The 72089-nt window shown below is 36.0% G+C and overlaps 3 protein-coding genes and 2 pseudogenes across 3 annotated transcripts in view; all 5 read left to right on the top strand.

Annotated features, from left to right (window-relative positions):
- The first annotated feature begins 4145 nt into the window (after nucleotides 1-4145).
- LOC135230183 (olfactory receptor 4A47-like) lies at nucleotides 4146-9967 on the top strand (annotated as a pseudogene).
- A 23204-nt stretch (nucleotides 9968-33171) lies between these two features.
- Nucleotides 33172-35160, top strand: LOC100673061 (olfactory receptor 4A47-like; annotated as a pseudogene).
- Nucleotides 35161-50720: 15560 nt separating this feature from the next.
- On the top strand, nucleotides 50721-53206 carry LOC100675150 (olfactory receptor 4A47-like). Its single transcript, XM_010601644.3, is given in 2 exon segments — nucleotides 50721-51900; nucleotides 51902-53206. Coding segments are annotated over 2 exon segments (915 nt in total). The 5' UTR covers nucleotides 50721-51031; the 3' UTR covers nucleotides 51948-53206.
- Nucleotides 53207-57472: 4266 nt separating this feature from the next.
- Nucleotides 57473-62144, top strand: LOC111749083 (olfactory receptor 4A5-like). Its single transcript, XM_064279140.1, has one exon. The coding sequence runs from the start codon at nucleotides 60997-60999 to the stop codon at nucleotides 61981-61983; it is 987 nt and encodes a 328-aa protein (XP_064135210.1). The 5' UTR covers nucleotides 57473-60996; the 3' UTR covers nucleotides 61984-62144.
- Nucleotides 62145-70970: 8826 nt separating this feature from the next.
- Nucleotides 70971-72089, top strand: part of LOC100672208 (olfactory receptor 4A47-like) — a 5787-nt gene continuing 4668 nt past the window's right edge. The window contains exon 1 of the mRNA XM_010602382.3: nucleotides 70971-72089. This exon is cut by the window's right edge and continues 4668 nt beyond it. The gene's annotated coding sequence lies outside the window, so the exon portion shown is untranslated.

The raw sequence follows: 72089 nt of genomic DNA, 5'->3' as shown, positions 1-72089 counted from the left end.
GTTGGTATTATATCCCCGTGCCTCTCTGTTCGCTTCTCTCTGTTATATCTCAAAACAAATTGACTTAAGACACAACCTAACCTTATAGACTGAGTCCTGCCTCATTAACATAACTGCTACTAATCCCTCCTCGTTAACATCATGGAGATAGGATTTACAGCACATTGGAAAATCACATCAGATGACAAAATGGTGGACAATCACACAGTACTGGGAATCATGGCCTAGCCAAGCTGACACAAATTTTTGGGAGACACAGTTCAATTCATGACAGGCCACTTCTTGTCATTTGGCAAAATTATTGGCATAAATTTGTTTATAATATCCTTTTAGAATCTACAAAATCTGCCTAGATGACGCTTTTTTCACTACCAATTCTGATAGTTTGTTTTTTCTCATATAGTTTTTTTAATTCATTTTGCTAAGGGTTTATCTGGCTTATTACTCTCATCAAAGAGCTCTTAGATTTATATATTTTATTTTTGAATTAATTTCTGAGTCCATGATTTATGTTTTATATTTACTGTTTTCATTGTACAATATTCTCTGGGTTTATTTTGCTTTTTCCTTTCTGATTTTTTGAGATGGAAGCCAGTTCATTTCCTTTAATCTTTCTTATTTTCTAAGACTTCATTTTAAAGTTATACATTTCTTCTAAGTACTATCTTATCTGCATCCAATAAATTTTACTGTTTTGTTTTTATTATCTTATGGTTCAAAATATTTCTTATTTCCATTGTGATTTCTTCTTGATCAAAGCTTATTTAGAACCATTTTGTTTAATTTGTAAATAATTGAGGAGTGTTTAGTTCTTTTTCTGTCAATTTTTCTAGTTGAATGTTATTATTATCAGACATATTTCTGTATGATACAAGTCCTTTGAAATGTATTGCAACTTATTTGTGTTCTAGGATATTGTCTATTTTGGTGACTGTTCCGTGAGCACTTTGAGATAAGTAGAATAGGCACAGATTTTCTTTTCCTTCTCGTACCACCTTCCTATATTTGTCTTATGGCTTAATATAAATTTTAGATTCAGATGGTAATTACCCAGCATTTTATTCTGCAGAGTGTAATTTCTTCTGTTAGTGTAATTACAGGTATTTGTGTTTCTAAGTTTTATAATCAGATTTAATGTTAAGAGATGATTATATACATATTTTATTTCAGTATAAGTTGTAGTGAATATATTTCCTATTAATTCCAAAATGAAATTTGTATGTATAATTATAATCCAAGCTAAAAATATTTATTTCTATAATGTTCTTCAGAAAGAAATATAGGACGTTGTTAATTTTATCGCACTCTTATGAGCATTGGCTAATGCAATTGTATGAAATGTTTAAAAATTTTAAGCTAGGTGTTTTTGGTGATAACTAGACCCACTCATGTAATGTTTTGCCATTAGCGATTAGGATTTATTAGACAGGGAATTATCCAAGAATTGTTACAATGTATATAACAAATTTCATTGCTGTCAAAACTGAGGAACATTAGGGAGAACTGGAATATGCTGTAGAATCCTTCAGCAGACATTCTAAAATGTAATTAAGATGGTTTTGGACTGTAGTATCAAAGATTTTAAAAAACTGTGACATTAACAAGGTAGAGCTTTGATTTTTTTGTCTTATAAGAGAAATATAGGATAAGTTGACTGAAGTTGGCCCCAAAATCTTATGGACACTGATTTCTTGTGCTCAGCAATTATTACCTCTTGTTATTTAATGTTATTTCATTAAAAAAAGAATTTTTTGGTGAAAGTATACAGAGCCAAGGTACACTAGTTCAACACTTTCTCCACATACATTTGAATGAAAGTGTGCAACCATTCTCCATAGTTATTGTTGTCCACATTATTCCACAACAATTACGTTAAACTGACTGCTGCCTAAGTTTCCCATCCAATGGTTTGAGTTGCTGGTTATAAATTAGGTATCACATAGACAATTCTTTAAAAGAGTACAACACTCAAAGCAGAGGTAATTTACTGATTAAAATAATCTCTTTTTTGGTTCAAAGAAGACTTCAGGGAATATTTTTGGTTTAAGATTTAAAGATTATCTCAGGGCAAAATTCTTGTGTTTTATAACAGTAGTGAAAAATGAAATTAAGAAAAAAAAAATCCCCTTTACAGTAACATCTGTCATGGATTGAATTGTGACCCCCAAAAATATCTGTCAACTTAGCTGGGCCATGAGTCTCAGTATTGTGTGATTGTCCACCATTTTATGCGATTTCCCTGTGTGTTATAAATCTTATCATTATGATGTAATAAGATGGATTAATGGCAGTTATATTGATGAGATCTATAACATGACGTAGTATCTTAAACCAATCTTTTCTGAGATATAAATGAGAGGCAAGAAGAGAGATAGACGGACATCATACTGCCAAGAAAGCAGTGCTAGGAGCAGAGCATATCCTTTGGACCCAGAATTCCTGGGCTAAGATGCTCCCAGACAAAGGGAATACTGATGCATCACAAGGACCTTCCTCCAGAGCTGACAGAGACAGAAAGCCTTCCCTTGGAGCCGGTGCCCTAAATTTGAACTTCTAGCCTATTGGACTGTGAGATAAGAAAATTCTTTTTATTAAAGTCATCCACTTGTTGTATTTCTGTTATAGCAGCGCTAGATAAGCAAGACAGCATCTAAAGGAATAAAATTCCTAGGAATAATTTTAGCCAAGGAAGTGAAAGACTCATACACAGAAAGCTGATAAACAGTACTAAAAGAAATTAAAGATGACCTAAATAAATGGAAGGACATTTAATGTTCATGGATTGGAAGACTCAATATTGTCAAGATATCAATATTACCCAAAGAAATTTTTAAATTCAAGGAAATCTCCCTCATAATTCCAACAGCCTTCTTTACAGAAATGGAAAAATCAATCTTCAAATAATATGAAATTGCTGAGGGCCCCAAATAGCCTAAGCCATCTTGAAAAAAAGACCAGAGCAGAAGAACTCACACCTCAGATATCATTGACTTCCATTCTTACGATATGATCATGGTCACAGGGCGACCTTTGAAGCTTTGGACAATTTATCTGAGATCTAGAAAAGCATCAAGGGCGAAGGGCAAAAGGGAGTTTGGCTTTAAGTTAAATCATCTCATTTCCTGCATGTCTCAATTAATTACATAACTAGTATCTTATAGACCATCCGTCTTAATTTTCAAAGGTTGCTGGGAAATGTAATTTTTAAATTCTGGGACTTTTGATTTCCCTGTAAATATAAAATACTTAGGCGAAGCGGGGAGAAAATACAGTGAAGGCAACCAGAGTTCTATAATTTCCACTATACTTCCTTCTCTTTAAGCATATTTCCAAGTGATGGAATTTCCTCCCCCTGCAAGAACACAGTTTCTCGGCACTTTGTGTAGAAGGAAACAGTTGGTAATATTTTCCTCAAAAAGGGCTGTATGGTAAGGACTTAGAATGCATAGATTTTCAAGCCATTCCTTCAAATTTTATATGTATGTATATATTTCTTGTTCATCACCGATATTACCAATTTGACTGTTTTAAATTCTTTCTCGGACAAACTCAAGACTCTTATCGCATGCTACCATAACAAAATTCTACAAAGTGGGTTGTTTCAATCAACAAAAATTCATTGTCTCAGAGTTTCTGGAGGCTGAGGCCCAACATTAGGGTGTCAGCTGTGTTGATTCCTTCTGAGGCTTTGACGGAGATCTGTTCTACTCATATCTCCTAACATCTAGTAGCTCCAGGAATTCATGGGTTGCTACTGCAGCATCACATGTAATCCTTCATCTCTCTCTCTGTCTCTGGGAATCTTCTCTTTTGTAAGAACACCTGTGGGACTCACCCCACTGGAGTATACCCTCATGTTAACCTTACTGATAACATCTTCATAGACCCTGTTTATAGAGTCACATTCACAAGCATAGCATTCAGGCTCCAACATATCTTTGTGGGCAGCACAATTCAATCCATAGTAGGGGAGAACCCTGCTTTATATGCATTTGAATCAAGTTTTAAATGACTTTTTCTGAAATCAACTTTCTTGGTGTTCTTGGAGTGAATCTACCAAGGTATAACTTAAACTTACACGCCCAACATTGTTGCCTATTTTGAATATCATGATTTAAACAAGAGAGTTTTTACATATTCAAACTCTTCCCAACATGGACTCTTTCCTTTGGGTGAGTTGACCCTGGATTATACATTTGTTATTTTCCTCCTCTAAGGACCTGGTCCTGTCAGTCCTGTTCCATGTGGGTGACTATTCTGTAGCATCTCTGGAGATGCAGAACCTACTCTCAGAATTGTGATTAAGGTCCCAATGAGTTTAATTATAGAAAAGTCACACATTGAGATGCACCAATTCAATGACTCAACAGTATTGATTATAGTTCGAAATGCAAATAAGTGTCCAAAGACTGTTACCCTTACCACAGAGAGTACTTGTTTATATGAGTAGTTACAGGACTGGGTTTTTCAGGAATTGAAATGATGGACTCAAAGCATAACAAAATATGAACATGAAATTATTTTTCATCTTTCAGGCAAACCATAGCTCAACTATGCTGTATGAAGTCAGGCCGGTATAAAGGACTGAGAATCAAAATCAGGTAACAAGCTATTTCAGTTCTAAACCACCCACTGCAAAATATTTCTCTAAACAATTCACAGTTCTCTTTCCCACAAAATTTACTTTTTATTTTTAACCTCATACTGCTTATTTAACATTTGTTTGTTTTAGGATGAATTATGCCAGCAATGGTGTTTTTGGCTGTCTTTGTTTATAATCAATATTCAGACTCCTTTTTGTTAGAGGACATTTTTACATTTGTAATAAAAATCTCATCTATTGAAAAGGTACCAATTTTCTGAAGAACTAAGATGAGACAGACTTCCGGAAGCATAGAAAGAACTGGTCACAGAGAAACATTTCCAGGTCTGGTGCTGGTGTGTGTACTATCTTACTGTGTGTGTCCACAGAGATGGCATCAGTGTATGAAGCTGTTATCTTTTAGGACAAGTGAGAAGGCACCACAATCCAGAACTTGAACTGAATGACTGTTTCATTATGCAGGTAACCCAGGGAGTGTTTTTATACGTGAGTCTTCAGAAGGGTTTATATTATGGAAGGATACATCGGTAGTATGATTTGGAAAGTCAAGCTCTTTTAAAAAAGTTCTCCTAAGTGACTCTGATAATCAGCCATGTTAGAAATTCTTTGTGATTGATAAAATATGTGGAGATTGACTTAATTCTATGATGGTTTTTTGGGAATATTTCAAAGTACAAAGATTTAGAGTACATTCACCTTCTCTAACATCAGTATTCTTAGAAACAAATTTCAAGGGTAAAAATTTGTGGGATATTCTAATGGACAGAGACTTAATAAGTGTCTATAGGATCATTGTTTGTTAATCTGTTAATAATTAGAGAATGACGTAAATCTGTAAACCTTGAATGAGTGACCTTCAAGGACCTAAGATAATGCTTATAAAAGCAGGTTATTACTTCAATTCATAGGAGTGATCGGTTGGGTAAGAAAAGGACTGGTAGGGATCATTAGGTTTAGCAAGGGGAAGGTGTTTTCATAAAGAACGTAGAATTGAGTTGCTTGCTTGAAAAGGATGAGTCGAAGGATAAATTATTTAAACAATGATGATACTATACTGTGTAAATACAGAGAGGAAAATTGTTAATGTAGGAATTGGAGGAGACAACTACAAGAGGAACAGGGACAAAGAGGATGGGATCTAGTGCACACACAGAGGGTTTGGCCACAGAAACAGAAAATCCATGTATTGTGAAGAGGAGGTCCAGCAGAATTATGACGTCAGGTATTGAAGTAAATATCAATAGAGGTATCAAGAATAACTGGATATCATTAATAGAATTATTTTAAGAGGTCTCAGTGTTGAGTAATATTGATGATATTTACGATAGTTTTTTCTGGGGGGTGTGTTTGTGCATGTACATGGTCTTCTTTTTTCCTTGGAATCTCTCATCTTTTTCATTCCTGAATATTTCATCACCAGCAAAAAAGTTACCTGTTTCCAAGAAAAAAATGTATCTTTCCATGTTTTTCTCATATTCGTATATTTACTTTTTTATAATAGTATATGTAGTCTTGTGCTTATGTCTTTATTGTGCAACTGTATCTTATCAGTACCAATTTTTGAAATTTTGAAATATGTCCTTTGGGGATGTAAGCTATTAGTTAAAAAGATTTTGCCATTCCTAGAATGTAGAAAATAATCTCATTTATTAATATGAAAGTGAATATTAAGTAAATCTTCCTTTATTTTTACTTTAAAACTTCCTATTTATAATTTTTTGTATGTAATACTAATCATACGTATATATATATAAATACATATAATTTTATTTCTCCCAGATGGCAAGTTAATGTGGTTACCCCATTTATTTCATAATCTGCTCTTTTCCCGTGTGTTTCTAATTACTTGTTTGCCTCTCATCATTCGATAAGTTCACTGAGGTTATGGACCATGTTTGATCAGCCATGTATTCTTAGAATATTGTACAGTGCTGAAACATAATAAATCATAATGTCAACTTGTTTAATGATTAAATGAATTATCTGGAGACTTCAAAATGTCACTAGTCATTATATTTACAGGTAACTTTTTTCTGAACTCTGAAATAAGGAAACACAGGAGATCTTATGGAGCAAAGGAGCAATGTGACTGAGTTCGTTCTCTTGGGGCTCACTCGGAGTCTTCAGGGTCAGAAAATATTATTTGTTGCATTTTTGCTGATCTACATTGTGACAATTGTGGGTAACTTACTTATTGTCTTGACTATGGTGATCAGCCCTACCCTGGATGCCCCTATGTACTTCTTTCTTGGCTACTTATCATTTATGGATGCTGTTTATTCTACTACGGTTACCCCAAATATGATTACAAACTTACTCTATGAGAAGAAATTCATTTCGTTTCAAGCTTGCATGACTCAGCTTTTTATATATTTGGTGGTGCTGAGATTTTACTTCTGGTGGTCATGGCTTATGACCGCTACGTGGCTATCTGCAAACCCCTGCATTATACGACCATCATGAACCAACGGGTATGTGTCCTGCTGCTGCTGGTGGCTTATTTTGGAGGTTTTGTGCATGCTGTTGCTCATCTTCTCTTTGTTTACAACCTTCCCTTCTGTGGCCCCAATGTCATTGACCACATCTTCTGTGACATGTACCCTTTATTGAAACTTGCCTGCATTGACACCTATGTCATTGGTTTCACTGTGATTGCCAATGATGGCACAATAAGTGTGGTCATTTTTATGCTGTTACTCTTCTCCTATGGAGTCATTCTTCACTCCCTGAAGAACCTTAGTCAGGAAGGGAGGCACAAAGCTTTATCTACCTGTGGTTCCCACATCACTGTGGTAGTCCTGTTTTTTGTCCCTTGTATTTTCTTGTATGTGAGACCTCCTTTCACCCTACCTGTTGATAAATTTTTGGCGGTGTTTTACACTGTTTTCACCCCTATGTTTGAACCCCTTAATCTATACTTTGAGAAATGCAGAGATGAAAAATGCAATGAAGAAGCTTTGGACCAGAAGAAGAATATGAAGCGAGAGGCAAATGTATCACCTACTTTCAATAAAGAATTGTTCCTTCCAGAAAAACAAAACAATACAAAACAAAACAACAACAACAACACAACAAAAATTCAAATCCATTGCCATTGAATTGATTCTAAAAAACTGTGTGTAATTTTTTAATTTGGGTAAATAATTCCTCACATTAAATAATATGTGCATGATGAAAAATATTCATTTGGTTATTTCCAATGATACATTTTATTCAAAATATATTCATAAGATTTTCATTTCATAGGAAAATGTATGTTCTTTTTTGGTGTAGAATAGTTGTCGAGTCTATAGATTTATATCTATGTTATGACTTATGCTACTTTTAATACCAGAAATTTATTTTAGTTGATGGAAGATTTTCTAATGTCTCTTTCTTAAATAAATCTAATCCTTTTTCACAATGAATAGTTTTCACTGCAGATTTCAGAATAATACAATTCAAAATAAGACAAGAAAATATGATTCATAGCACCCCATATGGAGATAGCTCATGTCAACATTAGAAGTACATATTTTTATGTTTGTAAGATATTTTATTTCTGTAGCTTTGCTTATGTTGCTTAGCATGTTAAGGTTTACAAGAAAGGATGTTTCAGAGTTCTAAATTAATCATGTTTGCTAAATACATAAAAGCAATCCAGAAGAAAAAAGCAAGTAGACAGAAAAATGACTAAATCTTACTTTTTTCCCAATTGGGAAATCATTTTGTCTCCTCAAGCAGAGCAGCTTTCTTTGGTGTTATATTTTCATAAATAATCCAGTGAAAAGTTTTTCATAAATAATCCAGTGAAAAGTTCCAGATAATCCAGTGAAAAGTTTTTCATAAATAATCCAGTGAAAAGTTCCAGATATCTGCTGATGGATTTGTTATTTTTCAATATTTCATCTTCTTGCTTATAGTACATCATGGTCTTCTAATAGGGACTTAAACCCTGCCTTTCATATATATATATACATATATAGCCTGGAACTTTTCACTGGATTATTTTGCATGATTTCATTTTCAAGAAAGATGCTGACCGTATTGTTTCTGTCTCACGTCTTTTCCTTGAGTGCTCAACTTCTAACTGAGAGATTGGTAGTTCAAACCCACTAGACACTCCATGGAAGCAAGATGTGACAGTCTGCTTCCATAAAGATTTATAGCCTTGGAGATCCTATGGAGAAGTTCTGCTCTGTCCTATACTGTTGCTATGAATCAGAATTGACTCAATGGTAATGGGTTTGATTTGGTGGGTGTCTTGCCACAAACAAGGGTGTATTTTTCTGTACAAAGATTTCTATTTGACCACATACTGGTTGTAATGGTTACTGTTGTATGTCAACTCTGTTGGCCACGATCCTCAGGGATTTGCTAGTTGTATGATGGTGTGATCACTCCCATGATGACATTTAATATTATGTGATCACTCTATGATGGGATCTGCTCTGAGTAGCCAGTCAGTTGAAAGCGAACTTCCTTGTGTGTGTGGCCTGCATTGACTATAAGTGGATGTCCTGGCAAGGCTTGTGGGTTTTGGCTCATTCTGGATCCTGCAGCTGGCTCCTGTTCAACCGATCTCCTCTTCTTGGGACTTGAGCTAGCAGCTTACCCGAGGTCTTGCCTGCCTATCTTTGGGATTCCTTGATCTTCACAGCCTGTGAACAAGAGCCCTGCTCTCCAACCTGCCAATCTTGGCTACATGTCTCGGGAGAAGCCTGACCCATGGACTTGGGGTTTTCCATCCTCTACAACCATGTAAGCTATTTCCTTGATATAAATGTCTATATATATATTTATATGCTTTACTGGTTTTGTTTATCTGAAGAACCCAGCCTAAGACACTGGTGTATCTCCAGCCATACAAATGTCTCCACTTAATCATATGGGTCTTTATGTTATAACACCATGTTGTATTCTACCCCATATGGGCCTTTATCTGATCACACAAGTGTGTGTATCTTAGACACGTGGGTTCGTATACAACGACATGCAGATCTTCTGTACCTGGCTACATATAGATGATGCATAGGTCTGTATTCAATACACACACATATCTGTATCCAGTCACTCATGGGTCTGGGTCAAATCACACACTTTCATCTGCACCAGGCCATATTAGATCCGTTTCTGACCACATATAGGTCTGTATCTGAGTACCCATATGACTATTTGACTATACACAGGTTTGTATCCATTTATACATGATGCTATATCTTACCATACTTCTGGCATGTGTCTGATCACAAATGGCCTATGTTCAACCACACATAGTTCTTTATATGGCCTTACAAGGAACTGTATTCAACCATACATAAGCCTGTATCCAACCAGACACAGATCTGTATATAACTGCCCATACATCTCTATTCCATTCCTGGGTGATGCAAGGAGTTTGTGCTTGACTACTAACCTAACGGTTGGCAGTTCCGGCCCCTCCATGGGCATTGGGGAAGAAAGGCCTTGTGATCTGTTTCTATAAAGATTACAGCCAAAGACAAACCAATAAAATGCTATGTGTCACTTCTTCTTCATAGCACTCATGGGATTGCCATGAAAACATTAGCAAGCTATTCAAGTAGCTTGAAATTGACTTGATGGTGATGGATTTGGATTTTGGTTATGGAAAAATTTTTGGCTTGGTTCAATGAGATGTAATTTTGGAGGATTAATTGATATGCAATGTCTTATATGAATAGCTTGCTAATGTTTTCAGTTGTGATTTGGATTACAGGCTGAGTCACAAAGTGGAATTAAAAATCTGTTTAAGAAATATATATATATATACACATATATATACATATTTGAGAAAAAGCTCATTTTAAGCCACCAGGAATTGTAGCTAATGGTTTTTTGCAGTGATGCAGGGAGCCTAAAAAAAGGATGGAAGAAATACACAGGGTCACTGTACCAAAAATAATCAGTCAATCTTCAACCATTTAGGAGGTGATCTATGATCAAGAACCAATGGTACTGAAGGGAAGGCTCAAGCTCCACTGAAAGAATTGGCAAAAAACAACGTTGCGGGAATTGACAAAATACCAGTTGAGATGTTTCAACAAAGAGATGTAATACTGGAAGTGCTCACTCATCTATGCCAAGAAATTTGGAAGGCAGCTACTTGACCAACTGACTGGAAGAAATCCATATTTGTACCCAATCCAAAGAAAGGTGATTCAAAAGAATGTGGAAATTATTGAACAATTTCATTAATATCACACATAAGTAAAATTTTGCTGACAGTCTTTCAAAAGTGGTTGGAACAGTACATCTACAGGGAACTGTCAGAAATTCAAGCCAGATTCAGAAGAGGAAATGGAACCAAGGATATCATTGCTGATGTCAGGTGAATTGTGACTGAAAACAGAGAACACCAGAGAGATGTTTACATGTGTTTTATTGACTATGCAAAGGCATTCAACTGTGTAGATCATAGTAAGTTATGGATAACGTTGCAAAGTTTGGAATTCCAGTACACTTAATAGTGTCTTGAGGAACCTGAACTTAGACCAAGAGGCAGTTGTTTGAACAGAAGAAGGGGATACTGTGTGATTTAAAGTCAGGAAAGGGGTGCATCAGAGTTGTATCATTTTACTATACTTATTCAATCTGTATGTTGAGCAAATAATTAGAGAAGCTGGACAATGTGAAGAAGAACGGGGCTTTAGAATTGGAGGAAGACTCATTAACAACCTGCCTTATGCAGATGACACAATCTTCTTTGCTGAAAGTGAAGAGGCACTTACTGATGAAGATCAAAGACCACAGCCTTCAGTATGGGTTACACCTCAACATAAAGGAAAAAAAAATCCTCACAAATGGACAAATAAGCCACATCATGATAAACTGAGAAAAGATTGAAGTTGTCAAGGATTTCATTTTACTTGGATCCATAATCAACTCCCACGGAAGCAGCAGTCAAGAAATCAAATGACTCATTGCACTGGGCAAATCTGCTCCAAAAGATCTCTTTAGACTGTTACAAAGCAAAGATGTCACTTTAAATACTAAGGTGGGCCTGACTGAAGCCACGGTGTTTTCAATTGCTTCATATACTTGTGAAAGCTGGACAGTGAATAAGGAAGACTGAAGAAGAATTGACTTCTTCGAATCATGGCGTTGTCAAAGAATATTGAATATACACCATGGACTACCAGAAGAATGAACAAATCTGTCTTTGAAGAAGTACAGCCAGAATGCTCATTAGAAGCAAGGACAGCAAGTCTTAGTCTCACATACTGTGGACGTATTATCAGGAGGGATCAGTCCCTGGAAAGGGACGTAACACTTAGCAAAGCAGAGGATCAGCAAAAGAGGTGAAGACCCTCAGCGAGATGGACTGATACAGTGGCTACAAGAACAGGCTCAAGCATGACAATGATTGTGAGGATGGCACGGGACCCGGCACTGTTTCTTTCTGTTGTGAATGGGGTCACTATAGATGGAAATGACTTGAAGGCAGTTAACAACAACAACCTGTGTTGATCCTTGACACTGAAGAAACTTCCTGGAATCTATATCAGGAGCTTTCCCGCTGTTCTTATTCAGCATTGAGTCCCATCACACTAGTGACTTTGGTTGCTTTAATGGGATATGTTGTTAATCTATGCATAATTTTATATCATTCATCTTGCATGTCCATGTGACCACTTCTGTAACAGCATTTCTTGATTGTCCATTCCTCAAGGGATTGTTTGCCTGACCAAATGGTGAGGGTGTTATCCACAACCCATTATTGTGTAAATAACCAGACATTGCTCTGACTGCAAGAACCAAGGGCTCCCTGCACGCTAAATATGCTGATCATACATCTGGCCCTTGGGTAGAATTAACTTTGCTTCTTTGACTAAGGTTGTACCATTCAGAGGGAGAATTTCAGCAGATTTCTGTATTGAATCATACCCTTCTATTTGAGAACTTCCCTTTGGAAATAAAGTATCTTGTTTTCCATTAGCAGGAAGTGAATATTGCATTCACATTACTCAACAACAGAAACGGAAATCTTGACAGAGATTCCATTTTGTTCTGAAAGTTATGCTTATGAATAGGATATGCTTTCTCTGAGCCGCATCCCTTGCCATATGTCTGTATGTACTACTTTTTTTTATTAAGGAGTTTTGTTATGCTTTTCAGTCTTTTAGTGAATGGACCCTCTGACATCACCCATGACATAAAGGGCACTCACAATGTCATTTCCTTGTGTCTCTATGAAAATCCAGTGACCTTCGACTAGATGTCTTTCAAATAGTATGTGTGTCACCACTGTATCAGGGCCTTTTTGAATCCCACTCCCTAATCACCAGGTGGCAATATTATGCTTCTGCCAGTGTCTCCATCTGCATACCAAAAACAAAACAAAACAAAAACCCATTGCCATTGAGTTGATTCCGACTCATAGCAGCCCTATAGGATAGAGTAGAACTGCCCCGTAGAGTTTCCAAGGAGTGCCTGGTAGATTTGAACTGCTGACATTAACCACTATACCACCAGGCTATCTATGTGTATCTGTTTATATAACAGACATTTCCAAAGTTATCTGAGCACTAGGATTATGGCTTTCTTATGCAAATGCTGGCTAAAGAAAAAAAAAAAAAAGAAGAAGAATTCATACATCTATATTCACAAAAGATATTGGCCTGTCGTTTTCTTGTGGTGTTTTTGTCTGATTTGGATATCAGGATTATATTTGCATCATAGAAAATATTAGAGAATATTCCTTCTTTCATTGTCTTCTGAAAGTGTTTAAACAGTATTGGCTTCAGTTGTTCTCCAAATGTTCGTCAGAATTCCCCAGTGAAGCCTTCTGGTTAAGCCGTTTTTTTTTTTGGCTAAGAGGTTTTTGATCACTTATTGGATCTCTTTACTTGTTATGGGTCTGCTGAGACTATTTACTGTTTTTATACGGTATTGTATCAAGTGCCTGAATTTTCTGACAGGAAACACAGAAATTTTGAAAATTTTTGTTTGCTACACATATGTACCAGTAGACGCTGGGGGTAGAATTAGTGGCACAATTTATGTCCCTTGAGACTGTAAGAGTAGGCTTGTGGGAGGAGGCAAGGAAAAAAAAAAACGATGTTATCAAAAATTCAGAAGCACTCAAGGATTCAGCATGCTTACATTAATGAAAACACATGGTATCAAAAGAAAATCAACAACTCATGTCAGAAAATAACTGGTTAATGAAAGAGTTAATTCAGTTAGGGCAGTTCCCACTGTCAGACCTGACTTACATAAAATAGCAATTTCAGTAATCTTTAAGGATGCTGGGTCTTCATAAATTTTTTCTTTACAGTTGTGGTAAAAGGTGTGTCCTCTGGGCACTCTATGGGTGGGTCTGTGGGTACAACCTGATAAATCTACTCTGATATGCTGATTTCCTTAAGTGTTTGGATACTTTCTACAGTATACCAGGGCAGATATGGCATTTAAACTTGTTTTAGTACAGGCCACTGCTTAAACCATGCTTTAGTGAATCAACCAAATAAACTATTAGATCCTTTTCTAACCTCTCAAGCTAAAACACTGAATGAAGAATCTGTGCTTATTGGGGCCATATTGATAAACTCAGACTGATAATAACTTTATATTCCTTGCACCATTATCTCACACACTTAACAGCCATCCCACACATATTTCCCAGGTTTCTATTTGTATAAAAGAAAAAATTTATTTATTTATTTATTTTAAATCAAGTACTTCATTTGAAGTGTAGCATACCTCCTCCTGGGTCACACTTCGTAATTCATCTCTTAGGGCTTGCTGGGACTTAAGTCTAGTTATAGGTCTAGAAACAAAAATGGGGAGTAGGGGTGAGTCCTGGGGAAATTCAGCGATGTCTTTTAAGGCATCTGCCTCAGGTGATGCCCTAGGTGATGAATGCCCCTAGCCCTGCCCCAAGTGATATCTCAGGCAAATACTCTTCAGGCACAGCTGGGCTAATCTCATCAGATGGGGGTAAAAGGGATAGTGGTTTTATTTGTGAGGGTGGTTTAGCGGACCAAGATGGAGTAATCTCTTCAGATGGATTAAGAGGGCTGGTCTGTTGGTAGGAGTGATGCCTGTTACTCAACCTTAGTAAAGACTGAACACTTAACCATGGGCCACCAAGTCACCATGCAGTCTGAGCTGCTCACCATGAACTGGGTGTTGTCTGATTAATACAGTAGTAAAGTCAGAAGTGTGGAGTGCAGAGCATCACTCCATCATTAAATGGAAGTGGTATAGAGGAGATCAGGCCTGAGCAGGACCTGAAGGCACAAGTAAGTTGCATGAGAAAGTGGCCCAAATACCCATGATCTCCACTCCTGTCACACTACCTGCTTTCTCCCAGTCTGCACTCCCTCATGTGGAGTTCCTTACTATCAGCTGACTGAGGAAGAGAATGCCTGTACCGGGTTTACTGATGATTCTGTGTGATATGCAGGTACCACACAAAAGTAGACAGTGACAGCACCAAAGCCCCTTTCTGAGAACTCTCTGGAGGACAATGGTGAAGGAAATTCCCCCAGCTGGCATAACTTTGAGCAGTGCACCTGGTTGTTCACTTGTCTTAGAAGGAGAAATGGCCAAATATGCAACTGTATCCTGACTCATGGGCTGTGGCCAATGGTTTGGCTGGATGATCAGGGAGCTGGAAGGAACATGATTGGAAAATTGGTGACATGGAGGTATGATGAAAAGATATGTGGATAGAACTCCCTGAGTGGGCCAAAAAGATGAAGATATTTGTGTCTCGTGGGAATGCTCACCAAAATGTGGCCTCAGTAGAAGAGAATTTTAACAATCAATTAGATAAAACGACAGGTTCTGTGAAAAACAGTCATCCTCTTTCCATAGTAACTCCCATCATTGCCCAATGGGCTCATGAACAAAGTGGCCGTGGTGGCAGGGATGGAGGTTATGCATGGGCTCAGCAACACGAACTTTAACTCACCAAAGCCCACGTGGCTACAGCCACTGCTGAGTACTTAGTCTGCCAGCAGCAGAGATTAACACTGAGTCCCTGATACAGCACCACTCCTTGAGGATATCAGACAGCAACCTGGTGGCAGGTTGATTAAATTGGACCACCTTCATTATGGAAAAGGCAGTATTTTGTTCTTTCTGGGATAGACACTTACTCTGGATATGGTTTGCCTTCTTTGCACACAATGCTTCTGCCAAAATCACTGTCCATGGACTTACCACTGTCATGGTATCCCACACAGCATCTACTCAGTTCAAAGGACTCATTTCACAGCATATGATTTGTGGCAAAGGGCTCATGCTTATGGAATTCACTGGTCTTACCAAGTTCCCCCCATCATCCTGAAGCAGTTGGCTTGATAGAATGATGGAATGGCCTTCTAAAGACACAATTACAGTGCCAGCTAGGTGTCAATTACTTGGAGGGTTGGGGCAATGTTCTCCAGGAGGCTGTGTATACTCTAAACCAGTATCCTATACATGGTGCTATTTCTCCCATAGCCAGGATTCATGGGTACTGGAATCAAAGAGTGGAAATGGGAGTGGCATGACTCACTATTACCCTGGTGACCCAATTGAAAAATTTTTGCTTCCTGTCCTTGAAGCCCTATGATCAGTGAGCCTAGAGGTCTTAGTTCCAAAGTGAGGGACACTCCCACCTTGGACACAACATTGATTCCTTTGAACTGGAAAATAAGAATGCTACTTGGCCACTTTGAGCTCCTCATTCCTCTGCATCAACAAGCAAAGAAGAGATTTACCATATTGGCTGGTATGATTGATTCTGATTACCAAGAGGAAATTGGATTGGTATTACATGATGGAGGTAAAGAAGAGTATGTCTGGAATGCAGGACATCCCTTAGGACGTCTCTTAGTACTACTATGCTCTATAATGAAATTTAATGGAAAACTACTGCAACCCAATTCTAACATGACTATTAATGGCCCAGACTCTTCAGGAAGGAAAGATTTGCATCACCCCACCAGGCAAAGAACCACAACCAGCTGAGGTGCTTGCTGAGAGAAGAGCAAATATGGAATGGGTGGTTGAAGAAGGTTGTTCTTTCTAAATACCAGCTATGGCCACATGACCAGTTGCAGAAATGAGGACTGTAATTGTTTTTAGCATTTCTTCCTTGTTTTGTTATATGTGCATGTGTGTATGCATATATATATATATATGTGTGTGTGTGTGTGTTTGTATATATATATATATACACATATAACAATTTTTTTTGTCTTCCCTCACTTATTCCATTACTTATTATAAAATATAAGATGTAATCAGGGCTACTGCAATTTTGGTTGTACACATGTTAGTTGTATCATGTTAGGTGCAATATAACTTTATAATTTTCTTTATTTAGAGATTACATATGATTTAAGGATTTGCATGTGACAAGTTGACAAGGGGTGTACTGTGATGGTTAAGGTTAGGTGTCAAGTTTGCTAGGCCATGATTCTCAGTGGTTTGGCAGATATGATGTAATCACGGTCTGTGATGTGACCTGTTGTGGGCAGCCAATCCATTGAAGAGGGAGTTTTCTTAAGGGTGTGGCCTGCATCCAATATATACAGATGTCCTTGCAAAGTTTACTCCCTCTCGATCCTCTGTTTGACTTGTCATCCTCTGACCTACAGTTCTTGGGATGTGAGACAGCAGTCTGTCATCTGACCTGCAGATGTTGGAACTTGCCATCTCCTGCACCCCCATGATCCAGCTGCCTGCCATTTTGACCAGTCCATTCTAGGTTCATCAGTCACTGCAACCATGTGCATCAGGAGAAACTGCCAGCCTGGTGTCTGACTGACCAATTTGGGACTAGCCAGCTTCCACAACTGTTTTGGCTGTTTACTTGAAATAAACCTCTGGTTTTGCTCCTTCAGAGAACCCATCTTAAGACAACAAGGGGGAATTTTGATTTTCTGTTCTGTAAAAGAAATACAAAGTCGGTTGAGTGAAGTTGGTCTCCAGTGCTTGTAGACACTGATTCCTTCTACTCAGTAATTATAAGCTCTTAACTTCCAGGTTATTTTATTTCTTTAATTTTTTTTTTTTTTTTTTTGGTGAAAGTATGCAGAGTCAAAATACACCATTTCAACAATTTCTAAATGTGCAGTTCAGTGACATGGGAAACATTCAAGTACCATTTCTTACTATCCTTTTCCACATTGTCCTACTACCATTATCTTAAACTTACTACTGCCTAAGTTGTCCATACAGCATTTTGAGTTACTGATTGTTAATTGGATCTCACGTAGATAATTCTTTTAAAAAGCACAATGCTCAAAGCAGAGGTACTTTACTAATTCAAATAAGCTTTTTTGTTTGTTTCAAAGAAGACTGCAGTGTATAGGTTTGGTTTAAGCTTTAAAGTTTAAAGATTATTTCAAGATAAAAGTTTCACAAAAAACAGATTTTCATACATCAGCTCTGAACAAGCTACAAAGGAAGTTAAAGAAATCCCTTTACAATAACATCTAAAATAATAAAATAACCAGGAATAACTTTAGCAAAGGAAGTGAAAGACTTGTACACAGGAAACTATAAAATAGTACTAAAAGAAATTAAGAAGTGCCTGATGGATTTGAGGAGACCCTGGTAGCACAGTGGTTGAGTTTGGCTGCTGCAGTTTGAATCCACCGGATGGTCCTTGGAAACAATATGGGGTAGTTCTACACTGTCTTATAGGGTGGCTATGAGTCAAAATCGACTCAACAGCAACAGGTTTGCTTATTGTTTGGTTTCGGTGGATTCGAACTGCAGACTTTTTGGTTAACAGCTGAACTCTTAACAACTACGCCACCAGGGTTTCCAAAAGAAATTAAAGATGACCCAAATAAACGGAGGGGGATTCCATGCTCATGGATTGGAAGACTAAGTATTGTCAAAATGTCCATACTACCAACAACAGTCTCTAAATTCAATGCAATCCTCCTCAAAATTCCAATAGCTTTCTTTATAGGAATGTAAAATCATTCCTCAAGTGTAGGTACATCTACCAAGGGCCCCAAGTCTAAGACATGTTGGGAGGAGGGAAGCAGAAGAGGACTCTCACCTCCTAATCTCTTGACTTCTATTCTTGTGGTATGATCATGGTCACAAGATGGCTGTTTGAGCTCTGGACAACTTGTCTGAGATCTAGAGAAGCAGCAAGGAGGAAGGGCAAAAGGGAATTTGACTTCCAGTTGGATCATCTCACTTCCTGCAAGTCACAATTAATGACTTCACTTGTATGTTACTGGCCATCTTAATTATCAAAAGACTAGGTGAAACACATTTTTTAAATCCAAGATTATTGCTTTCCTTGAAAATATAAGGTCTAATAATTTTTTTTTTTAATAATTAGGTAGAAAGGAGTCCGGGTGGGATAGTGCTTTAGAATTTGACTGCTAGCTGAAAAGCTGGTGGTTTGAGCCCACCTGCCTTTCCAAGGGAGAAAGATGTGACAGTCTGCTTCCATAAAGATTTATGTTTTGGAAACCCCGTAGGGCAGTTCTATTCTGTACTACAGGGTCTCTATGAGTTGGAATCAACTCAATGACAGTCTATTTGGCTTGTATAGTAGAGGTGTAAAGGGAGAAAATGTAAAGAAAAGAATCAGAACTCTACAATTTCTATTAGTCTTCCTTCTCTTTATGCACATTTCCAAGTGCTGGAATTTCCTCCTCTCACACCGACACAGTTCATTGAACCTTTGTGTAGAAACAAAGGGTGGTACTATTTTCCTCAGAAAGGGCTGTATGATAAGGACTTAGAACTGATGGATTTTCAAGTTATCCATTTAAATGTTTTATACTTTTTTTTTTTTCTTGTTCAATACAAATTTTGCCAATTTGCCTGCCTGAAGCTCTTTCTGGGAGAAATTCAAGACTTTTACTGCCAGTGGGATGTAGTATCCTAAGAATGCCACACTACAAAATTGATGGATTTAAACAACAAAAATTATTGTCTCACAGTTCTGAAGGCTGAGAATGTTACATCAGAGTGACTTGTTGATTATTTCTGAGGCTTTGAACATTAGTTCTACTCCTCTCTCCCAGTTCCTGGTACCTCCAGGCATTCCTGGGCTTGCAACTGTAGTATAACATGGAATCCTTCATTTCTGTCTGTCCCTGTGTATCTTCTCCTCATTTCCAGGAACACAGTGGGACCCACCCTTCTCTAGTATGACCTAATGTTAACTTAATTGACAACATCTTCATGGACCCTATTTTCAAAGAGAGTCCAATTCACAGGTACAGGGGTTAGGACCTCACCGTATCATTTTGAGGGACACAACGGAATCCGTAACAGGTGAGAGCTCTGCTTTAAATGCATTTGAGTCAAGTTTTCAATGACTTGTTCTGAGATCAACTTTCATGGTCCTCTAGGAGTGAGTTCAGATGTCATCTCCAAAGTTTTAGCTTAAGCTTATACATCCAATAGGACTGCCTATTATGAAGAAAAAAAAAATTATTATGAAGGTGATGATTATATACGTAAATTCTGCCAACCATGGACTCTTCCTTTTGGGTGACTCGAACTCAGTTTGTTCTTTTGCGATTTTCCCCCCAGGACCTGGAGTTGCAGAATCTACTCTTAGAATTATGATTAAAGTCCAGATGAGTTTAAATACGGTAGGCCACACTTGGTGTTGCACCCAATGAATAACTCAAGAATATGTGTTGTAGTTCAAGTGTAAATAAAGTGTCCTTAGACTTTTGCCCTTACCACAGAGCATGTTTGTCTATATATGACTATTTACGTGACTGGCTTTTTCAAGAATTGAAAAGATGGATTCAAAGCATAACAAAAAATGGACATGAAGTTATTCTCCAACCTTCAGGCACACCAAAGTTCAACTATGGTGTATAAAGTCAGGCCAGGGTAATGAACTGAGAATCAAATCTGGACTTCCACTTACCAAAGCTGACTTGTCTACAGCCGCTGCTGAGTGCCCAATCTACCAGCAGCAGGGAAACCAAGTCCCTGAAATGGCATCATTCCTTGAGGCGATCAGCCAGCAACCTGGTGGCAGTTGGTTAAATTGCACCATTCCCATCATGAAATGGGCAGTGTTTTGTCCTTACTGGGATAGACACTTACTCTGGATACAGATTTGCCTTCTCTGCACACAGTTACCAAATTACAGATTTGCTTTCTCTGCCAAAATTACTGTCCATGGCCTTACAGAATGCCTTATCTACTGTCATGGTATCCCACACAGCATCACCTCAGACCAGGGGACTCACTTCACAAAAAATAAAGTGTGGCTGTTGGCCCATCTCAGGGAATGCACTGGTGTGACCATGTTTCCCATCATCCTGAAATAGCTGGAATGATAGGATGATGGAATGGTCTTCTAAAGACACACTCATGATACTAGCTAGGTGGCAATACTTTGTAGGGTTGGGGCAATGTTCTCCAGGAGGGTGTGTATACTCTAAATCAGCATACTCTATTTTCTGCTATTTCTCCCACAGGCCCAGAAATCCAGGGGTGGAAATGGGAGTAGCGTCGCTCACTATTACCTCTAGTGACCTACTTGCAAAATTTTTGCTTTCCATTTTTGTGACCCTTGGGTATGCTATGCAAATCCAGAGGTCTTAGTCCCAAAGGAGGAATGACCCCATCTGAAGACACAACATTGATTCCAGTGAACTGAAAGTTAAGGATGCTGCCTGGCCAATTTGGGCTCCTCATGCCTCTGAATCAACAGGCAAAGAAGAGAGTTACCGTATTGGCTGCTGTGAATGGTTCTGATTACCAAGAGGAAATTGTATTGATATTGCAAAATGGAGATAAAGAATAGTATGTCTGAAATACAGGAGATATTCCATGCACTGTGATGAAAGTTAATGGAAATCTACAGCAACCCAATTCCGACATGACTACTTATGGCCCAGACCCTTCGGGAAGGAAGGTTTGGGTCACCCCAACAGGCAAAGAACCACAACCAGCAGAGACCAAAACTTGCTGAGGGCAAAGAGATTATGGAATACATGGTGGAAGAAAGTAGTTCTAAATACTAGTTATGACATGTGACCAGTTGCAGAAACAAGGACTGTAATTGTTTTGTTATATGTGTATGTGTTCATGTATATATATATTGTGTGTGTATATATATACACACACACACACACATATAACCCCCTGTTGCCATCGAGTTGATTCTGACTCATAGAGACCCTTTAGGACAGAGAAGAACTGCCCCTGTAGGGTTTCCAAGGAGTGGCTGGTGGATTGGAACTGCTTAGTTTTAGTTACCAGCCATCTTCTTGACCACTGTGCCACCAGAGCTCTCTCTCTTCTCTCTCTCTAGCAAGTATCTTTGTTTTCTTCCTTCCCTTATTCGATTACTTACAAAACAGCAGATGTAATCAGGGCTAGTGCATTTTCAGTTGTACACATGTTAGCTGTATCATGTCAGGTGTAATATGGCTTCATAACTGTTTTTGGTTAGAGATTATGCATAGTTTAAGGAGATATGCCCTGTTGCCAAGTTGTCAAGGGGTGGACTGTGATGGTTAAGGTTAAGTGTCCACTTTGCTAAGCCCTGATTCTCAGTGATTCAGCAGATATTATTGTCCATGATGTGATCTGTTGTGAGCAGCCAAGCAGTTGAATATAGAGTTTCCTTGAGTGTGTGGACTTCATCCAATATATGGGATGTTCTAGCAAAGCTCTCCCTCTCTTAATCCTGCCTCTGACTTATCATTCTCTGACTTCTGGTTCTTGGGACATGAGGCCTGTCATCTGGCCTGCTGATTTTGGGTTTTTCAGTCCCTGCAACCATGTGAGTCAGAAGAAGCCTCCAGCCTCATGGCTGACTGACAGATTTGGGACTTGCCAGCCTCCACCACTGTGTGAGCCATTTCCCTGAAATAAAACCCTCTGTATTTTTATATATATGCTTTGCTGATTTTGCCCCTCTAGATACCCCAGGCTAAGACAACATGATAGAGTTTTGATTTTCTGTCTTGTAAAAGTAGTAGAGAATAGGTTGACTGAAGTTTGTCCCAAATGCTTGCAGACACTTATTCCTTAGCTTGGTTATTATTAGCTCTTAACTTCCAGGTTAGTTTATTTTCTAGAGAGCCAACATACACTATTTCAACAATTTCCACTTGTGGGATTCAGTGACATGGGATACAGTGTTCAAGTTGCGTTACCATTCTCACTATTCTTTTCCACATTATCCCACTGCCATTATTGTAAATTCTCTGCCGCCTGTTTCTAAGCTCACCTTTTTAGTTGCTGATTGTCTATTTGATCTCATGTAAATAATTTTTTTTATTTTATTGTACTTTAAGTGAAAGTTTACAAGTCAAGTCAGTCTCTCATTCAAAAATTTCTATACACCTTGCTATATACTCCTAGTTGCTTTCCCCCTAAAGAGTTGAGACAGCACATTTTTTTGACGTGTTGTTGAATTCTATTGGGTAGAATTTTGTTGAGGATTTTTGCACCTAAGTTCATGAGGGATATAGATCTGTAATTTTCTTTTTTTGTGGTGTCTTTTTACTTGCTTTTGGTATCAGGGATATGCTGGCTTCATAGAATGAGCTTGGGAAGTATTTCATCATTTTCTTTGCTCTGAAATACCTTTAGTAGTAGTGATGTTAACTTTTCTCCGAAACTTTGGTAGAACTCTGCAGTGAAGCCATCAAGGCAAGGTTTTGTTGTTGTTGTTGTTGGGAGTTTTTTAATTACCTTTTCAATCTCTTCTTTTGTTGTGGATTTATTTAGTTGTTCTATCTTTGTTTGTGTTAGTTTAAGTAGGTAGTGTGTTTCTAAAAATTCATCCATTTCTTGTGGGTTTTCAGATTTGTTAGAGTACAGTTTTTTATAGTAATCTGATATGATTTTTTTAATCGCAGTTGGGTCTGTTATGATATCACCCATCTCGTTTCTTATTCAGGTTATTTACTTCCTCTCCTGGTTTTCTTTTGTCAGTTTGGCCAATGGTTGATCAATTTTGTTAATTTTTTTTCAAAGAACATACTTTATTTTTGTTAACCCTTTCAATTGTTTTTCTGTTCTCTATTTCATTTAATTCTGTTCTAATTTTTATTGCTTTCTTTTGGCTCCTAAGGATTCCTTTTGTGGCTCTCTCTCTATTTGTTCAAATTGTAGGGATAATTCTTTGATTTTGGCCATTTCTTCTTTTAGTATGTGTGCATTTATTGATATAAATTGACCTCTTAACACTGCTTTAGCTGTGTCCCAAAGGTTCTGATAGGAAGTGTTTTCGTTCTCACTGGATTCTGTGAATTTCTTTATTCCATCTTTAATTTCTTCTATAATCCAGTCTTTTTTGAGCAGGGTATTTTTCAGTTTCCAAGTTTTTGATTTCTTTTCCCTGCTTTTTCTGTTATTGATTTCTACTTTTATGGCCGTATGGTCAGAGAAGATGCTTTGTAATATTTCGATGTTTTGGATTCTGTTAAGGCTTGATTTACAAACTAATACGTGGTCTGTTCTAGAGAATGTTCTATGTGGTAAATAATTCTTTAAAAGAGCACAGTGCTCAAAGCAGAGGTACTTCACTAAAGAAAATAAGTTTTTTTTTTTTTTTGGTTCAAAGAAAACTTCAGGTAATAGTTTTCCTTTAAGGCTTAAAGTTTAAAAATTATCTCAGGGAAAACACTTTGGGGGCTCACAAAATCTGTCATTTTTTTTAATACATCAGCAATGAACATGTTAAAAAGGAAATTAAGAAAAGAATCCCCTTTACAATTTCATAAAAAAGAATAAAATACCAATGAATAACTTTAACAAAGAAAGTTAAAGACATATATAGAAAACTATAGAACAGTACTAAAAGAAATTAAAGATGATCTAAACAAATAGAAGGACATTTCATGCTCATGTATCAGAAGACTCAATATTGTCAAGATGTCAACACTACCTACAACAATCTATAAATTCAATGAAATCTCCCTCAAAGTTTCTATAGTCTTCTTTACAGAAATGGAAAAAATCAATCCTCAAATTTATATGAAACTGCCAAGGGTCCTGAATTGCCTAAACATCCCTGAAAAAGAGAAACAGAATTTGAGCACTCTCACCAGCTGAACCCTTGACTTCCAATCTTATGGTATGATCATGGTCACAGGATGGCTGTTGGAGCTCTGGACAACTTGTCTGAGATCTAGAGAAGCATCAAGGAGGAAGGTAAAAATGGACTTTCACTTCCAGTTGAATCATCTCAGTTCCTGCAAGTCCCACCTGATGACTTAGTTTGTATGCTATTGACCACCTTAATAATCAAAAGTTGCTATGAAATGTAATTTTTTCAGTCTGGAACTATTGCTTTTCCTGAAAATGTAAGACCTAATAACAAGGTAGAAAGCAGCCCTGGTGGCCCAGTGTTTAAGCACTTGATTGCTAACTGAAAGGCCAGCAGTTCAAACTCAGCTACCTGTCCATGGGAGAAAGATGTGACTGTCTGTTCCCATAAAGATTTATGTCTTGAAAACACTATGGGGGGCAGTTCTACTCTGTCCTACAGGGTTGTTATGAGTCAGACTTGACTTGACAGCAGTGGATTTGGTTTGGAATGATTTAGAAGGGGCAAAATACGAAGAAGACAATCAGAACTCTACAATATCTACTAGTCTTCCTTCTCTATCACATTACCAAGTGCTAGAATTCCCTCCTCTCACACTAACACAGTTCATTGAAACTTTGTGTAGAAACACAGGGTGGTAATATTTTCCTCAGAAAGTGCTATATGATAAGGACTTAGAACTGATGGATTTTCAAGTTATTCCTTTAAATGTTTTATACTTTTTTTTCCATGTTGAATACAGATTTTATCAATTTGGCTATCTGAAACTCTTTCTGAGACAAACTCAAGACTCATTACTATGGTGATGTATTAGGTTCCTATGGCTGCACAACAAAAGTGTACAACGTAGGTGGCTTTAACAACAGAAATTTATTGTCTCACAGTTCTGAAGACTGATAGGCCCAAAGTCAGTGTGACATGTTGATTCCTTCTGAGGCTTTGACTGAGAATCTGTTCTACTCCTCTCTCCTAGCTTCTGGCAGCATCACATGGCATTCTTCAACTGTCTATTTCTGTGTACCTTCTCCTCATTTATTAGTACACCTGTGGGACCCACCCTTCTGTAGTATGACCTTAGGTTAACCTAACTGATAACATCTTCATAGACAATATTTACAATCATAGTTACTTCCACAGGTTCAGGGGTTATGACTTCAACATAACCTTTTGGTGGACACAAGTAAAATCATAACAGATGAGAACCTGCTTTATATGTACTTGAATCAAGTTTTCAATAACTTGTTCTGAAATCAACTTTTGTGGTCTTCTAGGAGTGAGTTCAAATGCAAATGCATAGCTTAAACTTACACACCCAAAGGACTATCTATTTTGAAGGTCGTGGTTTTTACATACTCGAATTCTGCCAACCATGGACTCTTCCATTTGGGTGATTTGTCCTCATATTGTTCTTTTTGATTTTCTCCCCTGAGAACCTGGTAAGGTAAGTCATGTTCTATGTGAATGATTATCTTTGTGCCATCTCTGGAGATGCAGAATCTACTCTTAGAATTATGATCAAGGTCCCAATGAATTTAACTATGGTAGGCTCACCCTTGGTGTTGCACCCATTCAATTACTCAACAATATATGTTATAGTTCAAAAGTAAAGTATCCGCAGATTTTTGCCCTTACCACAGACAGTGTTTATCTACATGAGTATTTATATTACTGGCTTTTTCAGGAATTGAAATGATGAACTCGAAGCATAACAAAATACGGATATGAGATAGTCTTCATCCTTCAGGCAAACCAAAGTTTAACTATTCTGTATGAAGTCAGAGCAGTATAACAAATTGTGAATCAAAATGTTGTGAAGGCTTTTTCACTATTTCACTTCCAAAACACAAACTGTAGAATATTTAGATAAATAATTCATGATTTTTTTCTTTCACAGAACTTTTTTTTTTAACCTTATATTAGTTGTTTCACATTTGTTTTTAAAATCAAGTTTCAGACTTCTTTTGGTTGCAGGCCATTTTTGATATCCATCTTGAAAATATCAACAATTTAAAAGGTATCATTTTTCTGAAAGTCTGAGATGAGACAGACTTCTTGCAGCAAGGAAATATTTGGTCACATGGAAACGTTTCTTGATCCAGAGATGGTGTGTGTACTATCTTACTCTCTGTGTTCACAGAGATGACATCAGTGCATGAAGATATTGTCTTTTAAGACAAGGGAGAAGGCACCACAACCCAAAATTTGGATTGAATTACTGCCTCATTATGCAGGTAAACCAGGAAGTGTTATTATACATTAAGTGTTTTTACCAAGAGTACATTGGTAGTGTGATTTGGAATGTCATAGACTTTTAAAAGTTCTCCTATGTGATTCTTATAATCAGTCATGTTGGAGATCCTTTGTGATCAATAGAATATATGACTATTAAGTCAGTTCTGTAATGCTGTTTTGGATATTTTCATACTATAAGATCCATATATATATAGGGCCGCTATGAGTCGTAATCGACTCGAAGGCATTGGGTTTTTTTTTTTTAAGATCCATATTACATTTATTTTCTTTAACATTGGTATTCTTAGAAACTAATTAAAGTATAACTATTTGGGGGATACTTTAATGGGCATATATTTGTAAGTATCATTGTAGGATCAATTGTAGTGTTCCGAAGCACTGTTTGTTAATCCTTTAACTTAGAGAATGATGTACCATCCATAAAACTTGAATGATTGACTTTTTAGAACATAAGATGATGTTATGCAAGAAAGCTATTACTTCAATCCATAGAAATTATAGGCTGGGTGAGAAAATGAGTGTAATGAACCATTAGATTTAGCAAGGTGAAGGTGTTTTTTATGAAGAAAAGAGAGAATTGGGTTGCTTGTTTGAAAGAGATGTGGAGTTGGTGGATAAATTATTTAAGCAATGGAGATATTATGCTGTATAAATATGTGGACGGAATAATGCAAATTGTAGAAGAAAACTAATGATGTACCAAAGGAGGAGACAATTACAGGAGCACTGTTTTGAGTGTGATGAAGACTATGGAACCCAAAGCACATGCAGAGGACTTGGCCTTAGTTAGAAACACGGACAATCCATGTATTACAAAGAGGGGGTCAGCAGAATTATGAGGCCAGATATTGAAGTTAATGTCAATAGAGACTTAGAGAGCATCTGGTATCATCATTAGGATTATTTTAAGAGATAAAAGGGCTGGTAAATATCAATAATATTTTGACTTTTTTTTTTGTATATGTGCCTTTTTCTTAGTTTTGGAATCTACCCTCTCGTCATTTTCATTCTTTCACATACATCCCCAGCACAAATGTAAACTGTCTATAACAGCAACAAATATGTTTCCTCCATATTTTTCCTGTGCTCATATAATCATATATAAACATTTATTAGCTAATATATTATATTATGGATAGTTTTATGTTCATTTATTTCTTGCTCGACTGTACTTTGTGGGAATTTCTCTAACAATACCAGCATAGTTCTAATTCTTTCTTTCAAATGCATGTATTCCATTTAATTGAATTTTTCAAATATATTCAACTGTTTCTCTATAGATTGGAATCCACTTAAATTTTCTTTCTGTCATATTTATTATTTAATGCCATTATAAATAATTCAACAAAAACATACCACAAGTATATTCTTATGTACTCCCGCCTTACTTCCTGTAGATAGATTCTAAAGAGTGTAATTTTTGTTATGGGCCTATTTAGTTGTTCTACTTCTGAATGTGTTAGTTTAGGTAGGTAGTGTTTTTCTAGGAATTCATCCATTTCTTCTAGGTTTGCAAATTTGTTAGAGTACAATTTTTCGTAATAATCTGATATGATTCTTTTAATTTCAGTTGGGTCTGTTGTGATCTGGCCCATCTCATTTCTTATTCTGGTTATTTGTTTCCTTTCCTGTATTTCTTTAGTCAGTCTGGCCAATGGTTTATCAATTTTGTTAATTTTTTCAAAGAACCAGCTTTTGGCTTTGTTAATTCTTTCAATTGTTTTTCCGTTCTCTAATTCATTTAGTTCAGCTCTAATTTTTCTTATTTGTTTTCTTCTGGTGCCTGATGGATTCTTTTGTTGCTCACTTTCTATTTGTTCAAGTTGTAGGGACAGTTCTCTGATTTTGGCTCTTTCTTCTTTTTGTATGTGTGCATTTATTGATATAAATTGGCCTCTGAGCACTGCTTTTGCTGTGTCCCAGAGGTTTTGATAGGAAGTATTTTCATTCTCGTTGCATTCTATGAATTTCCTTATTCCCTCCTTGATGTCTTCGATAACCCAGTCTTTTTTCAGGAGGGTATTGTTCAGTTTCCAAGTATTTGATTTCTTTTCTCTAATTTTTCTGTTATTGATTTCCACTTTTATGGCCTTGTGGTCTGAGAAGATGCTTTGTAATATTTCGATATTTTGGATTCTGCAAAGGTTTGTTTTATGACCTAATATGTGGTCTATTCTAGAGAATGTTCCATGTGCACTAGAAAAAAAAGTATACTTTGCAGCAGTTGGGTGGAGAGTTCTGTGTAAGTCAATGAGGTCAAGTTGGTTGATTGTTGTAATTAGGTCTTTCGTGTCTCTATTGAGCTTCTTACTGGATGTGATGTCCTGTCCTTCTCCGAAAGTGGTGTGTTGAAGTCTCCTACTATAATTGTGGAGGTGCGTATCTCACTTTTCAGTTCTGTTAAAATTTGTTTTATGTATCTTGCAGCCCTGTCATTGGGTGCCTAAATATTTAATATGGTTATATCTTCCTGATCAATTGTCCCTTTAACCACTATGTAGCGTCCTTCTTTATCCTTTGTGGTGGATTTAAGTTTAAAGTCTATTTTGCCAGAAATTAAAATTGGTACTACTGCTCTTTTTTGCTTGTTGTTTGCTTGATATATTTTTTCCATCCTTTGAGTTTTAGTTTGTGTTTTTAAGTCTAAGGTGTGTCTCTTGTAGGCAGCATATAGACGGATCATGTTTCTTTATCCAATCTGAGACTCTCTGTCTCTTTATTGGTGCATTTAGTCCATTTACATTCAGTGTACTTACAGATAAGTAAGTGTTTAGTGTTGTCATTTTGATGCCTTTTTCTGTGTGTTGTTGACAATTTCAATTTTTCACTTACTTTTTTGTGCTGAGACGTTTTTCTTTGTAAATTGTGTGTTCCTCATTTTCATAGTATTTAACTTCATGTTTGCTGAGTCGTTACGTTTTTCTTGGTTTTTATTTTGAGTTATGGAGTTGTTATACCTCTCTTTGTGGTTACCTTAATATTTACCCCTATTTTTCTAAGTAAAAACCTAACTTGTATTGTCCTATATTGCCTTGTATCCCTCTCCATATGGCAGTTCTATGCCACCTGTATTTAGTCCCTCTTTTTGATTATTGTGATCTTTTACATATTCACTTCAATGATTCCCTGTTTTGAGCATTTTTTTTTAATTAATCTTAATTTGTTTTTGTGATTTCCCTATTTGAGTTGATATCAGGATGTTCTTTTCTGTGACCTTGTGTTGTGCTGGTATCTGATATTATTGGTTTTCTGACCAAACAATTTCCTTTAGTATTCCTTGTAGCTTTGGTTTGGTTTTTGCAAATTCTCTAAGCTTGTGTTTATCTGTAAATATCTTAATTTCGCCTTCATATTTCAGAGAGAGTTTTGCTGGATATATGATCCTTGGCTGGCAGTTTTTCTCCTTCAGTGCTATGTATATGTCATCCCATTGCCTTCTTGCCTGCATGGTTTCTGCTGAGTAAAAAAAAGAAAAAAAATTTTTTTTTCTTTTTTTTTTTTTGAACTTATTCTTATTGATTCTCCCTTGTAGGAGACCTTTCTTTTATCCCAGGCTGCTTTTAAAATTTTCTCTTTATCTTTGGTTTTGGCAAGTTTGATGATAATATGTCTTGGTGTTTTTCTTTTTGGATCAATCTTAAATGGGGTTTGATGAGCATCTTGGATAGATATCCTTTCGTCTTTCATGATGTCAGGGAAGTTTTCTGTCAGCAGATCTTCAACTATTCTCTCTGTGTTTTCTGTCCCCCCTCCCTGTTCTGGGACTCCAAGCACACGCAAGTTATCCTTCTTGATAGAGTCCCACATGATTCTTAGGGTTTCTTCATTTTTTTAAATTCTTTTATCTGATTTTTTTTCAGGTATGTTGGTGTTAATTCCCTGGTCCTCCAGATTTCCCACTCTGCATTCTAATTGCTCGAGTCTGCTCCTCTGACTTCCTATTGCGTTGTCTAATTCTGTAATTTTATTGTTAATCTTTTGGATTTCTGAATGCTGTCTCTCTATGGATTCTTGCAACTTATTAATTTTTCCACTATGTTCTTCAATAATCTTTTTGAGTTCTTCAACTGTTTTATCAGTGTGTTCCTTAGCTTTTTCTGCAAATTGCTTTATTTCATTTCTGAGGTCCTCCCTGATGTCTTGAAGCATTCTGTAAATTAGTTTTTTTTATATTCTGTATCTGATAATTCCAGGATTGTATCTTCATTTGGGAAAGATTTTGATTCTTTTGTTTGGGGGGTTGTAGAAGCTGTCATGGTCTGCTTCTTTATGTGGTTTGATGTCGACTGCTGTCTCCGAGCCATCACTAAGATATTGTAGTGATTTATTTTATATTTGCTCACTGAGTCTTATCTTGTTTTGTTTTCTTTCAATATACGTGGATGGGCTACTAGATTGTGCTGTCTTGATTGTTGTAGCCCTTGACTTACTTATGACCTATTACCAGCTGGTTTGGGCTGTTACCAGATATATATACCTAAGTCCATTCACTATTCTTGAGTAGAATCTGATTTTGGGTCATCAAGTGTGTGATGCACCCTATCACCTAGCCGCCTTGAGAAGTAGTGGTGATAGTTGTGTGCACCAGATCATAGTAGCAGCTGGGGTTCACCCTCCGGGGGGGGCAGGATGCTGACAGGCTTCCCCCAAGTGTCAATGAGGTAGGTGTGTCTCTATTCCTAAAGCACTTTGGTGGGTGGGCTCTGCAGCTGTACCTTAGGCCCCCAATGCAAGTACCTCTACAGATTGGTAGGTGTCACCCTCCTTAGACCCCCTAAGGCAGGAGGCTAGGTGGCCTGGGGGGAGCTTCAGCCCTCAGTTCCCTGTTGTGGTTCAGTGAGGGCTCTGTTGAATACACAGAGATATCAGACCTGGAAAACTTGTCTTTCCAGTAAATCTGCTAAAAAAAAAATGCAGTCAGATCCCTACCAGAAATGCCTTTGCATTATAATAGCCACCTTGTTCCCCGTAGCGTTGAAAGCTGGAGACTGTGGATCACATATGCTTGGCTGGAGCTGGTTTTGTGTTTTTAGTCCAATTAGGGAAGGATTTTTGGTCCCTGGGTTTTTTGTGGTTGCTTCTCTCAGGCCGGAAGAATGGGTTAGGAAAAGACAAGAAAAAAAAGGGAAAAGAAAAACCACGGAGCAATTCTCCCTCTGGCTCTGGAAATTCCAATGTTACTGAAGCCGCCTGGGAAGGGGAGGGGAGGGTTTAGAAAAACAGGAGAGAGTAGCACCCCAGAATATAGACAAAGTTACTTATCTTGCTTGAGATGACTATTTTATCCGAGATTCCCGAGGGGCGTGTAGCCTATGTGTGCTGGCTGGGTAGAGATTGCCCCCAAGGGTCAGGCCCAAAGAAGCCGAGGTAAGTTCCTCCGCTGCCAGTCCTAAGCCCAGTGTCAAGGTTCCCCAGCTGGGACGCTGCACTCCCGGCTCCAAAAACAGTCGCTGCCTCCTGGGGACTTCTCCTCCAGCCAGCTGTGTAGCCGCGCCGCCTAGTCAACCATCTTGGCCCCCCTCCTAAAGAATGTAATTTTTGTAATGAAAAGTATATGTATTATTATTTTCAATAGAGATGGCTAGATTTTGTTCCAAAAATATTATAAAATTAACATTTTTACTAGCAATAGAAGACAAAGCCCTTTTCTCTTTTTCACTTTTCTTCAATCTAATGGGTGTAAAATGACATCTGTTATTTTATTTTACATTTCACTATTTACCAATGAGTTTCAGCATCCTACCAATGTTTGTTGGGCATTTGGATGTACTCTTAATTGCTTGTTTATATCATTTGCCCACTTTACTATTAGGTTGTCTTTTTCTGGTTAACTAGTTAGAATTATTTATCTATTTGATATTAATATTATGTACGTTCTCTAAAATATACATATTTTCCCCAAGATATTTTTTTGTCTATGGACTGTGTTTATTTTATCAATAAAAACCCTTTAAAATTTAGAAATTGTCATTCTGTCTAATTGGGATTTCAGTTATTAGTTAAGAAGATTCACCCATTCCTAGAATGCAGAAGTTATTTTACTGACTTGAAAGTAAATATAAATTTTACTTTATTTTAACATTAAATCTTTACTGAATTTCTATTTTATTTTTGTTTATGGTACTGCCTATACATACAATTTTACTTTCTTCCGTATGGAAGTTAGAGTGGCAGTCACTTTTTTTTAATAATCTATTTCCCATGTGTGTTTCTAATTTGTCTCTCCATTAGTCTATACAATCACTGAGGTCAGGGACCATGTTTTAATAAATCAACCTTGTAGTCCTATGATCTTGGACAGTGTTGAAACATAATAAATCATAATGCCTATTGATTGAATGAATAAACAAATTAGCTTGAGATTTCAACAAACCACTGATAATAATTATATTTACAGGTAAATTTGTTCTGAACTCTGAAATAAGGATACACAGAAGGACATATGGGACAAAGGAACAATGTGACTGAGTTTGTCCTCTTGGGGCTCACTCAGAGTTTCCAGGGTCAGAAAATATTATTTGTTTTGTTCTTGCTCATCTACATTGTGACAATGGTGGACAACCTCATCATTGTTGTGACTGTGGTAGTCAGCCCAACACTGGATGCCCCTATGTACTTCTTTCTTGGCTACTCATCACTTATGGATGCTGTTTATTCTACTACGGTTACCCCAAATATGATTATAGACTTAGTCTATGAGAAGAAAACCATTTCTTTCCAAGCTTGCATGACTCAGCTTTTTATAGGACACTTATGTGGTGGTGCTGAGATTTTACTTCTGGTGGTCATGGCTTATGATCGTTATGTGGCTATCTGCAAACCCCTGCATTATACGACCATCATGAACCAATAGGTACGTGTTCTGCTGTTGTTGGTGGCCTGGGTTGGAGGTTTTGTGCATGTCGTTGTTTAGCTTCTCTTTGTTTACAATCTTCCCTTCTGTGGTCCCAATGTCATTGACCACTTCTGCTGTGACATGTACCCCTTATTAAAACTTGCCTGCACTGACACTTATATCATTGGTCTCACTGTGGTTGCCAATGATGGGGCAATATGTGTGGTCATTTTTATGCTGTTACTCATCTCCTATGGAGTCATTCTACTTTCCCTGAAGAATCTTAGTCAGGAAGGGAGGCGCAAAGCCTTATCCACCTTTGGCTCCCACATCACTGTGGTGGTCCTCTTCTTTGTCCCTTGTATTTTTATGTATGTGAGACCTCCTTCCACCTTATCCATTGATAAATCTTTGACTGTATTTTATACTGTTATCACTCTTATGTTGAACCCCTTAATCTATACTCTGAGAAATGCAAAGATGAAAACTACCATGAAGAAGCTCTGGACCAGAAAACACAAATGATCTGGTAGACAAATGCATCACCTACTTTCGTTGAAAAACCGTTCCCTCAGAAATGCCCTGTGTAATTATAATTGTGGTAAAATTTTCTTCCCATTTAATAACTTATAAATGATTAAAAATATTTATTATAAGTATTCCTCCAATGATTAGTTTTGTTCGAAATATGTTTTTAAGATTTTCATGTCTTGGAAAATATATGTTAGTTTTTTGGGGTAAAAAATTGTTGTGTTGAGAGTATAGATTTATAGTCTATGTGATGAGTTATGCTACAGTTAATACCATAAATTTATTTTAGTTGTTGGAACATTTTCTCATGTCTCTTTCTTAAATAAATTTGATCCTTTTTAAAATTAATAGGCCTTATTACTGATTTCACAATAATAAAAAAAGACATAAAAACGTGATTCAACCCTCTGTCATGGAATTAATTGTGTTCCTGTAATATGTGTGTCAGCTTGGATATGCCATGATCTCAAGTATTGCATGATTGTCCACCATTTTGTCATGCGATGTGATTTTCCTATGTGTTATAAATCCCACCTCTACGATATTAATGAGACAGGTTTACAGGCAGTTACATTAATGAGGCAGCACTCAATTTAAAGATTAGGCTGTTTCTTGACTCACTCTTTTGAGATATAAAAGAGAGAAGCTAGTAGAGAGACAGGGGGACCTCACAACACCAAGAAAGTAGTGTCAGGAGCTGAACATGTCTTTGGACCCAGGGTCCCTGCACTGAGAGGAGCCTAGACCAGGGGAAGATTGATAACAAGGACCTTCCTCCAAAGCCAACAGAGAGAGAAAGCCTTCCTCTTGCGCTGGCATACTGAATTTGCACTTCTAGCCTGCTAGGCTATGACAGAATAATCTTCTGTTTGTTAAAGCCAACCACTTGTGGTATTTCTATTATAGCAGCACTGGATGACTAAGACACCTCCCCACACAGAGACAGATCATATTAACATTTGAACTATATATTCTTATTTTTGTATCAGTAAGGTACTTTTAAGTATTATTTTTGCTTAATATGTTGAATTTGAATAGGAGAGGTTTCAGAGCTCTAATATTAATCATCTGGTTATAGGTGGGACAATTTCAACTTATGGAAACCCCATGTGTTACATAGTAGTATTACACTCCTTTGACTTTTTATGGCGCTCAGCTTTGAGAAATAGATCTCTAGGAGATTTTTCTGAGGCACCACTGATTATGATTGAACTGCCAAACTTTTTATTATTATTTGATCATGTAGCCATTTGTGCCACTCTGGAAACCTATTATTCATATTAATCATAAGAAGGCTAAATATACAAAAAGAATCAAAATGAACAAGGCATATAGGCAGGCAGATGACTAAATCATACTTATTTTCCCTATTGGGAAATGGTCTTATTTCCTTAAGTGGAGCAGCTTTGTTTGGCGTTATATTTTTATAAAATGATCTATTCATCTTCCCTGAAAGTTTAAAGTATCTGATGATAGTTTTGTTATTTTTAATATCCCCATCTCCTTCTTGGAAACCCTGGTGCTGTGGTGGTTAAGTATTACGGCTGCTAACCAAAAGGTCGGCAGTTCAAATCTACCAGGCACTCCTTGGAAACTCTACGGGACAGTTCTACTCTGGCCCAGAGGGTCACTATGAGTCAGAATTGACTTGAAGGCAATTTCTTTTTAATCTCCTTTTTTGCTTATAGCGTCTCATGGCTTTCTAATGAAGACACAGACCCTACCTTTCATATGTAAAATTAGAATAAATCCATAATCAATAAGCTTCAAATACAAAACACAGAAATTGACACTGGATTATTTTACATGGTTTCTTTGTCAGGAAAAATGCTGACAATTCATATTATTTCCATTCTCATATCCCTTAATAAGGTAATACAGATTATCAAATAATAAAGAAATCAGAATATATTGTTCTATTTGACAGAGTTCTCAATCATAAAATCTTTGTAAACCTTTCTCTCTCTGAATCAAGCTTAAAATAAAATATTACCTACCCCTAATATTGTAGGAACATGTGATCAAAGATACTTATGGTTCCTGCCTCCCCTATTTGGTTTCATGAGGGGCAAAGGGCATGGGAGAACGGGCCCTTTTCACTGGTAAAACAAATTTTTCACTGGTAAAACACACTGTACGGGTGACTTTGTAACCTTATATTCCTAATGTTATACGTGGATATTTCTTATATAATCTCAAACTATTCATAAGCATGATATTATTCACCAAATAATATCTAACATTTGATTGAACCAGAGTTAACGTAACTAGTTCTCCACTTTTTGAAATTTAGTTAATTTTCAAATTTACATAGTTGTATGGAATGATGAGAGAAAAATCTTGGTCCATTGTCTCCTTATGTTCATTGACTGTAAGTTCCCTGAAGGCAGGGAAATTCCTTAATTATCTTTGCATTAGCTGTTTCTTTCATAATGTCTGGGACATTGAATTCACTCCATAAACTTTGTAAATTATTAGTACTCATTCAGTCTTTTCACCATTTCTTTCATTTCTTCTACTTTGTTTTTGTTTACTCCTCTACCACTAACATACTAGTTCAGTGATCGAAGACTTTTGATGTGTATTTATAAATATCTGGTAAGATTATTCTCACCTATTAAAAAAAATTTTATTACCTATTACCCATTTAAAACATTTTCTTGCAATTTCCAAATATTAATTCTTCCTGATAAATCTTAAAGTCATTTTTTAAGGCTCAGAAATTCCTAAAAAATTATGTTTAGAATTTCATGTCTTGAAATACTTCTATTGAAAAAAACAGTGTTATAATAATCTAGGTTTCTCATCCAGAATAACAGTCTTATTGTGAAGGCTTATTTTAAAAATTTCAATAAAATTTGTAGTTAGCTCCACAGAGTGTACATACAACTTGCCTTTCTGTTTTCTGATTTACAAAGGGAATTCTCTTATTTACATTCAATTCACATCTTCAATGAGTTGATCTGAAAGGATTCAGTATCTTTTGCTGGCATGAGTTACTGCACAAACCTCAAAACCAAAGACACAGGTCTGTACCAAACACACATAGACTTGTATATGTCCACACATGGGTCTAAGTTCACACATGGGCCTACATATAAACACACAAGTGTCTGTATCTAATCACACATGAGTTAATATGCGAACACATCAGGGTCCGAGTCCGACAAGCCATAAGTCTATGTCTAACCACAGACAGGTCTGTATCCAACCATTCAGATATCTGTATCTACCATGTTCAGATCTGTGTCCACCACAAGCAATGTTGTGTCTGTTTACACATGATTTTTTTTTTAAAAAAAAGTTACTGTGCTTTAGGTGAAAGTTTACAGCACAAATTAGTTTCTCACTCAAATTTTATACGTAAATTGTTTTGTGTCTTTCATTGCAATTCCCACAATGTGTCAACATTCTCCCTCTTTCCCATTTCACCCCGGGTACCCCTTGTCCATTCCTACACTTTTCTTGTCCCTCCCTGCCTTCTCATCTTTGCTTTTTGGCGGGTGTTACCCATTTAATCTCCTTCAGTTGATTGAACGAAGAAGCATGTTCCTCACATGTGTCACTGTTTTTTTTTTTCATAGGGCTGTCTAAACTTTGGCTGAAACATGGACTTCAGGAGTGGCTTCAGTTCTGAGTTAGCAGGGTATCTGGGGGCCATAGTCTTGGGAGTTCCTCAAGTCTAGGTCAGACCAGTAAGTCTGGTCTTTTTTTGCGAATTTGAATTTTGCTCTACATTTTTCTCCTGCTCTGTCTGGGACCCTGTATTGTGACCCTTGTCAGAGCAGCCTGTGGTGGTAGCCAGGCACCAGCTAATTATTCTGGGCTCAGGCTGATAGAAGCTGTGGTTCATTAGTTCTTTGGAATAATATTGTCCTTATGTCTTTGGTTTTCTTCATTCTCTTCTGTTCCACACAGGATGGGATCAACAGATGTATCTTAGAGGGTGCTCACAAACTTTTATGACTCCAGATGCCACTATTCAGCAAAGTAGGATTTAAATCCTTTTGTTTATGCCAATTGTGCTACATGTCCCCAGATACCAGGGCCTCCAGCCCTCAACTCCAGTAACTCTGTCCCTCAAGGTGTTTGGATTTGTCTAGGAAGCTTCTAAGACTTTGCCTTGGTCAAGATGTACTGACTTCCCCTATATGATGTATTGTCTTCCCCTTCAGCAAAGTCAACACTTGTCTTCTGTCTAGTTAGTGATTCTCCCAACCCATCCATCCTCTTTGTTGTAATCATCAGATTTTTTTTTTCTGTGTAGAAACCTTTTCTTCGGTGGTCTCATACAATATTCTCCCTTTTGTGATTGTCTAATTTTACTCAGTATAATTTCCTCTAGGTATATCCATGTTGTGAGGGCTATAGAGATTTTATCATTGTTCTTTACTATTATGATTTATTGTAATTTTATTACGTAGTATCCTATTATGGGTATGTACCATAATTTGTTTATCTATTTATCTGTTGATGGGCACATAGGTTGCTTCCGTTTTTTTCTATTATGAATAATCTGCAATGAACATGAGTGTGCATAGTCTTTTCTTTTGACAGTTCTTATTCCTGTAGGATATGTTCCTAGAAGTGGAATTGCTGGATCATATGGCATTTTTATTTCTAGCATTTCAAGGAGGCACCCTATTCTTCATAGTGAATTTACATTTTATATTCCCACCAGCAGTGCATAAGAGATCCAATGTCCCCACAACCTCTCCAACATTTGTTATTTTCTGTTTTTATTTTTATTAGTTCCAGTAATGTCAGGGTGACATGATATCTCATTGTAGTTTTGATTTGCGTATGTCTAATAGCTAATGAAAGATGAAGTAAAAGAGTTGAAGAATTTCAAAGGACAGCTTGAGAAGACAAAGTAAAGTATTATAATGAAATATACAAAGACCTAGAGTTAGAAAAACAAAAGGGAAGAATAGCCTCGCCATTTTTCAAGCTGAAAGAACTGAAGAAAAATTGAAGCCTTGAGTTGCAATATTAAAAAGGTTCTATGGAGAAAATATTAAATGATTCAGGAAGCATCAAAAGAAGATAGAAGCAATACACAGAGTCACTGTATCAAAAAGAATTTGTCGTTATTTAACCATTTCAGAAGGTAGCATATGATCGGGAATAAATGGTACTGAAAGAAGAGATCCAAACTGCACTGAAGGCATTACCTAAAAACAAGGCTCCAGGAATTGACAGAATACCAACTGAGAGGTTTCAACAAATTGATGCAGTGCTGGAAGTGCTCACTTGTCTATGCCAAGAAATTTGGAAGACAGCTACTGGCCAATCAGCTGGAAGAGATCCATATTTGCACTCATTTAAAAGAAAGTTGATTCAACACAATGCAGAAATTATCAAACAATATCATTAATATCACCCAGAAGTAAAATTTTGCTGAAGATTATTCAAAAGCTGTTGCAGCAGTCCATTGACAGGGTACTTCCAGAAATTCAAGCAGGATTTGGAAGATGGAGAACAAGGTATATCATTATTGATGAAAGAAGAATCTTAGATGAGAGTAGAGAATACCTGAAAGATGTTTATTCTGTTTATTGACTATGCCAAAGTGTCCATAACAAATTATGGGTAACATTAAGAAGAATGGGAATTCTAGAACACTTAATTCTGCTCATGTGCAATGTGTATATAGACCAAGACCCAGTCTTCAAACAAAACAAGAGGATACTGTGTGGTTTAAAATCAAGAAAAGTGTGGGTCGGGTTTGTACCTTTTCAGCATCCTTATTCAATCTGTGTGCTGAAGAGATAATCCAAGCAGCTGGACTATATGAAGAACGGCTGGGCATCATGGTTGGAGGAAGGCCCATTAACAACCTGAGTTATGCAGATGACACAACCTTGCTTGCTGAAAGAAAATAAAAATTCTCGCAACTGGACCAATAAACAACATTGTGATAAGTGGAGAAAATATTGAAGTTGTCAAGGAATTCATTTTACTTGAATCCACAGTCAACACCCACGGAAGCAGCAGTCAAGAAATCGAAGGACACATTGCATTGGGCAAATCTGCTGCAAAATATCTCTTTAAAAGTGTTAAAAAGTAAAATGTCACTTTAAGGACTAAGGTCTGCCTGACTGAAGCCATGGTGCTTTCAGTCGCCTCATATGCATGTGAAAGCTGGACAATGAATAAGGAAGTCTGAAGAAGAACAGGATTTGGTTGTACTTTTTCCAAGACAGGTTTGTTCCTTTCTCTGGCACTCCATGGTATATTCAATATTCTTTGCCATCACCAAATTCAAAACTGTCAATTCTTCTTTGTCTTCCTTATTCGTCCCCCAGCTTTCCCATGCATATGGAGTGATTGAAAACACCATGATTTGGGTCAGACACACCTAAGTCATCAAGGTGACACCTTTGCTTTTCAACATTTTGGAGAGGTCTTTTGCACCAGATTTGCCCAATGCAATGGGTTTTTTTTTTTTAATTTCTTACTTGTTGCTTCCATGGATGTTGACTGTGCATCTAAGTAAAAAGAACTCCTTGACAACTTCAATCTTCTCTCCATTTATCATGATGCTGCTTATTGGTCCAGTTGTGAGGATTTTTGTTTTCTTTAAGTTGAGGTGTAATCAGTAATTAAGTCTGTGGTCTTTGATCTTCATTAGTAAGTTCTTCAAGTCTTCTTCACTTTCAGCAAGCAAGTTTGTGTCATCTGCATAATGCAGGTTGTTAATAAGTCTTCCTCCAATCCTAATGCTTCATTCTTCTTCATATAGTCCAGTTTCTTGGATTATTTGCCCTGCATGCAGATTGAATAGGTATGGTGAAAGCATATAAACCTGACACATGCTTTTCCTGAATTTAAATCATACAGTATCTTCTTGTTCTGTTCAAAGGACTGCCTCTTGATCCATGTACAGATGCCACATGAGCACATTTAAGTGTTCTGGAAGTCCCATTCTTTGCCACGTTATCTATAATTTGTTATGGTCCACACAGTCGAATGCCTTTGCCTAGTCTGTTCAGCAATTTTACTGGCTTTGTATAGGTGCCCTTTATTATATTTAGGAATTTCCCATCAATTCCTATTTTACTAAGAGTTTTTTTTTTTTTTTTAAATGAGGAAAGTGTGTTGGAGTTTACCAAATGCCTTTTCTACTTTGACTGAGATGATTATGTGATTCTTCCCTCTGGTTTTATTTATGTGGCGGATTATATTGTTTGATTTTCTAATGTTGAACCACCTTTGCATACCTAGTATGAATCCTGCTTGGTAGTGGTGTATTATTATTATTTTTTTATATGATACCGTATTCTATTAGCTAGAATTTTGTTGAGAATTTTTGCATGTGTATTCATGAGAGTTGTCGTTGTTAGGTGCTGTTGAGTCGGCTCTGACCCATAAACCAAAAAACCAAACTCATTGCTGTGGAGTCGAATCTGACTCATTGTGACCCTATAGGACGTAGGAGAACAGAGCTTCCAAGGAGCACCTGATGAGTTCAAACTGCCGACCATTTAGTTAGCCATAGCACTTAACCACTACACCACCAGCATTTCCGTTAAGACTCACAGGGACTCTACAACAGAACGAAATACTGCCCTGTCCTGTTCTATCCTCACAATTGTTATGGTTGAGCCCATTGTTGCAGCCACTGTGTCAATTCATGTCTTTGAGGGTCTTCCTCTTTTTTGCTGACCCTCTGCTTTTTGAAGCATGATGTCCTTCTCCAGAGACTTATTCTTCCTGATAACATATCCAAAGTATATGAGATGTAGTTTTGCCATCCTTGCTTCTAAGGAGCATTCAGGTTGTACTTCTTCCAAGACAGATTTTTTCATTCTTTTGTTAGTCCATGGTATATTCAATACTCTTTGCCAACACCACAATTCAAAGGTGTCATTTCTTCTTTGGTCTTCCTTATTCATTGTCCAGCTTTCACATGCATATGACGCAATTGAAAATACCATGCCTTGGGTCAGGCGCATCTTAGTATTCAAAGTGACATCTTGTTTTTTTAACACTTTAAAGAGGTATTTTGCAGCTGATTTGTGATGACGGATATTGGTCTGTAATTTTCTTCTTCTTCTTTTTTTTTTTTTTTTTTTGGTGTCTTTTCCTGGCTTGGTTATCAGCCTTTTGCTCACTTCATGAAATGAATTTGGGAGTATTATTTCATTTCTATGTTCTGAAATAGTTTGAGTAGTACTGTTGGGAGTTCTTTTCTAAATGTTTGGTATTCTTCAGTGAAGCCATCCAGGCCAGGGCTTTTTTTTTTTTTTTTTTTAATTATCTCTTGGATCTTTTCCCTTGTTATGGGTCTGTTCAGATTTTCTACCTCAGTTTGTGTTAGTTTAGATAGGTAGTAAGTTTCTAGAAATTTGTCCATTTTTCCTAGGTTCTCAAATTTGTTGGAGCACAATTTTTCTTAGTATTTTTTACCCATAAACCCATTGCCCTCGAGTCAATTCGGACTTCATCACAACCCTGTAGGACAGAGTAGAACTGCTGCATAGATTTTCTGAGGAGTTCCTGGTAGATTTGAACTGCCAACCTTTTGGCAAGCAGAGATGGTGCTTAACCAGTATGTCACTAGAGTTTCCAGAGTATTTTGTTAGGATTCTTTTTATTTTAGTTAGATCTATTGTGTTTTCCTCCATCTCATCTTATTGGATTATTTGCTTCCTCTCCTCTTTTTTTTTTTTTTTTTGTCAGTTAGGCCAAAGGCTTGCCTGCATTGTTTCTGCTGAGTGATCAAAGCTTAGTCTTATTGTTTTCCCTTTGTAAACGACTTTTTGCTTGTCTTGAGGTGCCCTCAGGATTCTATGTCTTTGATTTTGGCAAGTGTGATTATGATATATCTTGGTGATTTTCTTTTGGGTTCTATCATATAAGGAATTCTTTGTGCATCTTGGATAGTCAGCTTTTCTTCTCTCATGCAATTTTGGACATTTTCTCCCAGCAAATCAACAATCTTCTCTGTGTTTTTCCTTCCTCCCCCTGTTCTAGAACTCTGCTCATGTGCAGATTTTTGCTCTTGATTGTGTCTCTCATAAGTCTTAGGCTTCCTCATTTTTCTTCATTCTTGTCTCTGATTTTTCATCAAAGTGGTGTCCATGGATTTGTCTTCAATTTCTTAGATTTTGTCTTTTGTTGTTTCAAATTTGCTCTTGTCCTGCTTTTTTATATGATTTGGTTATTGTCTGTTGTGTCTGAGACATTAATGTATTATTTTCTTTATTTATTGATTGAATATTCATTCCCTTGTTTCATCCTGCTTTTTTGTTTTCTTTTGATATGTCAGGGTGGGCAAGACGGGCATGCTTTGCTCCTTGCTCATTTTTGTGCACGAGAGCTCTCAAGGCCTTGTTCACATGGGCAGGGGAGCACCAGGCAGGGCGAGCCTGCATTGCTGCACACTGGTTTGGCCAGGTGGTTCAAAGGATGTGCTATGCTCTCAGTGCTCCTTTCTTGGTAGTATGATGTCCCCATGCCTCTCTGTTCACTTCCCTCTTTTATATCTCATAAGAGATTGCCTTAAAACACAATCTAACCTTGAAGGTTGAGTCCTGCCTCATTACTATAAGTGCTGCTTGTCCCTTCTCATTGACATCATAGAGGTAGGATTTAGAACACATAGGAAAATCACACCAGGTGACAAAATGGTGGACAATTACATAATAGGAATCATGGTCTAGCCACATTGACACAACATTTTGGGGGACACAATTCAATTCATGGCAGTCCACTTCATCTCAGTTGACAAAATTTTTGGCATGAATTTGTTTATAATATCCTTTTAGAATCTATAAAATCTACCAGGAATGACACCTTCTTCAATTCCAATTCTGATTGTTTTTTTCTTGTATACTTTTTTGAATTCATTTTGCTAAAGATTTATCCATTTTATTAATCTTGTCAAAGAATTCCTAGCTTTATATACTTTCTCTGTTTTTAGATTAATTTCTGTGTCAATGATTTCTGTTTTATATTTACTACTTTCATTCTACAATATTCTCTGGGTTTGTTTTGCTTTTTCCTTTCCAATTTCTTAAGATGGAAGCTAGTTCATTTCTTTTAATGTTTCTCGTTTTCTAATACTTGCATTTAAAGTTATACATTTCTTTCTAAACACTGTCTTAGCAGCATCCAATAAATTTTACTATGTTTCATTTTTATTATCTTACTGTTCAAAGTATTTCTAATTTCCATTGGGATTTCTTCTTTGATCCACGGCTTATGTAGAACTGTGTTGTTTAATTTGTAAATAATTGAGGAGTGCTTAGTTCTTTTTCAGTCAATTTTTCTGGTTGAATGTTATTATTATCAGACATATTTCTGTATAATATAAGTCCTTTGAAATGTATTGCAACTTGTTTTGTGGCCTATGATATTGTCTATTTTGGTGAATGTTCCATGAGCTCTTTAAGTAGAATAGTCCCACATTTTCTTTTCCTTCTTTATTACCACACCACCAGTTTATATCTGTCTTTTGGCTTAATGTAAACTTGAGTCAGATGATAATTACCCAGCATTTTATTCTACAGAGTGTAGCTCCTCCTTTTAGTATAATCTTAGGAATTTGGGTTTCTATGTTTTATAATCAGATTTAATGTTAGGAGACAATGTCCCGCTGCTATGCATAAGGTTGTCACTGGCTAATTCTTTTCAGAAGTAGAGCGCCAGGCCCCTCTTCCTAGTCTGTCTTAGTCTGGAAGCTCGGCTGAAACCTGTCCTCCAAGGGTGACCCTGCTGATATCTGAATACCAGTGGCATAGCTTCCAGAATCACAGCAATACGCAAGCCGCCATAGTAGGACAAACTGACAGATGCGTGAGGGAAGAAAGAGAAGAAGAATTGATACCTTTGAATTTTGGTGTTGGCAAAGAATGTTGAATATACCATGGACTGCCAGAAGAATGAATGAGTCTGTCTTAGAAAAAGTACTACCAGAATGCTGCTTAGAAGCAAAGATGGCGAGACTACATCTTACATACTTTGGACTTTTTTCAGGAGGGATCAGCCCCTGGAGAAGGACATCATGCTTGGTAAAGCACAGGGCGAGAGGAAAAGCGGAAGACCCTCAACGAGGTGGATTGACACAGTGGTTGAAACAATGGCTCAAGCATAACAACTATTGTAAGGATGGTGCAGGGCCGGGCTGCGTTTTGTTCTGCTGTACATAGGGTTGCTAAGAGTTAGAACCTACTCGATGGCATCTAACAACAACAACAACAATGTTAAGAGATGATTATATACATATTTTATTGCAGTATATGGTGCAGTGAATATATTTCTTATTAATTCCTTAAAATGGATTCCAAAATGAAATTTATGTCTATAATTATACTCCAATCTAAAAATATTTAGTTCTATAATGTTCATCAAAAAGAAATATAGGACATTGTCAATTTAATCACACTTTTATGAACATTGGCTAATAAAATTGCATGAAATGCTTAAAAAAATTAGGCTAGGTGTTTTGGGTGGTAAATAGACACACTCATGTAATGTTTGACCATTGGAATTTATTAAACAGGGAAACATGCAGGAATTGTTACAATGTATGTAACAAATTCCATTAATGTAAAGACTGAGGATCCTTAAGGAGAACTGGAATATGCCATAGAATCCTTCAGGATACATTCTGAAACTGTAATTAAGATGGTTTTGGACTGCAGGTAATAAAGATTAAAAACACTGTGGCATTAACAAAGTAGAGTTTTGATTTACTTTCTTGTGAAAGAAATACAGGATAGGTTGACTGAAGTTGATCCCAAATGCTTATGGACACTGATTTCTTCTGCTTAGTAATTATTAAGCTCTTGTTATTTAATTATTATTATTATTTTGGTGAAATTATACAGAGGCAAGATACGCTATTTCAACAATTTCTCCACTTACATGCCAATGAAATTGGTTACATTTTTTAAATTGTGCTATCATTTTCCATAATTATCCTTTTCCAATTATTCCATGACAATTAAACTACTGCGGCTTAAGTTTCGCATCCAATGTTTTGAGTTGCTGGTTGTGAATTGAATATCACATAGATAATTCTGTAAAAGAATACTCAAAGCAGAGGTAACTTACTGATTAATATAATCTCTTTTTTGGTTCAAAAGAAGACTTCAGGGAATATTTTGGGTTTAAGGTTTAAAGATTATCTCAGGGCAAAATTTCTTGTGCTCACAAAAATAAGTTGAGTGTTTTTATATCAGCAATGAAAAATGATATCAAGAAAAATAAATCCCCTTTACAGTAGCATCTGTTATGGATTGAACTGTGTCCCCCAAAAATACCTGTCAACTTAGCTGGGCCATAACTCACAGTATTGTGTGATTGTCCACCATTTTATGTGATTTCCCTATATGTTGTAAAACCTATCCTTATAATGTAATAAGATGGATTAACGGCAGTTATATTGATGAGATCTATAAGATTACATAGTGTCTTAAGCCAATCACTTTTGAGATATAAAAGAGAGAAGCAAGTAGAGACAAGTGGACATCATACCATAAAGAAAGCAGTGCCAGGAGCAAAGTGCATCCTTTGGACCCAGGGTTCCTGCACTGAGATGTTCCCAGACCACGGGAAGACTGATGCATCACAAGGACCTTCCTCCAGAGCTGACAAACAGAAAACCTTCCCCTGGACCTGGTGCCCCGAATTTGGACTTCTAGCCTATTGGACTGTGAAATAATAAACTTTTTTTGTTAAAGCCATCCACTTGTGGTATTTCTGTTATAGCAGCACTAGATTAGCAAGACAGCATCTAAAGGAATAAAATTCCTGGGAATGATTTTAGCCAAAGAAGTGAAAGACTTGTACACAGAAAGCTTTTAAACAGTACTAAAAGAAATTAACCAAAAAAACAAACCAAACCCATTGCAGTTGAGTCAATTCTGACTTATAGCGACTCTAGATGACCTAGATAAATGGAAGAACATCTAATGTTCATGGATTAGAAGACTCAATATTTTCAAGATATCAATACTACCTAAAGAAATTTTTAAATTCAAGGAAATCTCCCTCATAATTCCAACAGCCTTCTTTACAGAAATGGAAAAGTCAATCTTCAAAAAATATGAAACTGCCAAGGGCCCCAAATAGCCTAAGCAATCTTGAAAAAAAGACCAGAGTAGAAAAACTCACACCTCAGATCTCTTGACTCCCATTCTTATGGTATGATCATGGTCACAGGGCAGCTTCTGAAGCTCTGGACAATTTATCTGAGATCTAGAAAAGCACCAAAGGCAAAAGGCGAAAGGCAAAAGGGAGTTTGGCTTTCAGTTAAATCATCTCATTTCCTGCATGTCTCAATAAATTACATAACTAGTATCTTATAGGCCACCCACCTTAATTTTCAAAGGATGCTAAGAAACGTAATTCTTGAAATCTAGAACTATTGATTTCCCTGTAAATATAAGGTCTAATACTTAGGTGAAAGGTGGAGAAAATACAGTGAAGGGAACTGGAAGTCTACAATTTCAACTATACTTCCTTCTCTTTAAGCATATTTCCAAGTGATGGAATTTCCTCTTCCCACAAGAACACAGCTCCTTGAAACTTTGTGTAGAAAGAAACAGTTGGTAATATTTCCTCAGAAAGGCCGTATGTTAATGGCTTAGAGTTCATAGATTTTCAAGCCATTCCTTCAAATTTTTATACTTTTTTTTTTTCATGTTCATCATTGATTTTACCAATTTGCCTGTCTGAAATTCTTCCTGGGACAAACTCAAGAGTCTTACTGCTAGGGTGATTTTACAAACAAGATTTTATAAAGTGGGTTGTTTCGATCAACAAAAATTCATTGTCTCATAGTTTCTGGAGTCTGAGGTCTGACATCAGGCTTTGACAGAGATCTGTTCTCATATCTCCTGACCTCTAGTAGCTCCAGAAATTCATGGGTTGCTACTGGAGCATCGTATGTAATCCTTCATCTCTCTCTCTGTCTCTGGGAATCTTCTCTTTTATAAGAACACCAGTGGAACCCACCCTAATCGGGTATACCCTCATGTTAACCTTACTGATAACATCTTCATAGACCATATTTATAGAGTCACACTAACAAGCATAGCATTCAGGCTCCAACATTTCTTTGTGGGCAACACAATTCAATCCATAGTAGGGGAGAACCCTGCTTTATATGCATTTGAATCAAGTTTTAAATGACTTGTTCTGAAATCAATTTCCTAGTGTTCTTGGAGTGAATTCAGATGTCATCTGCAAAGGTATAACTTAAACTTACCCCCCAACAGTGTTGCCTATTTTGAAGATCATGATTTAAACAAGAGAGTTTTTACATATTCAAATTATTTCCAATCTGGACTCTTCCCTTTTGGTGATTTGACTCTGGATTACACATTTGTGATTTTTCTCCCCCAAGGAATTGGTCCTATAAATCCTGTTCTATGTGGGTGATTATTCTTGTAGCATCTCTGGAGATGCAGGATCTACTCTCAGAATTGTGACTAAGGTCCCAATGAGTTTAATTACAGAAGAGTTGCAATATGAGATGCATCAGTTAAATGACTCAATAGTATTTGTTGTAGTTCAAATGCAAATAAAGTGTCCAAGGCTGTTACCCTTACCACAAAGAGTACTTATTTATATGAGTAGTTACAGGACTAGGTTTTACAGGAATTGAAATGATGGACTCAAAGCATAACAAAATATGAACATGAAATTATTTTTCATCCTTCATGCAAACTGTAGTTCAACTATGCTGTATGAAGTCAGGCCAGCATAAATGACTGAGAATCAAAATCAGGTAACAAGCTATTTCACTTCTAAACCACAAACTGCAAAATATTTCTCTAAACAATTCACAGTTCTATTTCCCACAAAATTTGCTTTTTATTTTTAACCTCATACTGCTTATTTAACATTTGTTTGTTTTAGGACAAGTTATGCCAGCTATGGAGTTTTTGGCTCTCTTTTATTATAATCATGACTCAGACTTCTTTTTTTTTCATAACATTTTTGATATTTGTATTAAAAAATCTCAGCTATTTAAAAGGTAACAATTTTCTGAAAGACTGAGATGAGATAGGCTTCCTAAAGCATGGAAAGAACTGGCCACAGAGATACATTTCTAGGTCCAGAGAAGGCACCACAATCCAGAACTTGGACTGAATGACTGTTTCATTATGCAGGTAACCCAGAAAGTGCTTTTATACATGAATCTTCAGAATGGTTTATGTTATGCAAGAGTTCTTTGGTAGTGTGAATTGGAAAGTCATAGTCTTTTCAAAGTCCTCCTGATTCTGATAATCACCCATTAACAGATCTTTTGTGATTAAGAAAATATGTGGAGATTGACTTAATTCTACGAAACTCTTTAGAGTATTTTCATGATGTAAAGATCTAGAGTACATTCACCTTCTCTAACATCAGTATTCTTAGAAATGAATTTCAAGAGTAAACATTTGCAGAATATTTTAACGGACAGAGACTTGTAAGTCTCTTATAGGATCAGTGGAAGTGCTCTGTAAGCACTGTTTGTTAATCTGTTAATAATTAGAGAATGATGTAAATCTGTAAACCTTGAATGAGTGATTATCAAGGACCTAAGATAATGCTTTTTTTTAAGATAATGCTTATGAAAGCAAATAATTACTTCAATTCAGATGAGTGATAGGTTGGGTAAGAAAGGGCTGAAATTGATCATTGGATTTAGCAAAGGGAAGGTGTTTTCATAAAAAACAGAGAATTGGATTGCTTGCTTGAAAAAATGAGGAGTGGAAGGATAAATTATTTAAACAGTGATAATACTATACTGTATAAATACGAGAGGAAAATTGTTAATGTAGGAATTGGAGGAGACAACTACAAGAGGAAGAGTGACAAAGAGGATGGGATCTAGTGCACACACAGAGGGTTTGGCCATAGAAACGGAAAAAGCACGTATTGTGAAGGGGAGGTCCAGCAGAATTTTGACGTCAAATATTGAAGTAAATGTCAATAGAGATATCAAGAGTAACTGGATATAATTACTAGGATTGTTTTAAGAGACAGGATTGGTTAATATTGATGATATTTATGGTAGTTTTTTTTTTTTTTTGCATGTGTGTGTGTGTGTGTGTGCGTGTGTGTATACACAGTCTTTTTCTTTTTCTTTGGAATCTCTCCTCTCATCTTTTTCATTTCTGAACATTCATCACCAGCAAAAAAGCAACCCGTTTATAAGAAAAAATGTATCTTTCCATGTTTTCCTCATGCTCATATAATTGTTTTTATCTTGTACAATATTATTGTACATAGTCTTATTTTTTATGCCTATTTCTATATTGCTCAACTGTACCGTATCAGTACCTATTTCTAAAATTATGAAATATGTCCTTTGCAGATTTAAGTTATTAGTTAAAAAGATTCTGCCATTCTTAGAATGTAGAAAATAATCTCATTTATTAATGTGAAAGTGGATATTTAATAAATCTTCCTTTATTTTTACATTAAAGTTTTCATGTATTTATAATTTATGTTTATGTACAATATTAACTGTATATATATATATAAAATTTTATTTTCTCCCAGATGGCAAGCTAATGTGGTAACTCCGTTTATTTCATAATCTGCTTTTTTCCCATATATTTCTAGTTATTTGTTTGTCTCTCATTATTCGATAAGATCACTGAGGTTATTGACCATGTTTTAATCAGCTTTATATTCTTAAAATATTGGACAGTGCTGAAACATAATAAATCATATTGCCTATTTGTTGAATGAATAAACAAATTATCTGGAGGTTTCAAAAAGTCACTAGTCATTGTTATATTTACAGGTAAGTTTATCTCGAACTCTGAAATAAGGACACACAGAAGAACATATGGAACAAAGGAACAATGTGACTGAGTTTGTCCTCTTGGGGCTCACTCAGAATCCCCAGGGTCAGAAAATATTATTTCTTGTGTTTTTGCTGATCTACATTGTGACAGTTGTGGGCAACCTCCTCATTGTCGTGACTGTGGTGGTCAGTCCAACACTGGATGCTCCTATATACTTCTTGCTTGGCTATTTATCATTTATGGATGCTGTTTATTCTACTACGGTCACCCGAAATATGATCATAGACTTACTCTATGAGAAGAAAACCATTACTTTCCAAGCTTACCTGATCCAGCTTTTTGTAGAACACTTATTTGGTGGTACTGAGATTTTACTTCTGGTGGTCATGGCCTACGACCGCTACGTGGCTATCTGCAAACCACTACATTATATGATGATCATGAACCAACGGGTGCGTGTTCTGCTGCTGATGGTGACCTGGGTTGGAGGTTTTGTGCATGCAGTACTTCACCTTCTCTTTGTTTACAATCTTCCCTTCTGTGGTCCCAATGTCATTGACCACTTCTGCTGTGACATGTACCCCTTATTAAAACTTGCCTGCACTGACACCTATGTCATTGGTCTCACTGTGATTGCCAATGATGGGGCAATATGTGTTGTCATTTTTATGCTGTTATTCATCTCCTATGGAGTCATTATGCACTCCCTGAGGAACCTTAGTCAGGAAGGGAGGCACAAAGCCTTATCCACCTGTGGCTCCCACATCACTGTGGTAGTCCTCTTCTTTGTCCCTTGTATTTTTATGTATGTCAGACCTCCTTCCACTTTACCCATTGATAAATTCTTGACTGTGTTTTACACTGTTTTCACTCCTGTGTTGAACCCCTTAATCTATACTCTGATGAATGCAGATGAAAAATGCCATGAAGAAGCTTTGGACCAGAAAAAGAAAATGAGGTCATAGGCACACAGATCGCCTACTTTCAATAAAGAATAGTCCATTCCAGGAAAACAAAACATTGAAATCCATTGCTTTAGAGTCAGTTCCAGGACAGCTGTGTGTAATTATTTAATTGTGGTAAATATTTCCTCATGTTACATGACTTGTGATGATGAAAAACATTTATTAGGATACTTCCAATGATTAATTTTTTCAAGATATATTTTTCAGATTTTCATTTCCTGGGAAAAGAATTCTTTTTTTGGTGTCGAATTGTTCTGTTGAGTCTATAGATTTATATACAGACTCTTGAAATATATCTAATCCTTTTTCACAATTAATAGTGCCCATTGCTGATTTCAGAAAAATACATTTTGAAATATGACATAAACATATGTTTCACTCCATCCCATGCAGAGTTAGTCCATATTACATTAGAAGTGTATTTTTTTTTTGTATCTGCAAGATCTCTTACATATGTAGTTTTGTTTGTATTGCTTAGCATGTTAAGGTTTATGAGAAAGAATGCTTCAGAATTCTAAATTAATCATAAGGAGGCTAAACATACAAAAAGAATGTGAATGTTCAAGGTGGATATGCAGAAAAATGACTCAGTCTTACTTATTTTCCCAGTTGGAAAACCATCTTACCTCCTCAAGTGAAGCAGCTTTGTTTGGTGTTATATTTTCATAAAGAGGATGAATTTATCTTCCAAGGTCATTTAAAATATCTGATGATAGCATTGTTATTTTTCAATATCCCATCTCCTTCTTGCTCATGGTGTTTCATGGTCTTCTAAAAGGACCTAGACCCTGCCTTTCACATGTAAAATTAGCAAAATCCATAATCAGTGTGCTTCAAGTATACACTCCAGAACTTGACACCAGGTTAATTTACTTAATTTACATGATTTCATTGTCAAGAAAGATGCTGAGTATTTATGCTGTTTCCATTCTCACGTCTTTTCTTATGGTAATGCAGATTATTAGGTAACAAGGAGACTGGAATATATCGTTTTATTTGACAAAGGCGTCACTCATTACGTCTTCGTCAACATTTCTCCTTTGAATCAGGCTTAAAATATTATGTGCCATTTTTATAGTAGGAAATTTGTGGTCAAAGATATTCATGGTCCCTGCCTCCCCTATTTAGTCTTACCTTGTGAGGGCCTAGTGCAATGGAGGATTAGGTCCATTTCACTGGTAAAATATAATGTATGTTTGGCTTTGTATCCTGATATTTATCTCCAGTATTATTAAAGGGGTATTTCTTATACTTTCTCAACCCTTCCTAAGCATAACACTATTCAGCAAATAATACTAAATATTTGGTTGTCCTGAGTTAACATAAACAAATTCTCTACTTTTAGACATTTAGTCAATTTTCAAATTTGTAGTTATATCAAGTGTGAGATAAAAATCCTGCTTATTATCTACTTATGTCCACTGAGTTATAAATTACCTAAAGGCACAAAAGTTAATTATGTTTGAGTTCTCTCTTTCTTGCACAATGTTTGGGATATAGAATTCACCCCAGAAGTTTTTTAAATTATTTGTATTCTTGAATTCACAATCTATTGGAATCAGAATTTTTACTGATGAACTCTTCATGTATTAAATATATACACCAGTTTTCTTTGCTATTTGCTCTAAATGTTTACCTTACCATGTTTTTCACATTGCAATTATGAGTGTTTTTATATATAGATGTTACATGAAAAAATTCTTTTACTTTTCGTGTCTTCATTTACATGTACTTGGAGAATTCCATTTCCTTTCATTGACTTTATGCATTTTAACCTTTTTTTGTTTTGTTTTGTAAATAACTTTTCAAATAATACTGTTTTCAATCCATATAGAATTTATTTTTATTTGCAGTGACACAATATCTAAACCTATTTTTTCCAAATCAGTAGAATATTCTGCCAGCATAGCTTATTGATTATTTTAAGTACCAATTAAAATTTTTTCTGTTAATATGTCATTTTATACATCTAAAAGAATCAATCTTTTCTCTTTTTTTTGGTTTATTTCTCTGCCACTAACTCATACTGTTTCAGTAACCAAATATTTCTAAAGTTACTTATACCTGGTCCCCCAAAATAAAGAAACCAAACCCACTGCCATCGAGTCTTTTCTGACTCATAGCCACTCTATACGACAGAGTAGAACTGCCTCATAGAGTTTCCAAGGAGCAGCTGGTGGATTCAAAATGCTGACTGTTTGATTGGCAGCTGAGCTTTTTGACCACTATGCCACACCCTTTTATTTAAGAGCTCTCTTTGGAAAACAGTTTTTTCTTTGGAAAACAGTGGATTTTGTTTTTCTTTCAGGAAGTGAACATTGCATTCATTTCACTCAACGATAGAAATGGAAATCTTGCCAGAGGTTCCATTTTATTCTGAAAATTATGCTTATGAATATGATAGACTTCCTTTGAACCACGTTCTTTGTCCTCTATCTGTATGTACTGTTTTGTTTTTATTAAGGAGTTTTGTTATGCTGCTCAATCTTTTAGTGACTGACCCTCTGACATCACCCACAACATAAAGGGCACTCATGATATTATTTTCTTGTGTCTCTATGAAAGCCCAATGATCTTCCACTAGTCATCTTTCAAATAGAGTGCATCTTATCACTGTATCAGGGAATTTTTGAATTCCAACTCCTAGTGTTCATCACTGCGTGGCAGTATTAGGCTTCTGCCAGTGTCCCCATCTGCATATATTCATAAAATAGACATTTCCAAAGTTATCTGAGCACTAGGATTATGGCCTTCTAATGCAAAAACTATACAAAGAAAAAGAAGAATTGAAACATCTGAATTGTGGTGTTAGCATTTTTTTTTTTTTATTTAACATACTACGGCCTGCCTGAAGAATGTAATGAATTAACTTACTTTGATTATGACCATGTCTAAATTTTATCTCACAGAATTGTGACAGTAAGCTAAGTCAATCCTTGAGGAAAAATGTAAATATATATTTCACTTCTTTCCACATATAGCTATGCCTAACATTTCTCTAATTCTAAAAGTTCATTTGGAAGCAGAACAACATGGAAATAGCATTTAAATTTTGAAAGATTAATGAACTGTTGTTGATAATAAGACAGATTATAATGTTGTAAAAATTAAAATCAAGTAATACTGGCTTGAAAAACACACTCATAAACATAAACTAACTTAAATTCATATATACATTTAAGATCAGGGTGTTTCAGTTAGGATGGTTCTGTTTGCAAATGATAGAAAACTCAACTAAAACCTTTTTGAAATATAAAGATATTTATAATTGGCCATAATAACTGTAAACTTCAGGGTTTATATGGCAAGCTTCAGGGTTAGTTGATAACGTGTATCAATTTTGTGTAAAGGAGCCATGCATGCAAATAAAATTTTAGGTCACAAATTTAGGGTTCCAGTTTAAACTCCTAGTCAAGTTGAGTCTTGGTCCAACTGAGAATAAAGTGATTAGGTTAAGAGACATTCTCTTGGATCAGGAGTTAAATCTTCATGTTATGACTATTCGTGAAAGCAATTGCTGATGGTGTTTGAGAAATAGATCATTACGGTTCCAGCTGATCTAGATTCAGGCTTAGATCAACAACATCTACTCCAGTCCAGAACTGCAGAACTGTGATTATCTACCTTCTCAAGAATTGGAGGGTAAATTTCAGAAACTTACCTAGTCCCAATGTTCTCTGCCTCTAAGCCGTAGGGTTTATTGGGTATAGGCCCTCTAACAGTCAGAGTAAGGCCTTCCTCCCCTAGGAATATGGTTGGGCAAGAGAATCTGGGGCTTGTTCTCCTTTAATTTTGGAATAAATATTATTTACTTTGTCTAAAGACTTACTAATATAAAACTCAAAATTTATCTTATTTTAGAATTTTCTTTTCACATTACAGACATTTCTCATTACTTGGTCGTCTGCTACTTTTTCTTGGCAAGATCCAAGTCTTTTTCCTCTAGGGATTGTCTAGGGAAGAAAAGTGTCCAGGAGAGGTAACTTCATTTGAATTTCTTCCAAATATTCTAACAAACTAATTTATAATGAACTTTCATTTAAAACAGTGATGATGTAAAAAGCCACACACTATGTCTGCACATATAAATGGAAGAATTATTCCTGATAGAATGACTCAAGCTATTTCTGAAAACTCAAATTTCTCTCTAGGCTGGAGATTCTCCTTAACTGGCATCTAGTTCTGTAGAGGTTTTCTTTTATATTTTCTGTTGATACATATCTCTCATTGCTTGTATGAATTTCTGGAAGGTCATGATTTTCTGGAGTGAGACTGGAGAGATGTACGGGTGTTTTTCTAATGAGGAAAGAAATGATCCTTCATATGTTTTTTGAATGACTCCGTTGCTGAGAAGCTCTGCTCCTATCTGTGAAAAAACTCTGTCATTGGCTTTTCTGGGAAGTTAAATCCCAGTATTTGTCTTGTTAGGCACAGGGTTAGTGACTAGGGACATGAGTGTTACCCTAAATCCTTAATCAAAGTAAAGTGCTTTTTAGTTGCTTCATTGTAATTGATTAAAAAGAGAAAAATTCGAATAGTTAATTTCAGTGTTTTTTTTCTTTTTTTGTGTCATTAAATAACAGGCTTGGCTAGGTTAATTTCCATTAATTTGTCCAGTTTTTACATAGTCATGCAAACATAACATCTTCATTGTTTTTTGAACACATTTTCTAAACAGGTGAGAACATTCATCTGTTTACTATCTTTGTACTGTAAAAGTTGATATTATTTTTACATGTCTTCATATTCTAGGCATCCACTTTGGAAACATATACACTTCTATGCTTATCTGGAAAAAAAAAAGGATGGACAGCTTGTGTGGAAGTAGGAAAAGAGTAACCACTTGAAACTATTTGTAGATCCACTGATCAGGCACACATCGTCATGTGTTCTGTGGTTGTAGAGAAATAAAAGGTATTTCTCCATGAAAGAAGGCCTGATTTTCAGTACCAAGGACAGGACCCACAAGGTGAGTTTTAAAAACACCTGAAAGAGGGTACTCATTAAAAATTTACGTGATATATTGAAATATAGCTAATGTCTTAAATATATTTCATTAGATTAATTCCAAATTTGTAAAATTAAGCAAGAGAAACACAGAAATTAACCAGAACATAATAGTCTGTTTGGCTTTACTATTTTAGCCTGATAGACATTTACTGTCCATTTGACGAATAACAAAGGAACATGTTATGCATTGCAAATAAGTCAACAGATTTTTAATCTTGGTTCATAGGTTACGTGATATGTTAGTAAAGATTTATAATTATCTTAAATGTATTTGAACTAAATAATAATAATAAAATAAAAACTCGTTGCCGTCAAGTCCACTGGATTCCCACTCATAGCAACCCTGTAGGACAGAGTAGATCTGCCCCATAGCGTTTCTAGGGAGCTGCTAGTGGGTTCAAACTGCTGATCTTTAGCTTAATAGCTAAGCTCTTAACCACTGCACCACCAAGTTTCCACATTTGAACTAAAGAATTTAAAACTATCTATTAGATCAAGTGTGTCCGGGTATAAAGAACAAATAACTGTTATGTCTGGAAGCTTGATAAGTCATTTTATGTGTGAATATTTGAAAATTATGACAACAACCTTGTTAGTATTTATACAAAAGAAATGGGTGATCAGGAAGTATCTTGTTTACTGCCACTTAGACTTATAAAACTGTAATTGTAATGTACTATACAGGTTATTTTTGTTACTATGGTATTTTAATTTCTATTTGTAAAAAAACATGTTCTTATAAAAATATGTGAAATGATTTTTTTTTCTAGAAAGATGTTAACTTCGTAGTTTAGGTTGAAAGCCTAGTAATAATTTTATCTTTTATAATATCAAATCTTTGAGGACTGAAACTATGGTGACTAGTTTGCATACTCACTTTTTTTTTAACCTGTAAATATTTTAACTGGCCAATAGAATATTTATTTCACTGAAATCCAGCATTGATTATTAATAAGATTAAGAGCATCAGACCTTGCTGAAAATAAGTAGTTAAAAAAACTAACTAGGTATAAACTATCTTTACCATTATATTCTTCAACAGCTGTGCCTTTATCAATCTCTACCTTCAAAAATGATATAACTCCTTAATCACCTGGACACATAGAGTGCTCATTACAGCTGGTTTCTAAAAGAAAGTTCAAAATTCTTCTGCATATATTTCCTTTCCTCATCCAAATCAATATAAATGAAATTAGCTTGTCTGCATTTGAGGTTTATTAATTCAGCAATTTTCCCTAACAATCAATAATACTAAAGTTTGTGTTTGTATCTATGTATGTACTATTCTCTCTTATTTGCGTTTTTTCCTTAACCATGAGAGATAGGGACTCTGAGGAATCAATGTCCTTGTTTTTTTTAGTTGTTGTTGTTTTTCCTTTTGAATTTTCTTTTCTTTTTCTCATTTTCCTTCCTTTCCTTTCTCTTTTCTTCCTTTTCCTTCTGGCTTCCTCTCCTCTCCACCCATCTTCTCTCCTCCCTTCTTTTCTTTTTCTTTTCCTCTCTTCTCCCTTTTCCCCTTCCTTTCTTTTCATTTTCTTTTTTATTCATTATTTTCTAGGATGGGCTCTGTGTTTATTTGCAATGGCTTTCCAAGAAAACTCTGGAGTAAGTCTGGGAAGCCTCAGAGGTTAGCCTTCCAGTACGCTTTCACTAGAAGATATCTTTCTGAAGATTTCTTAAGAATGCTATCCCCACTTAACACATTGCTATCCGTATTGCTTGTGTATATTGATTTCTTAAATATAATTTCTTTGCTTCCTTATTTGATTCTTTTCTTTCATTTTCTACTCTTTAGGTGTCCATCTGATGCATGGGCACAATTTTTTCCTTTTTCCTGCTTAACTTTTATCAGTATACATACCATGACAGGTAGATATTACTACACATGTACAACAATGTACAGTTTTATCCTGTGTCTAAAAATAGGTGTTTGTGAGTTATAGGTATGTAAGATTCTAAGTGATACAGTTATCACCAAATTGACAAAGATCCAGATGATTTGTTTTGATGGAATATCCATAGTGAAACATTCAAGAACAATAATAAAAGCTATTGTTTATTGATTCTTTATCAGGTTCCAGGGAGTGTTCTATGGACTTTACATGCAAAAACACACACAAAATTTAAGAGGTACTATTCAGTATCCTGGAAACCCAGGCAACATAGTGGTTAAGTGCTATGGCTGCTAATCAAAGTGTCAGCAGTTCGAATCCACCAGGCGCTCCTTGGGACTTCTATGGGGCAGTTCTACTCCGTCCTGTAGGGTCTCTATGAGTCGGAATCGGCTCTACAGCACTGTGTTTGGTTTTGGGTTTATTTAGTATCTGCATTTTACAAATTTGAAACTGAAGCACAAAGAGGTTTAATAAGTTGCCCAAGTTGACTTAGATGGTAAGTGGTGAAGGTGGAATTCCTACACAGACAGTGTTGTTCCGGAGTACACATTATTCATCACTGCTACTCTCTCTCTCCAAGGAAGTCCTGGGCCTTAGCTTTTCCAGCTAAGACTCTGCAGATGATGCATTAGCTTGCAGGCTTTTCAGTAAGAGAGAACAAAGGAAAACTTTGATCTCATCAATGCTCCTAACTGTATCAAGTCAAATCAATAGGTACATACTGAATGAGAGACCTTCACCATTATTTGGTCACTGTAATGATCAAGTCTCAATACTAACTAGCATTTTTAAAGTAACAGTGATGAGCTTGGAGACTGTTGTTTAATTATGTAAATAGAAATATCCAGGAGAATAACATAAGGTGGGGTTTCACTGATAGTATCACAGACAGTTGGACTGGGAAGGATTATGAAGTCATCTAATTTAATTATTTTATTTTCCAATGAATAAATTGAGACAGGCTTGTGACTAAATTTAGAAAATTACTAAAACTCATACTTTCTTACACTGAGTTTGAATATATCCTTTGAGTATGCTCCTTTTTGGAATCTAGACATTGAAGTTCTAATTTTGACCACTCTCAGTGCCGAAAAAGGATTATATATAAAACCCTCTTCCATTGTCTTCTACCTCTCCTTATAGTGTCAATTTTCTCCCCCATCACTACCCAGCTCACCCCCAACTGATTTGAAAAATACTAGCTGCTAATGTAGTAATTGGTAATTGTTATGTGTCACTTAGCTTCAGTTCAAAAATGTTTGCTGAAAATGTAGATCGTATTATAAGGGTACTTAACACACATAGAACAACTCTAAGTACTGGCTGTATGTCAATAGAGTATAAAAGTGTGTTAAGAGTTCCGGGAAAAGCAAAGAGGAAATGGAAAGCATTGGTGGATCCTTAAGAAGAGATAAACACTCTGTGTCCAATAAATGCTACAGGGAACAATGTGCTAAATAATTTTGTGGTTATCTGATACATTTCAAATTCCAGACTCTTCAAATTTAATGAGAGATTCATAAAGACGGAACAACCTTTGAGCCAGGAAGGACAGTACTTCTAATAGTGGAATATCATAATATTTAGTGAGATATTCATGAAGAGGGGTTATTTTTGGTGCTATATAGTTCATATTGTGAAGGTACTCACCACAAAAATTACCAACTCTAAATACTCATTCTATGTCAATTTATTTGTTTAGTGTTTATTTTCAACAGCAGAGAAAAAGTTTCTTGAGGGCAGAAATCCTTTCCTTCTCTGTCATTGTTGACTTCGGTGCCAAGCACGCTTGTTTTTTAAAGAAGGATTATTAAATGAATGAATGGCTCTTGGGCCTCTGACTGATTTTCTCTATACAAGACCAACTAAGATTTAGAGATAGAATCTCTTATTTGTAGGCTCAAAGCAGTCATCCGGGAAGGGCTAGAATTGTTAAGGGAAGACATATTGGGATCTTTGGAAAAGAAACTCAGTAGATATTTCTAAATGTTTATTATGGATAAGCCACCTTTGGAGATTAATAGTGAAGAAGTGCTCCATGTCGTAATGGACATATTCATAATTGTCCTCATGATTTCATTACAGGTCTTGTTCTCCTGAGTTCTCATCTCTGAAACAGGTCTTGTAGAAGAGTAAATGGGACACAGTAACAATGTAACAGAATTTGTCCTCCTGGGACTCACTCAGGATCCTGAGGGCCAAAAAGTGTTATTTATCATGTTTTTGCTCATCTACATTGTCACAATGGTGGGCAACCTGCTCATTGTCATGACCATTATTGTCAGCCCCTCCCTGTACTCCCCCATGTACTTCTTTCTTGCCTATCTGTCACTCATGGATGCTATTTATTCCACTGCCATTTCCCCAAAAATGATTCTAGACTTACTCTGTGGTAAAAAGACAATTTCTTTCCCAGCTTGCATGGGCCAGCTCTTTATAGAACACTTATTTGGTGGTGCTGAGGTCTTTCTTCTGGTGGCAATGGCCTATGACCGCTATGTGGCCATCTGTAAGCCACTGCATTACTTGACCATCATGAATCGACAGGTTTGCATTCTGTTGCTGGTGGTGGCCTGGGTTGGAGGTTTTTTGCACTCTGTGGTTCAACTTCTCTTTGTGTACAGCCTCCCATTCTGTGGCCCCAATGTTATTGATCACTTCATCTGTGACATGTACCCATTATTGGAACTTGCTTGCACCGACACCTATTTTATAGGCCTCACTGTTGTTGCCAATGGTGGAGCCATCTGTGTGGTAATTTTTATCCTCCTGCTAATCTCCTATGGGGTCATCCTAGGATCCCTGAAGACTCACAGTCAGGAAGGGAGGCGCAAAGCCCTGTCTACCTGCAGCTCCCACATCACAGTGGTTGTCCTCTTCTTTGTTCCCTCTATTTTCATGTATGTTAGACCTGTTTCCAACTTTCCCATTGACAAATCTATGACTGTGCTGTATACAGTTATCACTCCCATGTTGAATCCTCTGATATACACCCTGAGAAATTCTGAGATGAAAAATACTATGGAAAAAATCTGGGGTACAAAGTTAACCACAGGTAGAATAAGAACATGTGTCCACACTGAAAATACCTTAGCTAACTCTAAAGCAACACACAGGCAATAAATTATCACAACGAAAGATTTAGTCAATTCAATGGATTCTCTAGGAATGCTTCTCTTTATTGATGCAAGGGCATCCAAAATGTAGAATAAATTATTCTTTGAGGTTAGAATTAACCTAATAAAGACATCCTAGAGGCTGGATAAAAGGCATAGGTATTTTTCCTGTTATAAATTAAAATAAAACTAAGCTCACATTGCAGTTTTATTTTTCTAAGTGTATACTGAAACAGGACTTAGAATACTTTTTTTTTCTTTTAAAAAGAGAAAAACAAGTTACTTTAGAAAATTTTCTATCATCCAAAATTAATGAGAAAACAATTTGGCTAATACTGAGGAGAAATTTCTGAGGCCAAGGGTATGGTTTTCAAAGTTTACCCTTCATTATTCTATTAGCACAATAGCTTTTTATAGTGGCACTATGCATTTTGTGTTTAAGATTACTTCTGTTCCTCTGGTCAATGCCTATGCATTTGCAATTCTGCACATTTAATTGAGACATGATATTGTGTTCGGTTTGTGATGGTGATCAGTTTTCATAGATGGGCTATGGTCAATGAAGAAAACTCATTCTAATTCTTGATTAGAGGACAGATACTCTTTCACTTTGGATTTTAAAATAACATTAATCTAAGTTATAAACATATTTTATATTTTCTTCATTAGTTATTATGTACATTTTGTCTGATTCTTAAAAGATTAGGTAGAGCTTCTTATTTTATGTCCATGAAATTGAAAACATGGAAAGAAATGTGCTATTTTGCATAAGCAGTATGTTCCCTAAAAGTTGTATTAAACTTAAATACTTTTTATGTAGAGACGTAGTAATGATTTGTTTTGGTAAAAACAAAAGTGTTTTTTCAATATTATGTAAAAATATACGTTTTTCTCAGTCTACAGCCCATCCAGGAATATCCAAAAACCAGAAAGAAGAAAGAATTTATGAGTATAATTTGGATCATTATCTACATTTAACAAGTTTACCGTTCTAACTAAAAGAAAGATTTTAGAGCTTTTATTATTTTTAAATTTGCTTGCATTTTTTCATGTATATCCAAAAGATTTGTAGCCTTCTACCTAGAATATTATCAATATCATTGAAACTACTTGGTTACACTTCTCTGACGTCATTTCCCCACTTCCCCTCAGATGTAATCCCAAACCTATTTTTGAAATCATATTTAAAAATAGTTTAGTTATGTATGTATGTATCCTGAAAGAATATTGTTTACATTTTCTTATTCCAGTAGTTTCCTTATGTAAAATTTGGGGTTGTCTCACTGGGTAGTAGGAGTAGGTAGGGTAGTGTAGGATCATAACATGTGTGAATAGGGATAGCTTTACTTCTTCCTTTCCAATTTGGATACTGTTATTTCTTTTTCTTGTCTTATTGCTCTAGCTAGGACTTCCAGCACAATGTTAAATAGGAGTGGTGATAAAGGGCCTCCTTGTCTTTTTCGTGTTCTCAGGGGGGACCCTTTCTGCCTCTCCCCATTGATAATGATGTTGGCTTTTGGTTTTGTATAGATGCCCTTCATTATGTTGAGGAATTTCTCTACTGTTCCTACTTTACTGAGAGTTTTTATCAGGAATAACCGTTGGGTTTTATCATACTCCTTCTCCATGTCAATTGTGATGATCATGTGATTCTTTTGTTCTATTTATATGTCGGATTACATTGATTGATTTTTTAATGTTGAACCATCCTTGCATGAATCCCACTTGGTAAGTAGTCTATTACTTTTTTAATATGATGCTGAATTCTATTGGCTAGAATTTTGTTGAGAATTCATGAGAAATATTGGCCTGTACTTTTATTTTTTAAAGTTGTGGGTTTCCTGGCTTTTGTATCAGGGTTATACTAGCTTTACAGAAAGAATTTGGGAGATTTCCTTCATTTCTGTGCTCTGATACAGTTTAAATAGCGCTTGATGTGAGCTATTCTCTGATGTTTGGTAGAATGCTCCAATGAAGCCATACAGGCCAGGGTTTTTATTTATTGGGAATTTCTTTCTTTCTTTTTTTTTTTTTTTTCTTATTACTCCATTCAATCTCTTCTCTTGTTATGCATTTTTCAGATTTTTTTGTCTCAGTTTTTGTTAGTTTAGGTACATACTGTGTTTCTAGAAAATTGTCCGTTTACTCTAGTTTCTCAAATTCGTCAAAGCACGATTTTTCATAGTATTCTGTTATGATCCTCAATTTTAGTTAGGTCTGTTGTAGTGTTCTCGTCTCATCTCATTTGGATTATTTGCTTCCTCTCCTGTTTTTTCTTTTGTCAGCTTGTGCAGTTGTTTGTCAAATTTTTTGATCTTTTCAAAGAATCAACTTTTGGTCTTGTCGATTCTATTTTTTGATATTTCATTTATCTCTGCTCTAATCTTTATTACTTCCTTTCTTCTGTTGCCTGTGCCCTCCATTTGCGTTTCCCTATTTGTTTGAGTCATAGAGCTAACATTTTTATTTTGGTGTGTTCTTCTCTTTTGATGTGTGCATTTATTGCTATAAACTGACCCCTAAACACTGCCTTTGCTGTGTCTCAAAAGCTTTAATATGATATGTTTACATTCTCATTTGATTCTAGGCATTTTTTGATTCCCTCTTTGATTTCTTCTATTAGCCAATAGTTTCATGTATTTGATTCTTTTTCCTTGCTCTTCTTGTTGTTGATTTCTACTTCTATGGTGTTGTGATTAGAGAGAATGCTTTGTATTACTTTGATGTTTTGGATTTTATTGAGGGTTGTTTTGTGACCTAAAATGTGATCTCTCCTGGAGAATGTTTCATGTGCATTGGAAAAGAATGTACACTTTGCTGCTCTTTGGTGGAGTGTTCTATATATGTCTATGAGGTCAAGTTTTAGAGTTTCTTTTATATATTTTGGAACCCTGTTACTGAGTGTGTAGATATTTATTAAGGTTATGTGTTCTTGGTTGATTGTCATTTTAATCATTATACAATGTCTTCCCTTGTCTTCTGTGGTCAATTTTGCCTTAAAGCCTTTTTTATCTGAGAGTAATATTGCCACTCCTACTCTTTTTGATTTCTATTTGCTTGATATATTTTTTCTTTCTTTTAAGTTTTAGTATATTTATGTCTTTGTGTCTAGGATATATCTCTTGTAGACAGCATACTGATGAATGCTTTTTTTTTTTAATCCACTCTACCACTCTCTGTCTCTTTATGTGTGTATTTAAGGCATTTTCATTCAGTGTGATTATTGATATATAGGTATGAGCTTTTTGCTGTCATATTGTGCTTTTCGTTTGTGGTGCTGATGTTTTCTTTGTTACTCTTACTTTCTTGTGCTGAGTTCCTTTTGTTTCAGGATTTTCTTTTCTTTCATTATTATAGATTTTGTGTTTACTGAGTATTCTTTTTTTATTTTGATGGTTAGGTTTGTTAACTTTCTTTGTGGTTTCCTTGAAATTTACCTTACCTTCCTAAGTCTGAATCAGGCATTTATTACTTGATATTGCCTTGGCTTCCTCTCCATCTGAGTTGCATACCTACACCATTCATTCTCATTTTTGTTATTTTGACATTATCATCAGTTACTGATTGCTGTTTCTGTTTTCCTTCCTAGGTCTTTAGCTTTATTTTATTATTGAGGGTTCTTTACCTAGGTTGGCATCTGGCTGATGCTGACCAAGGTCCTAGACTCTGGTTGTCTGATGTTGTTGGTTCTCTAACAGAAGGTCTCTAATATTTCTTGTAAGATTGGTTTGTTTTTAAAGAATTCCTTAATTTTTGTTTGTCTGGAAATATCCTAATTTTACTATTGTATTGGAGAGAGAGTTTTTCAGGCTATGTTATTCTTGGTCAGCAGTTTTATTAATTCAAGGTTTTATATATTTCATCTCATCACCTTCTTGCCTGTACATATTCACACAGGCAAGGTACACTCATTCTCTTCACCAACATCTTACCCTATCGTGGCATCAGCTTGAAGTTCAGGACCTCAACTGCTAAATCCTTATCAGGTATGGATGAGCCTCCTTTGGAAGAGCTCATTTCTTACAGCACCTAAATTACCGTTTCTCTCTATTTAAAGACATACAAACTGGAGACATGTTCTCTCTTCCACACACAGCATACAGTAGGAGGTAATGCAAGATAGCCAAAATAAACGCTACTTTTTAGAAGAGCAGGAAGCGGAAGGCTGTGGTGCTTCCTGGAGTCAATTGAATTACATCAGTTTATTTCAAACATTAGGCCCAACTTTTATTCCTAAAATGAAACCTACTTTGTCATATTAGACTTTTAAGATATATGTCTGTATTTGAATTGCTAAATTATAGTTGATAAATTTTGAGCCTATGTTGATGAATTTTTACAAAATCTTGTAACTCCTTTTTTATCTTTGCATAAGAGTTATGCTGTGTGTAGAAAATGCATTTGAAATATTTTAATTTCCTCTTGTCCCAAAAGTATGTTTTGCTGAAAAGCTGAGTAGAATTCATTGATAAAGCTACATGTTAATATATTTTTTGGGGGAGGTGGGGTGGCAAGCAATGTCTTAAAGAATCAATTCTTTTAAGAGGTATCATGCTATTCTGATTTTTAATTTTGTGTGTGTGTGTTCAGAAAATTGTGTTTTTCAAAGATTTTGTCCACTTCTCAGTGGGAAAAAATGTTGGCATATATTTGTTTATAATATTCTTTTATTATATTTTTAGAATATACAGAATCTGCAGTGATGGCCCATTTTTCTCTACCAAATCTGACAGCTTGTTTTCCTCTTTTTTTTTAATTCATTTTGCTAGACACTTATCCACTTTATTAGTCTTATCAAAAACCAACTCCTAGCTTTATGTATATTTTTTTCTATTTTTAAATTAATTTTTATGTTAAGGGTTTCTCTTATATTTACTGTTTCCATTCTGCAATATTCTACGGGTATATCTTGCTCTTTCTTTTCTAGCTTTTTGAGATGGAAGCTAGTTCATTTTTTAATAATCTTTCCTATTTTCCAATATTTGCAGTTAAAGCTATATGTTTCTCTCTAAGCACTATTTAACCTGCATCAAATAAATTTTTGTATTTTTTTATTCTGTTACTTTTCAAAATATTTTCTGATTTCCATTGCGATTTCTTCTTTAATCCATAGCTTATTAAGAACTGTGTGGCTAAATTTGGAAATAATTGGGGAGAGTATAGTTCTTTTTCCAATAAAATTTCTAGTTGAATGTTATTATCATCAGACATATTTCTGTATAAACCAAACCAAAACCAAACCCAGTGCTGTCGAGTGGATTCCGACTCTTAGAGACCCTATAGGACAGAGTAAAACTGCCCCATAGAGTTTCCAAGGAGCTCCTGGCAGATTTGAACGGCCGACTCTGATTAGCAGCGGTAACACTTAACAAGTGCACCACCAGGGTTTCCCTATTTCTGTATAAGTCCTCTGAAATGTATTGCAACTTACTTTCTTCTAGAATATTGTCTATTTTGGTGAATGTCCCATGAAGACTTTGTGATAAGTAGAATAGTCCCACATATTCTTTCTCCTCTGTTGCCACACCATCACCTTACTTTTGTCATTATTGGTTTAATATAGAGCTTTAGATTCAGATGATCATTACCCAGCATTTTTTTCTACAAAGTATAACTTCGCCTTTTAGAGCTATTATAGGAATTTTGCATTCAGCTTTATACCCAGATTTAATGTTAAGAGATAATTGTGTACATATTTTTCTTGCAGTATAAGTTGTAGTGAATTTTTTTGTCATTTCCTTAAAAAGAATTCCAAAATGAAATTTATGTCTACAATTATATTCCAATCTAAAAATATTTATTTCTAGAAATTTCTTCACAAAGAAATATAGGAAATTGTCAATTTAAGCACACTTTCATGGACATTGGCTAATAAAATTGTATGAAATGTTAAAAAAAATTAAGCTAGGTGTTTTGACTTGTAAATAGACACCATTGTGTGATTTATGAAAATAGGGATTGATTACATAGGGAAATTAGATAGTGGGGGAACCATCCACGTATGTAACAAATTTCATTGCTGTAAAGACTAAGCAGCCTGAAGGAGAACGAGGATGTGCCACAAAATCCTTCAGCATATATTCTCAAGTGCAATTAAGATGGTTTGGGGGCTGCTAGTAACAAGATCTAAAAGAACTGTGACATTAACAAGGTAGAGTTTTGATTTTCTGTCTATAAATGAAATACAGAGTAGGTTGACCGAATTTAGTCCCAAATATGAATTGACTTTGAATTCTTCTACTCAGCAGTTATTAGCTCTTGACCTCCGTGTTATTTCATTTTTTTTTTAATTTCTTTATTTTGGAGAAAGTATATTGAGCCAAAGATACATCATTTTAACAATTTCTACATGTACATTTCAGTGACATTGGTTACATTCTTCAAATTCTGCTGCCGTTCTCGCTTGTTACCTTTTCCACATTATTCCACCACCCTTATCTTAAACCAACTGCTGCCTAAGTTTCCCATCCAGTTCTTTGAGTTGCCATTTGTAAATTTAAGGTCACATAGATCATTCTTTAAAAGTACACAATGCTCAAAGCAGAGGTAATTTACTAAATAAAATAATCTACTTTTTGGTCCAAAGAAGACTTCAGAGGATAGTTTTGGTTTAGGGTTTAAAGTTTAAAGATTATTTCAGGGAAAAAGTTTCTTGTGGTCACATATATAAGCTGAGTTTTTCTGCATCAGCAATGAACATGCTGAAAAGGAAAAAAGAAAAAAATTCTCTTTTACAATAGCATCTAAAAATAAAATTCCTAGGAATAATTTTAGCAGGGAAGTGAAAGGCTTGTACACAGAAAACTGTAAAAGAGTACTAAAAGAAAAAATTAAAGATGACTTAAGTATATGAAAGGACATTTTATGTTCGCAGTTTGGAAGACTCAATATTGTCAAGATGTCAATACTACCTAAAGCAATTTAAAAATTCAGGGAAATCCCCCTCAAAATTCCAACAGCCTTCTTTACAGAAATGGAAAAATCAAATCCTAAATGTATATGGAACTTCCAAAGGTTCGTAATTGCCTAAGCAATCTTGAAAAGGAACTCTTGACTTGCATTCTTGTGGCATGATCATGATCACTGGATGGCTGTTGGAGCTCAGGACAACTTGTATGAGATCTAGAAAAGCATCAAGGAGGAAGGAAAAGGGAGCTTGGCTGAATCGTTTCACTTCCTGCTTGTCTCAATGACTTAACTTGTATCTTATTAAAAAAAATAGGCCACCTTAATTTTCAAAGGATGCTGGGAAACTTAATTTTTTAAATCTGGAACTATTGCTTTCCCTGAAAATACAAGTTTTAACACTAAGGCGAAGGGGGAGAAAATATAAAGAAGGCAACAAGAAGGCTACAATTTCTACAAATTTTCTTTCTCTTTGCCCATTTCCAAGTGTTGGAATTTCCTCCTCTCACAGGAACACAATTTCTTGTAACACTGTGTTAAAAGAAACAGTTGGTAATGTTTTCCTCAGAAAGGGCTGTGTGATAAGATTTAGAATTCCTAGATTTTCAAAGTATTCCTTTAAATATTTAATACTTCTTTTTTTTTCTTGTTCAATACAGATTTCACCAATTTGCCTGTCTGAAGCTCTTTCTGTGACAAATTCAAGACTCTTACTGCTAGTGTGATATGTTAGTTTCCTAGGGCTGCCATAAAAAATTTCTGCAAAGTAGGTGGCTTTAAACAACAGAAAGTTACTCTCAGCTCTGGAGGCAGAGGTTCACCATCAGGGTGTCAGCTGTGTTGATTCCTTCTGAGGCTTTGATGGAGATCTGTTCTACTCCTCTCTCCTACCTCCTAGTAGCTCCAGGAATTCCTGAGTTGCTACTGCAGCATCACATGGCGACCTTCATTTCTCTTTGTCTCTGTGTACCTTCTCTTTTGGAAACCCTGGCAGCATAATGCTTAAGTGCTACGGCTGCTAACCAAAGGGTCGGCAGTTCAAATCCACCAGGTGCTCCTTGGAAACTCTATGGGGCAGTTCTACTCTGTCCTATAGGGTCACTATGAGTCAGAATCTACTCGATGGCACCGGGTGTGTGTGTGTGTGTGTGTGTGTGTGTGTGTGTGTACCTTCTCTTTTATAAGAGCACCAGAGTGACCCATCCTGTTCCAATAAAATCTCATATTAACCTAACTGGTAACATCTTCACAGACACTATTTACAAACAGAGTAACATTCACAAGGGTAGGGGTTTGAACTTCAGCATATATTTTTGAGGGACACAATTCCATCCAATACAGGTGAGAACCCTTCTTTATATGCATTTGAATTAAGCTTTCAATGGCTTGTTCTAAAATCAACTTTCTCGGTCCAATGGGAGTAAGTTCAGATGTCATCAGCAAAGGTAAAACTTACACAGTCAAAAGTTTTGCCTATTTTGAAGGTCATGATTTTAAAAAAGAGAATCTTTACATATTCAAATTCTTCCCAATCTGGACTCTTCTCTTTGGTTAATTTGACCTTAGATTATGCTTTTGTGACTTTTCTCTCCTGAGGACCTGGTCCTGTAAATCCTGTTCTATGTGGGTGATTATTCTTGTAGCATCTCTGGAGATGTAGAACCTACTCTCAGAATTATTATAAAGTCCCAATGAGTTTAATGATGGGAGCGTCACCCTTTGAGATGCATCAATTAAATGACTCAACAATATTTTTTGTAGTTCAAATGTAAATAAAATGTCTAAAGACTGTTACCTTACCACAGAGAATGTTTATTATGTGAGTATTTACATGTCTGGTTTTTTTCAGCAATTGAAATGTTGGACTCAAAGCATAACAAAATATGGAAATGAAATTATTCTTCATCCTTCAGGCAAACCAAAGTTTAACTATGTTTTAAGAGGTCAGGTCAGTATAACAGATTGAGAATCAAAATTTTGTAAAGGCTATCTCACTTCTAAACCACAAAATTCAAAATATTTTTCTAAACTATTCACTATTCTCTCCCACAGAATTTACTTTTTATTTATTTTTTTTAACCTCATACTACCTATTCAATATTTGATTTTTTAGGACAAATTATGCCAGCATTGGGGTTTTCAACTCTTTTTGCTTGTAATGAAGAATCATTTCTTTGGGTAAGAGGATATTTTTGATATTTGTACTAAAATTTCCAATTATTTAAAAGGGAACAATTTTACAAAAGATTGAGACTAAACAGACCTCCTGAAGCATGGAAAGTGTTAGTCACAGAGAAACATTTCTAGTTCAGGTGCTGGTGCAAGTACTGTCTTACAGTCTGTGTTCACAGAGATGGCATGAGTGTATGAGGCTGATATCTTTTGGGACAAGGGAGAAGGCAGCACAATGCAGAACTTGGACTGAATGACTGTTTCATTATGCAGGTAACCCAGGAAGTGTTTGTACACGTAAGAGTCTGCATTAGGGTTTATATTATGCAAGGGTACATTGGTAGTGTGATTTGGAAAGTCATAGTCCTTTAAAAGTTCTCCTGAGTGTTTCTGATAATGAGCCATGTTAGAGAACCTTTGTGGTAGATAAAAATATGGGGATCGACTTAATTCTGTAATACCTGTTTGGGTATGTTCATAGCATAAAGATCTAGAGTACATTTACCTCTTCTAACATCACTATTCTTAGAAACTAATTTCAAGGGTAAGTATTTTGGGGATATTTTAATGGACAGGGATTTGTAAATCTTACATAGGATCAATGCAAGTGCTCTGTAGGCATTGTTTGTTAATCTGCTAGTGATTAGAGAATGATGTAAATCTGTAAACCTTGAATGAGTGATTTTCAAAGACCTAAGATGATACTTATGCCAGTGGCTTATTACTTCAATTCATAGGAGTGATAGTTTGGGTAAGAAGAGGACTGAAGTTGATCAGTAGACTTAGCAAATAATAAAAAAAAATTTATATAGAAGAACAGAGAATTAGGTTGTTTGCTTGAAATAGATGTGGAGTAGAAGGGTTAATTATTTAAACAATGGAATTATAAATATAGAGAGGAAAATTGTTAAAGTAGGAAATAGAGGAGACAATTACAGGAGGACTATTTTACGAATGATAAAGAGATGGGATCTAGTGCACACACAGAGGGTTTTGCCATAGAAACACAGAAAATCTACATATTGTGAATAGCAG

Source organism: Loxodonta africana, unplaced genomic scaffold (assembly GCF_030014295.1).
Source record: "Loxodonta africana isolate mLoxAfr1 unplaced genomic scaffold, mLoxAfr1.hap2 scaffold_85, whole genome shotgun sequence".
In the NCBI taxonomy this organism is placed as follows: Eukaryota; Metazoa; Chordata; class Mammalia; order Proboscidea; family Elephantidae; genus Loxodonta; species Loxodonta africana.
Note: the sequence above shows the minus strand (reverse complement) of the source record. Positions and strands in the feature narration are given on the sequence as shown.

What these genes read in the sequence shown, in the direction of transcription:
- LOC111749083 (XM_064279140.1), top strand. Translation starts at nt 60,997, where the DNA reads ATGGGACACAGTAACAATGTAACAGAATTTGTCCTCCTGGGACTCACT.